The following is a 68,455-nucleotide window of genomic DNA, read 5'->3' on the forward strand; positions in this document are numbered from 1 at the left end:
GACCTCCTCACACCTCATGTTCCTTGTCAAGTGTGTACATGGAGGCTGCTGGGTACCAGGCATGCGTGTGCTTGGGAAGGGTGTGTCCTCACCCATGTCCTCAGTAGGGAACACCCATGCATGCTTGCTTGCTTTTAAAATGGTGCTCAAACATTTTATGGTTCAAAACAATCTGACTCCATCTAATTTTAGGGCCCCTTAATCCTGGGGTGGCCCCTAAGCTGTCTGCTTGGATCTCAAGGTTCTGCTACCTGATCACATGTCAGACTCTTCCTCCCTCCATGCATGTTTTTTTCTGTCTTTTATGTGCTTTTTTGGTCTTCCCCACCTGAGTCTAAGAGGTTTTATTTTTTTTCCTGTGTTTGTATGACTATTCTTTAATATCATCAATGTAAACCTCACTTTATTAAAAATATCCAGCAAATGGAATGTGTTATGAAATTTTTTCTATCCTAATCCTTCAACCGAGTTTGCTTTCGGTGGTCTCAGCATTTTATATGCTTTCTATAATAGGCAAATAACTTCTTTTTGTGCTAAATAGGCAATAAGTTTGTTTTCTTAACCAAGGGAAAACTCTCCCTTACCTTTCAGCTCCTGCTACCTTTCCTGGGCCTAAGGGCTCTAGGTAATCTGTAGGAACAGCTGAGCCCCAGTCTGTGACAATGATCTTACGTGTGTCTCCTTATAAAAGCTAGTTTAAAGGGTGTGCTTTACTAAGTAAACGTAAGGCAGGATTTCTCTTTTACATTTTATTTATGTCACAGTGCCCATGTGGAGGTCAGAAGACAACTTTCTCAGAATCAGCTTTCCCTGTGGGCCCAGGGATGCAACGCAGGTCCACAGACAGCTGAGGTGTCCTGTCAGTCTCTAAAACAGGAATTGCTTGTTTAAAGCATTTCTGTTCCTCCTAGTAGCTACAGTGTCTACTTCGCAGCCTTAAAAAGCTAGATCTTTGGCTGGGGAGAGGAAGCGCATGCCTTTAATCCCTGCACTCGCAAGGCAGAGACATGCAGATCTCTGAATTCAAGACCAGCCTGGTCTACAGCGCAAGTTCCAGGACAGGCTTCAAAACTACAGAAAAACCATGTCTTGAAAAACCAAAAAAAGAGAAGTAAAAAGATCTTTGGAAACTGAGGTGTGTGTCAGCCTTGATGCTTATCTTTAGAGAGCTGCTGGGAGCCCTGAGACGAGTGACCAGTCTGACCAAGGCTTTTCACCCTGCTGCCTTCTGTTTCTGCCTGGGTGGAGTTGCTGAAATTTCGTAGGTTCCTTTGGGTTTGATCATGCACATGTGACATTTTCAGATTAGATATGAATTTGATGACTGCTTGGAAGCACATTTTCCGTGTGTTTATAAATATGTAACTAGGGATGTGGCGTTAAAATCTCAGCACTTGAGGATTGCCATCTAGGTAGTATCAGGCCAGGCCTGTGGTGGGGATCACTGGTCATTATGCCCCTGGAGTAACCATTTACCAAATGGCAGACCAAGAATGTAGGTGCTCCTCGCAGCTTTCGCCCATAGCTGCTTTCTGTGCAGAGAGTGGACAGAAGGCACTCGGGTCAGAGCAGTCCCAAGTGTTTCATGCTTAGGACTACATGTCCCTCATTTGTGAAGTATCTCAAATATGTACAAGATAGGACCCAACAACATTCCATCAGGCATAGGGTGGGGCCCATGAGGCCCTATCCCTCTCTGAGGATCTATTCAGTTAAAGGTTGGGGGAGGGAGTGTCATTTTCTTGATATGGTGGTCCCCATTTTCCAAAAAATAAACATTCTCACAGTTGTGCGCTTAATTAAGTCACACACACACACACACAAAAGACATGGAGGTAAGGAGATTTGGAAAGAAGGGTTCAGAGCGAGAAGGGATGAAATGACTTCGTGTAAGTCCCAAATATATGAGCCGCATCCTCTGTCCTTCAGTTCCCACCTGCATCCCTCTAGACGGTTAATGTCACTGTGTTGCTTTAGAGGTCAGAAGTTTGTGAGGGAGGCATCTATGCACCTGTGGTGAGGTGAGCTAAAGATTGAGAACATTTGCCTGAGACATTGCCTTCCTTACGTGCTCCATGTATGTTGCCTCACTGCTGACCTCACCAGCAAAGTGCAGGACACAAACCAAGTGGGGCCTCTGCCACTGCTCAGCTGAAGCCAGCTTCCAGGAGGCTCAGGCTCTGCCAGGGTCCCGCCACCCAAAGCAAAGCCACTATAGGCAAGTAAGCCTCAAACCTAAGCCCCTTACCTTCAGTTTGGCCAGAGCCTGGGCCTGTGTCTCACAGCCCAGTTCCTTGTGAGGAAGGGAGTGGAAATAAGTGTCCTGGAGGGTGGGGAAGGGCAAGAAGCTTGCTGAGGACTTGTTCTCCTGAGCTGTTCAGGTGCTGCACTCAGTTCAGGCTTGGCTGTCCCAGGCGGCTGGACCCCTGGCTCTCAGCATTCATGTGTTCTGAGAGGCTCCTGATGGCTTCACCTTGCATGCAGCTGCTGGGGGCCCAAGAGCAGAGTGTATTTCAGAGCATGTGTAGGAGCGCTGCCTTGTTTGTCCATTCCTGCTTTAGCTGACAGAATTGCAGTTAGCCATATATGATGTTTTCAGATGTCTAGGATGGTTAAATGGAGCTGTGGCCGAAGGCTACATTTGAGTAATGAGAATACTAAGTCTATTCAGTGATTTCTGAGAATATAATTCATTTCCCCCCCAAGATAAGGTTTCTTTGCATAGCCCTGACTGTCCTGAAACTCACTCTGTAGACCAGACTGGTTTCAAACTCAGATCCACCTCTCTGCCTTCCATTGTTGGGATAAAGGCATACACCACCATTCCCAGCTTTGTGATTCATGGTTAAATGTTGCCAGTTTATACTTTAGGGGTCTTGAATGTTGACCTGAGGCTACCCTTGGCTGACACCATCTCCATCGGGCCCTGCTAACTGCCACTCAGACTCTAGGAATTTCACATTCTAAGACTCCGCTGAAAGAGTCATCCGCTTGTCTGCACCTGGCTTATTCCACTCAACATAATGTCCTCCAGGCTCATCCCTGTTGCTGCGGTATCAGGGTTCCATCTTTTCCTGGATAGACAGTATTCTTCCTTTATCCACTCATCCTGGGTCAGGACAACCCAGACGGCGCCACCTTGGACATTGTGAACCCGCTGCAGTGAACGTGATACGAACAGCTTTTCCACAGACAGTCCTTCCTTTGGGTATAACCTCAAGCAGTGGCATTGCTGGCTCACATGGCAGGTGTTTTAGTTCCCGGAGAGAATCTCTATACTGTTTCCCATAATAGTTGTTCTCATTTACATCTCTATGTCCTTGCCAGCTCATCTTCATCCTAGCAGTGTGGTGGTGCCTCACTGCGCTTGGCTGCACTTCTCTATGGTCAGTGTTGGCACGCATGTTCTTCATATACCTATTGGCCATTTACACTCCTCCCCCCAGGTAAAATAATCCTTTTGTTATAATCCTCAAACTAAATATCACCTAGTGGTGGTTGAGTACAAGGGTCAGACATAGCAACAGCACCTTTCTTCTCCCCTTCTGACGGGAGCAGTTCCAATACTCCTGCCTAGACTGTTCTCTGGTTCTGGACCACTTGGTCAGTTCAGTCAATAGGGAAGCTAGTGTCTCCTGAGCAGGTCAACCCCACAGTAGCCTCTCCATGAGCTAAGGAGTCAATAAGAACACAGTCTTACACAGTCTTCTTTTTAATAAAAGTTTACAAAATTCAGCGTTGCCTGCTTGTGTCTGCCCCTAGAAGAAAACAGTTGTCTCAGCAGATGCTCATCCAGTTGTCTTGGGACACCCAGTGTGCTCTCCCACCCACCCTTCTACTCAGAAACGCTTGTCTCAAGGCTGCTGGCTGAGGGCAGGATCCAGCACAGGGATATGCATTAGCATCTTAGGGGAGCCAGGACCAGGGTGGGCTCCTGCAAGTGATCAGTAGCTGTCTCCTGCTTCCTGAACTCGTGGATCCTCATGTGATTCAGGCAGGGGTCACCAGGCTTCTGGTGCCAGTCTACAGTGTCCCCAGAAACTCTCTGGAGACTGGCTGTGCCCTAGGACATTCCCTCTGCACCCCACGAGATCTGAGTGCTTGAGGTATAGAGTAGGTTGACAGAGGTCCTGGGAAACTAACAAGGATCTGGGAAACAGTGCCACAGAATAGTTCTCAGATGCTAGTACTAAAACCAGTAAGAATGTAAAATATTTCATAAAGGTACAAAGTACTCCTTCTTTTAGCAAACATTGTTATTAAAGAGTGCCATTTTTAGGTTACGTGGAGTAAAGATCTTTTTTTGTGGAATGGTGATGTAGTGTCCATTTCCTTGTAGTGGTGTCTTCAGAAACAGGCTGTAGGTGATCAGGCTGCCCTGTCTGCTGCCAGACGTCCCTGAGAGCTGAGAGCAAAGTGGTGATCGGGTATTAAAGCTGATACTAGAGAAGCCTGGGTAGGTTCCCAGCACACCCTGGAACCCCCACTCCCCATCCTCCACCCCAGATTCTCTCCTTGGTTTCAATGTGCAGTGCAACCAGAGAACCATCCAGGTGGAAAGGGGATGAGGACAGTGGCCACGAAAGTCACCCACTCCACCCTGCACCGCTGCCACCTAACTTCCCACAAGGCCAGACCAAGTGTCTTACAATTCTGTGACTGCCCTGCAGTCCAGAAGCAGCGTGGGTCTGTTCCTGCCTGTGTTCCTGGCCCTTGTGCTGGGTGTGGTCACCTAGGCCTTGGACTCCTGGTCCACTGGTGGACTCCACAGATTTCTACCTCAGAGCTGCTGCTGGGCGTCCTCCAAGTGCTATGGTGAAGGATGAACGTGCTAAATGTCTTGTTGCTCAAAGGGAACTGCAGCACTCCTTCAGAGTTTGTCCTTCCAAAAAGCTGAGGGACAGTCTTATGGGACCTCTGGCATCATGCCCTGTTAGTTCATAATAATTCCCTTTCCCGAGTGCCATAGAACCCATTGCCTGCCCCGTATATCAACCAAGGCTGTAACCTAGCTGGGCAGCACCACACTGTGCCCTGATGCTTGGCTTTCCACAGAGCCACAGGGCTGTATTCCACCCCCACCTCCTGCCACCTCTCCCCAACACTACAGTGCAGATCTCTGTGGCACCTACTCCAGTCACTGCCTAACTGTTGTCTCCTGGGCACACATAAAGAGCCCGTCCTGAAATGCCTGGTTAAAGGGGAGCACAAGATCCAGGCCCAGACAGCCTGTTCTCCCTCCCTGGTAAAAGAGAGAGGGGTAGGAATAAGGCCCCTTCCTGTCCACACCTCTCCCTGCTGGGCCTGCTGTGACGAATTGCTGGGTTGACTGTAGAAGGACCCTCAGCCTGAGAAGTGCTGCCCCTCGGGCCTGTAGGCGCCTCTGCCAGCTTCTGACCCAACAGTTATGCCATCCCAGCCTCCTGACACCCATCCCGGACCTTGGGTACTCTTGATGAACACTCAGAGGGATGGGGCTTCTGACTCTGCTCACCTTGGTCTGAATCAGGGCTTTGCAGTGGTGTAGGTGGAAGCTGCTGACTGCAAGCAGCTCTTCAGGCTTTCTGAGATCAGAACCTTCCAGAACATGACCCTGGTCTCCAGAAAGGCTCTACGGAAAGAAACTTCTGTCACAGCATCGCCATTTTCATTCTAAAATCACAGTAATCTTAATTCTGGATGCCTTGGGTCCCCTAAGGGTCAGGCCCATGGCCTTCCTCCCTTGCCTGTCACCTGCTGAACATCACCTGGTTCATGAGCCTCCAGAACTGGGGTGCTCCTCAACCTTCCAGCTGTGGCTCGAATGTGTCTCTAACTTGTAGGTGTTACAAAGTGAATTTCAAAGTCCACATGTTAACTGCATTTGGAGGGAAACTTGGGGAGGTGATTAGGATTAGAGGAGGTTATCAGAATGCTGCCTCCATGGTGGCATTAGTGGCATTAAGAGCAGAGACTAGAGCTGGCATGCTTGCTGTGTCTCACCTCATGATGCTCAAGCAGGCACCAGCGCCATGCTTTTGGAGTTCACGTGAATGTGTAAATATTATAAACTACCTGGTCTTAGGTGCTCCGTTATAGCACAGAAAAAGAATGCCTTACAGCACCTCCAGGAAGTCCCCTTTGCCCTGCCTTGCCTGGAGTTGTCCCCTGGAGCCTGATACCCAGGAATCCTATTTCCTAGCCTTCAGGTTCAATTTTTCCTGCATCCTAAGGCCAGGCTGACTTCCTGTATGGGATGTGGGTGGGCAGGGGCTTTGGGAGGGTGCTCTTCCTCTCAGCTCCTCACTCATTTCCTGACCAGCCTGGTGACCTTGCGCTGATAAAGTAAGCAGCCCACATCATGGCCCTCACCAGGGCCAAGCTGCCTTCCTTCTTGACCTCTTTATTTAAAGCTCTGAGTAATATTTAAGATGAAAAGGCCTTTTGCACCTCGCTCTGAGGTGTGACATCTCGGGAAACTCTGAGGTTGACCCGTGCACACTGATGCTTCACTGGGCGTTATCCACTGCTGTTCTCCAGCCACTGCCTGAGCCTTTTTCTCCTGGTGCTCTGCCCTGGACTTAGCTGGCTCCCCCCTCAGATATCAGGCTTTCTTCTTGGGGCCACCATGTGTTTAGAAGGCCCCTCTCAGGTATGCACCAAGTCAACCCACTACATTGCTGATCCCATACATTTCACATGTTCATGCAGAACTTGCCCTCGTTGCCAACCCTTCCTGTGTGCTGCTGTAGCCCTGGTCTGCGTGCATCACCCACTGGCAGCACCTGGCTCCTGCCCATCCTTCTTCACTGGCTTCTGTTCCTGTTAGCAGCTCCCAAGAGGCCTACCACCAACTGGGTGGCACTGCATGGCATTCTGCTAGGCACAGCATCACCACCTCCTCCTCCACTCACCCCGACCCACATGCACCTTGTCTCTTCATGCCTGCTGGTGTGTACCCCTGCTGGAGTCACACATGTATCTAGGGCAGCATGCTACCCAAGAGAGGCAGGACACCCTGATCCGCTGCCCTCCCCAACTCTGCCCTGTTCCAGTCCTGTTCTGAGAAGTACACCAAGGTCTTGTGGAAGATGGTCTTCCCAGTGCTGACAGCAGGTAAATCTGCATTCAGCCCATGCTGTCCCTGGTCAGTGGTCTCCAAAGTGTACCATGCCAGTGTGACTGGCCACAGCATAGTCTCCACTTCCCCTGAATATGAAGACATCCCCACAGGTTCCTGTCCTGGGGCTGGGTGCCGGTGCCGGCTTTTTGGAAGTGATTGGATCCTGAGGGCTTCATGCCTGTGTTAATCCACCAAAGTGCAAGCCCCACAGCATCATTGTGACGAGACAGACATTTTAGGGGTAAGGCCTGGTTGAATGAAGTGGGTCATTGGAGATGCGTCCTTGAGGCTGTATCTTGTCTCTGTTCCTGCCTGCCCACTATGACAGTTTTCTTCTGAGACACCATTTCACCACAGGCCCAGAGACACGGAAACAGCTCACCATAGGCTGAAGTAGCTAAAATTTGAGCTAAAATAAATCTTTTTTTCTCCTGCAGGTATTATGCCTGGGCTTGTGAGCAAAGCCTGCCTTCCACAGCCCCCAAGCCTCCTTACCTTCTGAGTAGCATCTACACCAAGGACAGGAAGGAGCTTCTCCCGACAGTGAGATTCACTCCAGAGATGCCGTGAAGTGGACACAGTGTCAGTGTTCTGAAGGGCTCTCCAGAGCTTTCTAGATTCAGAACTGGGAGAAAGATGCAGTTACAACAGGGGACCTGGAAGGCTTCCCAGCAGCTACTGAAGCTCAGTCCCACAGCACATAGCACATGGCCCCCCCTGTGAGGACTCAGGACAGGGCTGTCCTCATAAACCCAAACATTCACTATCAGCTTGTCCTCCCTCGTATCTGTGCACACGTTCCCTACCTACACATCTTCTTGGAGAAGCCCCACGGCCAGATTTACTGGTGTTATCTGCACAAGTGTCTACAACCCTCTGGTCACAGAACAGATGCACACATATAGGGTGCACACATGCCCTACCCACAGACGCAAACATACAGGGTGCACGCGTCCCCTACCCACAGACACACACATACAGGGTGCATACTCCGGAGAATCAGTGGAGAAATCCACAGGGAATGTTGACTGTGGCCATGGTAGTGCTGTGTGCCATGTGTGCTGAGCCCTGAGGATTAAAATGGCACCCAAGAGCTGCAAGGCCATACAGGATGTGCCAATGCTGGGCCATCTTTTCCAAACCCTCACATGTTTCTGAACACTGTGTTCTACCCTCAAGCAATACCAGTCCTCCTGTCCCAGCATGCCTAGCCTTGCCAAACCTGACACCTGGGCCACCTGGGCCACCTGGGCCACCTGGGCCTCTGAAGGACTTGACAGTGGCCTGCTGGGGCTGCCCTGAGGCAGGCATTCCTGATAGTCTATGCTCTGCAGGAGCGCCAGGCAGCGGGGCCCTGATGGTCATGGCCCCTGGGCACCAGGCCTAAATCCCCAGGCTCTTGTGGAAGGCCTTTTGGGCAGGTTCTGGGTTGACCCAGGCATGCAGAATCCCTGAGGCACACAGCTAGCTTCCCCTGAGTCCCGGGTGGCAGAGCCTGCTCACCCCACCTTCTCCTCAATCAGCGTCTATTTGGTATCTTGGCCCCTTACCACTGTTACTGCTGGCTGAGAGCACATCCCTACCAAATGGCTGGCCAGACACTCCTATGTGTCATTTTCTCTAGAAACACACACAAGGTAACCCTGAAGGTCTGTGGCTGCTCTTGGGGTGCTTCCTATAACTGGCTGAGGGTCTTAAGGTGTTGGGTCCCACTGAGCCAAGTCCCTAGCAATAGCCCTACCACTGGAGGGACACTACTGGAGCATCCATCTGTGCTGCCGGTCCCTCTGGCACGCTGTGGCCCACAGGTGGCTACAGGGACTCTGTAATCCCCAGGAACAATCGTTTTAGCTATGTGAAACCACCTTAGCAAGCAGAAGTGAAGTTTGCTTTGCCACCCTTGGTTCCAATCTGAGTTCCATTACCACAGTCGAGGCACAGATGCAAGGCCACCATTTTCTTCACTGCTTGCTTCTAAGAAATGGTCTAGAGAACAGATGTCTTCAGTTGTCCGTTCCACTGGGACTTCCTGAAATGCAAACCTAAAAACCTTCTCATAGCTGAGAATGGACTGCAAAGAAAGAAGATCCCAACGTTAGGAGCAGTGTATACATTAGGTAACTTTATGCCAAATAATTGACTTTAATATAAGTGCATTTTGTCCTGGTTGCATGCTCAGTTGGTGTGGCCGTGACTGACGACATTTTCCTCAGAATCTCCAGGCAGCTTTAAAAAAAGTACAGTGAAAGCCATGGGCTTGCAGGAAATGAGTGCACAGTTGAGCTCTGTCAGGACACGTGGGGAAGGTGGACGCCAGCGCTGTCCCTGTCTCTATGTCACTTCACCTTACACGGGCTCTGAGTTAGGTGGGGCAATGTGGACAGGATCTGAGCCAGGTGCTAGCAGAGAGGGGGCTGGTGTTAGACGTTCGGGGTGAGCGTTCTGCAAGCCCGTGTGCTGCAGCCCGGCTGGGCGCACAGTCCTATACTCACCCAGTGTTTTATGTAAAGTTCCCATCCTGTGCAAATGCTTCCTATCACTGCAAACATGGTGGAGAACAAACGTGGAGGTGCAGCTGACTGCCTCAGAGCAGCCCTCGTGGGAGGCATGAGGAGACAGGTCTCACCAGCAGTCTGCCCAGTATGGGGCAAGGATGGCTGACAGGCAGGGCTCAGAGGCAGTCAAGGAGGCAAAGGTGTGGTCAGTTCTGAGGGCTGAGCAGGACCCTTGTCCTGGCATGACCTGGCTCAGTACTCAAAACTGAATTGTGATATCTGAGTTTCAGATCGGAGGAGTTCTAAACCTACAATTCGGGATCCCCCATGTCCCCTGAACAGGACCGGACTAGTGCAGCTTCAGACTTCAGGAGAAGAGTTCAGAGGAAGCTGCCCAGCTTGGGCCCCCACCATGCCTTGTTCAGATCCATTTCCTCAGAGTGCCCTAGTCAAGCCCTCCATTCCTTGTCCTCCTCTTAAGAAGAAGACAGCCAACCACACAGCGAAAGACAAACCAGGAGAGGGGACTCAAAAGCTGGCAATACCCCCAGCCCCCTGCAGTGCACAGAAGCCTGGGCAAAGTCTAATGGCTATACAAAATACCTCCCACTCGACCACAGAAATACCTCAGAAGATGAGCCAGCAGCAGTTCCTGTCACCCAGGGTCCACCTCGCTGCATCTGGCAAGAACCATGCTCTTTTGGGATTGAAGGGGTTTTCAGTGACTGGCGTTCTGCAGCTCTCCCTGGGAGTTCAAATGACTGAGCAAACTGCTCGGACTTAGCTGAAGATTCCCTGAAGCCTTCGAACTCTCCCCACCCGCCGCTGAGCTCCCCTGGGTGCAGACAGCTGAGTGTGCAGGTGGGAAGACCCTCTTCCAGCCTGGAGCCGCTAGCTTTCGCGTCAGGCAGAGTCAGGGGACCATCGCAACAGAGTCTCCTCCGGTCCAAATCGTCACCACTCTGTTCTCCAGCTGTTTGGTGGAGGGACCCCTCTCCAGGGTCCTGTACGAAGTCATTCGCTGACTCTCTCCTCACCTCCTGCCCGCCTTGCATCTTGGTATGGCCAGGCCAGCTGACCTGAAGGAAAGCTGCTCAGAAGACATGCAGCTGCTGAGCTGGAGTTGCCCAGGGCTTCCTGGGAGTCGACCCCTCCTGGCACGCGTGGGTGGCCAGTCCTGCACGGGGGCGTGTCCTAGGCCCAAACAAGTGGAGGCGAAGGAAGGCCTGTGGGTAGACGTGCGTCCTGGTGGACGGGCCACAGAACTGGGTCTGCGAGGACGCTGGTTGAGGGAAGGGAGCTCGGGGATCGCGTCCCAGGCGGAAGTCCGGGACCAGGTCCGAGGTCCGGGAGAAGGGGGTCCTGGGCTCCCAGAGGCCCGCAAGGCGCACACCCACCTTCGCCACCGTGACGCGCCTCCCGGCGCCCAGCCGGGAGATACCCACAGCCAGCTCAGCCCGCAGCCTGTGCCGCGGGTTGCCCGGCAACGGTGCGCGCCCGCAGGCTTCCGGCGTGCTTCGCGTGGCGTCAGCACGCCACCGCGTGGCGTGGCCCACAGCTCCGCCGCCCATGCCCCGCCCTCTCTGGTCCCTTGCGGGGCATAACTTGTCGAGTCGGTACTTGCAGAGTGAAGGATACGCAGCTAGTGGGACCTAGCCTGCTATCCGGGCTGGCTTTCCTGCCTCCTCTGCCCTGCAAATGAGGGGTTCTCATTTCGTTATGGCGCTGGTGGCTGTGTTTACGATGTGTCCCCCGCAGTCGCACCTGACCAGGGAGTAAAGCCACTGTCATGGTGCTGGCCTACACCCTCCCACCCTTCCTGGCCCTGGTTCCTGCGCTCCTATTGAATGGTTTCTCCAGACTGGTGGCCACATGGGTACAATGAAAAAAGTCTGTCTCGCTGATTTGACCAATCCCAGACCACTCTCGCTTGAATGAAGATGAGGGTCTGCTGCCTGCAGAGCAGGAGAGACACTGTCTTCCTTCATGTGCTCATATTCTGAGCCCGGTCACCAGCCAGTCCTAAGGCAGAGCAGGGCCAGTCCTGGTCATGGACAATCTCACAGCCTCCTGCATCCAACTGTGTGGGTAAGGGCCTGATGAACTAACTTTGCTTCTCTCTCCCAGCCCCCAGCTACAGAAATCCCTGGCCCTTTCCCATCTGTCCCCATTCTGAGGTTCATGAAGTCGGCCTGCAGCATGTCACATCTCTACCCTAGTAATCCTGGACTAGCAGCCTTTACCAACCTTCCCTGTGGAGCAGGTGGGTCAGGCCTGCATCTAAACCCAATTCTGGTCCCCTCCTCCATACCCAGATTTCCCCTTCCCCTGGACTTCCCTGGGCCCTCCCTTGTGTGGACTACTCAGTCCTTCATCCCCAGCCTCCTCAGAAGAACTATTGGAAAATTTGATTTAAAAGTGACAAGATGAGATCATTCTCTGCATCTTGGACCACAGCCTTCCCCATTCCCTTGGGCAGACCAGCCTGGCACTGTTCTCTAAGCCCTGCAGGCGGAGAGCTCTGAACTAGCCCTTCCAACTCTCAGAGTGGCCCAGTAGGCTGGTGTCAGTCAGACAGTGTCTGTGTGTGCAGACGCTGGCTTCTCTTCACCGCATTGTGACCCAGCAGGTCCTCTGTCCGTTGGTACTGCTCCAGTTCCCCTCACCCGCTGCCCTTGCTGTCCTTGAGGTCCAGGGAGCTGGAAAGAGATAAGAAGACTGGGGTCTGGGCTCAAAGTGGGACAGAGAGACTGGAAAAAGGAGTGGAGCTGGGGCAATCCTCCTGCCCCAGCACCTCCCAAGTCTATCTAGGTCCCAGCTTTGTCAGGTAGGAGGAACGACTTCAGAAGACACAAGGTTCTAGTTCTTGGGTCACAGGTCCAGGTTGGGGTGAACTGTGTGACCACTGAGTCAGCTGGATGATGCTCCCCAAAGATGTCCACATTCTAACCTTAAGAAGCCACGGATATGAAATCTAAAATGGATGGGTGTGCAGAATGAGATTAAATGAGGATCTGGAGATGTGGAGATAGTCCCGGTTCAGGTAAGCTGTCACATCAGCTCTGAGAAAGCTGAGAGAAGAGGATCAAAAGTTAGAAGCTAGCCTAAGCTACATAGCGAATTTGAGACTAGCCTCGGTTAAATGGCAAGACTAGCTAGCAGGAGGGAGGAAGCAAGAGGGCCTGGAGAGAGGTCGGCGTGTGAAAGCACACGTTGTTGGACATTGGGAGTGCAGCTGTTCAAGGCCCCCCTCAAAGAAACAGCCCTGAAAATGCCCAGGATAGGCAAAACAAGTGTGTGTCATTTAAGCCCAGCCATTAGTGGTATTTCTGCAGCAAACACAGTGAACCAACAGACCTAGGGGACCCCAGGGACCCCACTAAAGACGTGCTGCCTTGAGGAAGGGGCATAGTACAGGCTGAAGGAGGTCAGACCATCCAGGTAGGTGGACAAGGGAGGCAGAAGCTCTACTTGGTTAGTTTTGGGCAGATTGGGCTGGAGGGTAGGGGGGTCCCTAAAGTTAAGGTGCGAGAGAATGGGCAGAGAGAGAGAGAGGAAGGGCAGAGCCAGTGAGCCATGGGAAAGAGCCCTAAGAATCCCTCGTTCTCCCACTCCTTCCTCCTCTAGCCCCCACCTCTGCCTGGGGTAGTTAGTGCTGCTTTGCCCAGAGCTTACAGCCAGCCCCCATGGTCACCTACAGTAAGGAGGGGTTGAGTAGATTGTCACAGAAACCACTGGTGTCTTCCAGTGAGGTGGGAGCGTCACATCCCTGCTTCTTTGCCTGTGGTTTGTGTAGTCCAGAGCTCCCCAAGTCCCAGGTCAGCTCATCTGGTTCACTGCAATAGGGGCAGCAGAACACTCCAATATGCCCCACCGTCTCCCTACTTCCTAATGTCAGCGGTGTGCTGAGCTGCATGGATGCAAGGGTTGGGAGTACCTGGAGACCATGCCCAGACCTGACAAGTCCTCAGCATTGAGGAAGATGACGTAGAGCCTGTGGTCAGGAAAATAGAGGGTTGTGGACAAGGGGCTCCCACCTGCTGGCTTGAAACTTTCTCCATTGTCTGAAGAAAGAATTACACAAAGGACTGAGATGAGTAGGGTGGCTGTGGGGAGAGCGGTCACAGATGCCACCACCTTCTGCATGCCTGTGGGCTGGGGCGGGGCTGGGCCATGATGATAGCAAAACTATTTTTGCCATGTTGCTGCGGCTGCTGCAGGATACATCAATCATTGATGATCTGGGCGTTACGGCCAGCCTTCCTGGAGAGGCAGTGGAGCATTGGGTCAGGCAGGTGGGGAGGGGCAGAGAGGGACATAGCCATGACCATTTCAGGTCCGATCCTTTCTGTTCCTCCAGACTCCGGGAGCCACTGCACAACACCCCTGAGTTGATGGTTAGCATCCTTTGTGTGTGTGCTGGATGTGGTTGTGGGTCGGGTCATCTCTCCACGTGCTGGAGAGGGGCTCTCAATTCCTGAGCCGGACCTTGCTGTAGGAGCCTTCCCCAGCAGAGCATCTGTCCCCAGGGGAGGACGTGGAGAGGAGGCTGGAACTGGAGCGTGGTGACTGGAACTCCTGGCAGTGCATTGCTCTGCAGCAGATGGCCAGGTTTCAGCCTGGGGGAAGGGACAGTCCGTGAAGCATAGCAGCTCCCCTACCTCATACACTCTTCTCCCCTGCTCCTGTTCACTGTGATCCCAGGCCTAGGGTTAGGCTTCAGAATACTGGTAGTGATGGAAGGGTCTATCTGGGCCCTGGGGAGAAAAGCCTGGCTTGTGGCTGGTCCACCCACATAGGTGCAGCCTGGCTTCTGTAGCAGGGTCTTCCAAAGGCACAGTGAGTGTGCCACAGCCTGTGAGGCCTCAAGAGCTCTACTCAGGACCGAGCAGGTGGCGCCTGTATTCTGTTGTACATATCTGTGCACACAAATCTGAGTGTATGCACAGGAGTATGTGTCTATGTGTACTGGGACAAATCCAACGTGGTTTGTGGCGTGTATGTTGGTGTGGGTGGATGGTATTGCTTTTCTGTTTGTGGCTCTTCCCTGGGGTGGAAAAGCTCTCTGGGCAGGTATCCCAAGGGTTCTTTCCCTCAGAGTGTCTAGTCTGGCCTCCAACCTAAGGGGGAATCTTCCAGGAGATGGCAGCTGGACTCCCATGCTGGGCCCTCACCTTGCCTTGACAGTCATGTGTTGTAAAAGGAGTGGTGGGCTGCTTTTTGCCACCTGAGAAAAGCGCAGGCCCCTTGTTCCGTCCCACCTGGCTAGCTTACACCTGAAATAATTACATGGAAACTGTATTCATTTAAACACTGCCTCGTCCATTAGTTCTAGCCTCTTATTGGCTAATTCTCATATCTTGATTAACCCATTTCTAATAATCTATGTAGCACCACGAGGTGGTGGCTTACCGGGAAAGATCCTAACCTACGTCCATCTTGGGTCGGAGAATCATGGCGTTTGCCTGACTCTGCTCTCTTTCTCCCAGCATTCTGTTTGATCTACTCCGCCTATCTAAGCTGCTGTCCTATCAAAAGGCCAAGGCAGTTTCTTTATTAACCAATGAAAGTAACACATAGACAGATGACCCTCCCACATCAGTCATGCTGCAGCTCCAATGGCAAATGGGAGAGTGTTGGCACACCTAGGTACCCCTTACCTAGTACCATGCCCTTAACATGACAGCCGTAGGCCTGTCTGTAGTGATATTTTGCTTGTAATCTAACAAATAAAGCTTGCCTGAAGATCAGAGTGCAGGGCTGAGCCACTAGTTAGCCATAGGGGTCAGGCAGTGATGGCGCACACCTTTAATCCCAGCACTTGGAAGACAGAGGCAGATGGATCTCTGTGAGTTCAAGACCACCCTGAGCTCCATGAATTTGAATCTGTCTAAAAGAGAAACAGAGCTCACATAAAGGTGATTCCAGCACTTGGGATCACATGCCTTTAATCCCAGCACTAGGGAAGTGGAGATGGGAGTGATATGGCTGGATGGAGAAAAGAATACAAGGCAGGAGGAGCCAGCAGCTCAGATGCAGTCTGAGGATTCATAGAGACAGACACAGGTTTTGTAGAGATAGGAGCACCCCTTTGGTCTGAGCATTGGTAGAGATAAGAACTCTCTAGTGGTTGGCTACTCTGCTTCTCTGATCTTTCAGCATTAATCCCTATATCTGACTCTGGGTTTTTATTAGGAACAATTAGAATTTGTGTTACACCTGTTCTGTTTGCACTTGGGTAGCCTGGATAACATCCATTTTCCTGAAAAGCTGATGGGTGCCACACGGTCCTAGGTGGATCACGCTAGACAATCTGAGACCATTTGCTTGAACATTGCCCAGAGACAAAGGGCACAGCTAGGTCTGTGTGCACCCAAAAGTCTTTGGGTATACAAAACCGTACCTTGTTCCCAGGCCCTTGCTCTCAGATCCTGAAGCCAGATTCAAATACACTGGATTGGCAGGCTGAGACCTTCCAGCCTACCCAGCAGACAGAGATGTACCCCAGATCACAGAGTCCCACATACCCAGAGACAAGGTAGTGTTCTTTATCCAGGGCATTTCCCAGGGAGAGGGTGAGACTTGTGCCCCACCAAGGCAGGGCTGTGGCCTATTCAGTTGGAGGAGAAGGCTGCGCAGGCTGCTTCCCAGCAGTGACTGGTGTCTGTCTGACCTGTGTGTTGCTGGCAGGTTGCCCAGCACTGCAGCCCAGCTAACGGGAACTGCCGAGAGTGAGTCATCCTGCTGCTCACTGGCTTACCTGGCCCCACTTCTGTGCCAAGTTCCCGCTTGCACCTATGACTGTGTGCACCTGTGCACATGCATCTATGTCCTGTACACTTCTCTGTATATGCAGGTGTGTGTTCTGCATGTGTGTGCATGTCTGACACCTGGGGACACACCCATGGTGGCCTGTGATGTGTGTGCTGGTGTGAGTGTGTGATTTTGTCCCTGTGTCTGTGTGGCTCTTCTGCTGTGGCTTAGCCTCCCTTGGCTCCCACCCCATCTTCTTACCTGAAAAAAACGGGGTGTACATACCCCCTTTCTGTCCACCTAGCATGATCAGCGTATTGCCAGGGATTGGTTTCTCCCTCTGACCTGCACCAGGCTGGGGTTAGCCAACTCTGCCGGAAACAGAACTTCCCCAGATGTGTTCCCTCTGTATGGTACCCAGGTAGAGCCCAGGGGGATCCTGCCCTCTCCTGTCAAGGCCTTACCCAGTCCCCTTTGCTAACACCCAGAATATCCCATCCAACCTCACTGCCCCTGTCCAGCTGCTCTTGATTTACAGAATGCCCTCCCCTCAAGCTTCCTCCTGGAGCCTTTGGCAGTCTTCCTAAGCCCAGTCCCAGCAGGCCACTTTCAGCTCCTGCTCTCTTGCCCACCCTGAGAACCCGTATTATCTCTCCATTGACAGGAATAGTTCCTGCACTGTTTTGCTCCTAGGCTGCCGGAAACTTTTAAGGAACCCTCCCTAGTCGTCCAGTACTATCCCACAGAGGCCTTCACCTGCACATTCGCTGTCGTACAGCTCAGGGTCGGAGGGCACAAGTCAGTAGAGTCTTGTCATACCCAGGTCCTAGCTGCCAGGCTCTTTACAAAAACCACTGAAAGAACAAATCTTGACTTGGGGCTGCATAATAACTCCTGTTCTGATCCTGTCCTCCTGGACGGCCCACAGGGGATCTGCGCAGGGCACCCTATCCAAGCTAGCGGCTTCTAGCCTGTCATCTGCTTGCTCCTCTCTCTTCTCTTGCCCCTGAACCCCATCTTCTGAGAAGCTCAGATCTCAAGTAGTCATTTCACAGGACTCCTGTGCTACGCCGTCACTTTTCCAAGCTGGAGGTAAGGAAGATCTCGGGTGTAGGGATCTGGTGGCCCCCGCAGGAACTTCTCAAATCTCTGCCTCAGAAACGCGATCTGGAAGAGGGTGGGGGTGAGGTCAGTCGTGGGTAGGGCAGACCACAGGGGCCTGGGTCCGAAGGGCTGGGTCCTTTGTGGGGCGGAGCCTCAGCTTCCGGCAACCAATGGGCTGAATGAGGCCGCCGGCACCGCCCACGTCGACCCTGCAGAGTGGTCAGCGCAGGCTGGGCGGACCAGGGCGGGGCCGTAGCCAAGGTCTAGAGGTACCCCAAGCCTCAGCCGCAGTCACAGCCCGGCTGCCCCCGGCAGCACAAGGCAACGGGGCTGTGGGCGCCGCCCTTCTCCAGGCGCATCATCTCCCGACCGTGACTAGACTCGCAGGGCCGCCGCCGGCCCGCACCACCAGCCGCCAAGATGTGCGACTGCTTCCACGTGGTGCTGCCCACCTGGCCCGGAGCCCCCGGCAGTGGTGCGCCTCACTCCCGCCTGCAGCCCGCTTCCCTCAGGCGGGTGGGCTCTGGGGGCGCGCCGAGGCTTAACGGGGTCGCGCAGTGCGGGACAGGCTGCACGCGCGGGAGGAAGGGCAGGAGAGATGGATGGGGCTAGTGGGCTGGTCTCCTGTGCTTTCGGTCCTTCGCTGGCTCTGTGGGTTTCTGCTTTTCGCTCGTACTTGCGCCTGACTCGTGCTTCTCACTCCTTTCCCCTTCTCTGCTGCTCACTTTGGTTCTCAGGTTTCCATTACTCTGTGTGGTTCCTTGCACTCCGGACTCGCTCGCTGTCCCTCTCACCTTTTCATCGTGGTCCTCCCTGGGACATTGCTTTGGCCAGTAAGGCGGCTATAGAGGCATGTGTGCTTCATACTGGATGGAACAGGCCCAGGGTGAACAGCCGTCAGTTGTAGGCTAGGATATCTTATGCTAGATCTAGACTCTGACCTGCTTTTTTGGGGGGGGCATCCTGGCTAGACCAGGACTTAGATTGGGTCTACCAGGCTGTGCGCTGTGCTGGATCCACCGTGCGGCTACTATGTATGGGGGTGACCAACTAGGTGTAACTGGGGCAAGGCTGGATTTGAGGACTGGGACTTACTTCCTAAGAGCAGGAATAGAGTTCTGTAGCTCCGATCAAGGGGATGACGTCCCCACCCCCCGTGGTCAGTGCTCCTTGTGAGCATCTGCTGCAGAGTGGGTACCTAGTGCTTTTATGTGATGGTCCTTGGCCTGGCCTGGGCCGACCTCCGGTGTCTTGGAGGGCGGGGTGGGGCAGCAAGAAACTGACCCAGACTCTGGGTCAGTTATGCAGCAGCCTGGCCACACCCAGGGCACCTGGCCAGCAGCTGGCCGGGGAACTGGGACAGAGGAGCTGCATTGGTGCAGGCTGAGCCCCTCTCTTTGGGGAAAACAAGTTGATGACAATTATACTGATGAAGCCATTCATGATGCCAAGGGCAATGCAGAGGGGTGGCCCTGCCTGGCTACTTCTCCACCCAGAGTGGAGCTACCATCGCCCTTCCTGTGGCCTATATATCTGGTGTGGGTTGAGGCTGGACTGGAGCTGGGACTCTTTGGGAACTGGCTTTTGCTCTCCTTGGGTTCTCCTGCTGGGACTCTCACACACTGATGGGAGCCCAAGGGCCCTGACTAGCCAGTTCGCAGTTGGGAGAATGATGACCACCCACCACCTCTTTTCTCATTACTGGTCCTGGAAAATATCACTGCGGATTGTCCTCCCCAGAGAGAAGAGGCCCAAGGCATAAGGCTGCTCTGTCTCCAGTTTCTTAGGTTCAGGCTGAGGGACCACCTTTCTTAACATTCCACTCTCCACCTTCCACTGGTGTGCCTCTCCCACAAAAAAGGGTGTCTCTTCCCTCCTTTAACTGATGGTTCCCTAGCTTGTCTGGAGCAGTTTCTCCCGTGTCCACTTGCTCTTAGGGAGTGAGAGCAGTGGCACATAGGGCCCAGGGCCTCATAAGGACACTCACTCCCTGAGGATTGGGTTTAGGTCTTTACCAGCTGTAGCTCACTTCCCACAAGGCAGAGTTGCTTTCCTATGCCAGTCATACCTGGTCTCTTAAAGTCCTGGTGCCCAACGCTGGCAATCTCCCAGGGCAGAGCCACCATTGTTCCAAGCACAGAGGCTGCCCCCTGGTGGATGTGCTGGGAATGCACCTACACAAGGTTGGGCGAGGGTGGGGAGGGGTGGAGCTGTATAGGGATATGCCCAAGGCAGGAATGCTCAAACACCTTCACCCACTGTGAGATGGACCTTACACAAGTTTCCTGACTGACTCAGGAGTTTACCCCCATAGGTGCTGGATGTCATACCCCTCAGGGTATGTATGTGGGTTTCTTGAAGCCCAGAGAGTTGGAGTGTCTGGGAGTCATGTTTTCCAGGCAGTGACCCTTGTGCTGCACCTGCAGGGGCCTGGCATGGCCTAGGCACTAACTCCCAGCATGCTTCAAGAAACTATAGCTGGATCTGGGGAGTCCCCGGGTGCTGTGACATCATGAGAGGCATCTGAATGTTCTTTCTTTGGTGTTGGGGACCGTGGTTGGGCTAGCTTCTTCCCCCAGAGAATAGGGCCAGAGCAGCTGTTCAGGTGGCCAGCCTTGGGGTCAGGGTGTAGGTCCAGACCTGACATCTGTGCCCAGGAGTGCCTGGGCTGCCATGATGAGAGCGAGCTGTGCCTCAGCGAGGGTCGCCTGGACAGGGTGTTCATACTGGTAGGAATCTATACTGAAGCAGGGATGCTGAGCCCTGTGTCACGGTGAAACTCTCTGGGCCCCAGCTGAGGGAAGAGGTGGGTGATTCTGAAAGGTACTAGCTGTCCTGCTCTCCCCAGGCAGGGCACAAAAGACACTGGGCTCTGATGGTTCCTAAGTAGTGGGGGTTGCCCTGAATCACTTCCCTACCTGAATGGGTGGGATTAAAAGACACTGTTGTCTACGGCCATACCACCCTGCATGCACCCGACCTCGTCTAAAAGCCACTGTTGGGGCTGTATCAATTGCTAACAACACCCAGGGCTCTTTTTTTCTTTTCTTTCCCCCCTCTATTTATTTATTTATTTTTGAGACAGGGTTTCTCTGCTTACCCCTTGCTGTCCTGGAACTTGCTCTGTAGACCGGGCTGACCTGGAACTCAGCAATTTGCCTGCCTCTGCCTCCTGAGTTCTGGATTAAAGGCATGTGCCGCCACCACCCGGCAAGGCTCTTGCTTTGGATGGCTTAGAGGACAGGACAGTGTTTCATCCTGCTCTCTCCAAACCCTAGGCTCTATCTGCCTTTTATTGTCAGCCAAGAAAGGGGTAGTTTGGGCTTGAGAGTAGGCAGGAGGATCAAGTTGGCAGGTCCCCTAGCCTCCCAATCTCCTGTGCCAGGCAGCTGTGCCCATCTGTACTCGGCTGGGCCTGCAGCAATGCCTTTATTCTCTCTGTTCAGACAGGCTCTTCTGTCCTGGGCACACTAGTTGCTGCCCCAACGGAAACATTTTACTCTAGCTATCTGTGACCCCCTCCACACCCTTTGCTGAAGATGTTTGTGTTTCAGGTGCAGCTTGGCCCAGCTTGGCTAGGGAGGAGAGGCTTGAGCCCTGGCAGTAAGAGTGGAACTCTTCTTATCTACCTGGGCATCACTGTCACCTGGGAACAAAGAGTCAAGCTCTCGCTGGCTTTATCCTCTGCCCACGGAGGGATGGAGTCAAGGGTGAGAGATACCTACTCATCTCTGCCTGTCCGCCGCTCCATCTGTGCCTGAGCGCTAGTACCACTACGCCCCAGACTTAGGAGGGAGAGCAGAGATTCATCCGTTGCTTGTCTAGCAAGTGGGAAGTGGCCTGGGCACACAGAGGGGTTACTGGGGTCCATGAGGAGGGAGGCCACAGCAACAGTAACCATGTTCACCAGGCTGGATCTGGGTAGTTCTTGGGCAGGGGCCAGGGCCAGGAGAAATGGAGTTGGACAGAGGGGAGGGTGTATCTATGAGCTCAGGCAGGCTTAGTTTGGTGGAGACACTGAGCTCCCAATCCTGGACCCCACTCTAAGGGAAGCTGTTGTCCTGAGAAGGGTATTTCTCCAGGGGCCCTTTCTCGTCTTCCTGTTCCCCCTCTGCCTCCCGGGTTTCCCTTTGTTTTTCTTTTTTTGAAAGTCATGGGCCAAGGGAGCCAAGGCCTGCCTTGCTGGGATAAATATTTAATAGTCAGAAGCACTTTCTCAGACGGAAAATTGGATCTGGGCCCAGGAGGCCTGGGGTGGGAGGCTATTCTCCCCACTCCCCACACCCCACACATGGCAGAAACCCTTCCAGCCACTCCTGCTGAGCTCCTCCCTGCCCAGCATGCTGCAGTACACACCTGGCCCCGGTCTGTATGGGTGAGGACAGAAGACAGCATTGAGGTGCCTCACCAGGGTCCTGGCTGTACCTTTGGTCCTTGCTTCCCAATGATGAGGAAGGAGTGGTGGGCAGAGTTGTTGGGTGTTGTGAGGCAGGCCAGGAAGGGATCTCAAGTTTCTTTCCTGCTTGGAGGCAGTGCTAGCAGTGAGGGCACAAACAGCCCGGGCCCTCAACCAGACCTGGGTCTCCTTGTCCACAGGCTTGTCACCTGCCCCTTGGGAACTGCCCAGCACTGGGGTTTGCAAGTTCAGCCGAGTCATGGCCCCTATTACCTTGAGCTGAGATCAGAGCAGGAACCAGCCTGCAGGCGTTGAGCTCGAGTTGCCTTGTCCCTCTCCCATGTCTTCTTTGATGTCTAGTGGTCCTTGTGTCCTGAGAGCTGGACCCTCTGTGGGAGGAAGAAGAACAGCCTGCCACAGATGCTTGGGGCCAGCCCTCTATTGGGTGGCTCCTTCCTTGGCAGGCCTTGCTAGAGGGTGGGAGGGTGGCAGCAGCACCCAGACTGTGCCGTGACACATCCCCTGGGAATGCCCTCAGCTGAGTCACTATCAGCTGCCCCCGGCCCCACCCCATCTTGTTACTGCCAAGTTCCCATGGCATCAAAGAGCTGGGCTGGGGTCCTGGCAGCTTCAAGCTAGACGTGCCTGAGCAGTGGGCATCACTTGACACTTCCAGACACGTAGGTCTTAGGGTCTGTGATTCGTGACTCAGCAGATGCTCACTGCCTTCCACCGACTCACTCCTGGCCTCTGGAGCAGGGTGTGTGTGTGTGTGCATCCTTGGGATTTGAGGTAGGCAAAGCCTGCGGAGTCAAGTGAGCCCCTATAGGTTGGATTTGGGCCAGGGGCAGCTCGTGAGGTCCTTTAGAATCATAGTGATCCCACTGTCACCTGACCAAATCCCTGTCACCTCAGGAGCTATTGGTGCAGCCGTGCACCTCAGCTAAGAGCATGGGGGTGGAGATGGCAGTGTGCCCTTCTGTGGCAGGGCCTGTGCTGGGGGATCACGACCCACTCAGTTTGGGAAGATGACCCAGCCACCCAACAGCAGGTCCCCTGGCAGGGACCATCCTTCTGGCTACAGCGAGATGGGACTCTGGCTAAGGCTATTGCCTTGGTGATCTCAGAGCCCCCAGGCGAGCAGGGCAAGGGACAGAAGGAGCAGGAGGAGTCAGAAGGCATTGTGCAGTGGCCTGGGGGCAGAGGGGTCTGACTGGATTGCTTGCCAGGCTCAGGAGAATGCATGGTGGCAGCAAGACCTGTTTATTGCCAGCACCCTTCCCACCTCAGGCTAGCTACACTGCCCCAGCTTGCAGCTCCTCGCTGACTCAGGCAGCCTCACCCCACCTAGAGTTGACAGTTTGGTCTGGTGTTGGGCAGTAAATAGAGTTCCCAGGTGAGAGCTGCCTGGGAGTGGGGCCCTGGAGCCGGAGGTGGGGAGCAGACCTCGCCAGCTTCCTTGTGCTCTGTAGGCAGATGTTTTCCACTCTCACCGTTAGGTTTTTAGGTCCAGGTAGGGAGAAGCCTGCCAGTTCTTCCTCTCCCAGGACTGGGGATCACTCTGGGGCCTCTTTGCCTATTTGCTCACCAGTGACCTCTGCCCTCTCCCTTCCTTGGAGCTCTCTGAGGTGGTCTCCACCTCAGGCTGCTCTTGGCTTCTGTATCCCAGTACAGGGCCTGGTTCTTCTGCTCCCAGTGGCTCTCATTTCTGGGCCGATGTTTGGCAGGACTGCCCATATTGACCCTTTCCTGTCCTGGAACCCTGGTCTGGACCCGTTAGCTGTGTGAGCCTGCTACAGCCTGCCCTTAGGTTCAGGTGCCCACAGCCAACCCTGGGGGCCCTGCAGAACCATGCTAGTACATCTGTGGCTCCTGCCCAGGCCTGCTGGTTACCTAGAACAAGGAGGGGTTGGAAGCGAGGAGCTGAGGGTGGAGATGGCAGAAGGCATGTGAGAGGGAACAGCTCTGGGCAGTGGGTGACTGGAGGTCTGAAGCCCAAGGGGGCAGGTTCCCCAGCTTCTGAAAACCAAGGGAGTAAATACGAATGCCAGTTTTGAGGTACAGCCACAGCTATAGAGTACCCCTCTTCTCTAGTTCAGGAGATGCCATAACACTAGAAAGTGTTACGTTGGGTGTGTTGGGGGTCAAGCTAGCCTTTTCAGACTTCCTTTCTCCTTTCTTTTTTTAAAGACAGGGTCTCACTCTATAACTCTGACTGTTCTGGAACTTGTCACGTATACTCGACTGGTCTCGAACTACATAGATCTGCCTTCTCTATGTTCTAAGTGCTGGCACGAACCACCACATCCAGCCCCTTTCCCTTTTTTGAACCCCGAGACACTACAGGGAAACCAAGGCCCAAGGCCTGGGAATGGGAGAACCTGCTTCATATCTGAATATCCTCACAGCAGGCGACTGCTCACACAGTCAGTAGCTGGCTGGGCTAGTGGTTGTGAGTCAGATGGCAGGCGTTTCCTCTCCAGGTCAGCTGCCTGGGCTGGTGGGGGTGGGGAGCTGGGGTGGGGTCCTTGGCTCCCAGAGACTGAGCCTGTGAGGGGAACCGCCCACTCCCTCTGGTAGGGTGTGTATGTGTCTGTGTGTGTGTGTCAGGGAAGGGGGGGGATTGGCAGGGCACTGAGCCTGGCTGAAGACATGGGAGGAGGGACAGTGAGGGGAGGGGCTGAGGAGGGGAGGAACTGGTGGGAGGCAGCCAGCCCAGGATTTCTTCTAGACAAGTTTGGGAAGAAGTCCTCTTCGGAGAAGTGGCTGCACCCCTTCTGCACCCCGTCCGTCCCCTTCTGGGCTCAGCCCTGCAACACCTGCCCCTCTCAGCACTCTGCAGGTTAGAGGGGCCGAATGGTCAGCCAGCAAGGGAGGCTGGAGGGACGGCGCTGGGCTGGGCGTCTTCCTTGTTGAAGGATAGAGGTATCAGTTCTTTGTGGCTCCAGCTAACTTGTGCCAGGGCCAACCAGGCTGGGTTGGGAAAATGCTAGCAAGGAGCTGTTTGGACCCCAGATGCCTGGAACCAAGCAGGCCCTGGAGCGGTGCCTCGGGTTTGCATCCCAGCTGTGGGGTGCTGCAGAACTCCCAGCTGCCCCGCCCGTTGACATCTCAGGCTGTGAGGTGCACTGAACTCCCAGCTGCTCCCCCCCCCCTGGTTTTCATCCCAGGCTGTGGGGTGCTGCAGAACTCCCCACTGCCCCCCCCTAGTTTGCATCCCAGGCTGTGGGGTGCCACGGAACTCCCAGTTGCCCCTCCCGGTTTTCATCCCAGCTGTGGGGTGCCACAGAACTCCCAGCTGCCCATGTCCCTGCCCTGCCTGGTGTGACTAGTGGTTTTTGCTTGGAGAGAGCCCAGGTTGTGAGGGACATTGGTGCCAAAGGTATTTTAGTAGACACAGAACCTCAAGGTTGGGCCTTGTGGCCTAGGGAGAAGTCCTCAGATGGTGGCAACTGACCTGGTTTGGTGTACAGAGGCCTGGGATGGTTTTGAAGGTAGCTCAGACAAGACCTGACTTGTTCACTGGGGTCACCTGAGGTGGGACCAGAGCAGTGGACTGCTCATGGGGTCCAGGGTTTTGCCCTTCTACTCAAAGGATCAGGGTGGTCGGTCTATTCATGGATGGTTGAAGGTGTGGCCATTCCTGCTGGCTTCTGAATCTTTTGGGTTGATGGGTCAGTATACTTTTCCATGTCTCGGGTTCTCCAGACACAGGAGCTGGCCTGGGCTCACCTGCTACTCTGGCTGGCCTGGAGCTTCCTGTCTTCTTGTCTCTGCCTCTCGAGTGCTGGGACTAATGGCCGCATCACCACACTCAGCACTGCCAGGAGTTTTGACCAGCTCATTCTCTTCCCTTCCTCAGCCATTTCTTGTGCTAGCATTTATTTTGTACCTACTGTATACTAAGCTCCAAGTGCTTGGGATGCAGAGACAACAACAGGACCAAGACCCAACCCACTGCCTGTGAGTTTGCCTCGGGAGGAGTTTGTGTGTGTGGGAGCAGTGAAAAGTCCAGCATTGGAGAGGGCCTGACACAGGAGGAAGCAATGATTGAGTCAGGTGGAGAGGTTGAGCTTGTTTTGAGAGAGAAAAATGAGAGCACCCCCCAGGGCGTAGCTGGCCTATGTGGGGAAGAGCTCTGGCCCTGGACGGTGTGGTTCAACCCTTCCGAGCTGGCATTGTTCCCTAGTCCTCAGCCTCATCTACAGAGCATTGGGGGATGGAGTGGGCAGGCCCACCACCGCCTGGGGTGTTGCTTCACAAGGTCTGAAGGTCTCATGACAGTCAGCCCAGCTTAGCACTTGCTTTATGGAGTTCCAAGATGGGGTGAGGCCCGAATACATGCGAGGCGGGGTGGATCTGGCCGGTGTGAGCCAGTGAGGGCACCAGGATCCCAGTCTGAAGACAGTAGCTTTCATAGCGTGGGTTGCCCTGGGCCTCCACTGCCAGTGCTTTATATCGGGCTGTCCCTGGGTGCTCAGAGGGGCAGCCCTGACCAGACACATGTGCACCGGTGCACCCATACACACAAACCCACAGGCGACTGCAGAGCTGCGTTCTCTCGGCCAGATTCCTAAGGATCCTGCTGCCCTGGTGACATGAAAACATGGCTGCCACACCACATGAAAGTCAAAGCAGTCTCAATGCAAACTCTAGTTTTGTTTAAGTGAATGCCCCACCCTGCCTCCATTGCCCTACTGGGATGAAGGTGACCATGGATTGTGGGGGCAGCCTGCACCTCTATGCAGCCCCTGCTTGCCTCCCGTCCGTCCCCCAGGCTGACCTGCTCAGCCTTACCCTAAAATATTTCAGTTCCTAGAACTCCATCTTCTCCAAACCAGGGTTGCCCCGTGGTGCCCCAACTGTGTCCTTGTGCCATGGTGAGCCAGTGGCTTCTGTAGCGTCCTGGGGTCCCTTCCTGAGTTCAGGTTTGTACATATAGGAGTGGAATGTTAGCAGCAGTTTTTAGAGCTGTGTGAAGGGCTTGGGGTGCTGGGGGGTAGGGAATTGGGGGAAATATCAGGTGACAGTGGCCAGACCTGCTAGGCTTGGCTCAGGTGTGTCCCCATTTCCTCCTCTATAAAACGGCGCTTTGGTGACTGTCAACAACCGTGTTATTATTTAAGTGGCAGTGTTCAAGGCTGGGCTGCTTACAGAGCTGCCTTTGAGAGATGTACGTGGGCAGGCAGTTAGGGTGCTTCCCTGTTCCCTGGGCCCTGGGAGTCATGTTTGGGTGGATAAGACGGCCCTGAGGCTCGCCTCGCTCCCACAGCTGCTAGGAGTAGGCACCATCCTGCAGTCAGGAGACCTGCTGTTCTCCTCTTTGTGCGGTGCTGGGTAGGGGATCCTGCTAACCCCTGGAGTGCAGCCTAGTGGCAGAGTTCATGCCTCTTCTCAGCCATTGCTCCCTATCCTTACAAGGAAGAGGGGGGGTGTGTGGGTGGGATTGGCTGTACTGAAACTTGTTAAGCCGGAGAAGGGACCCGAAGCCCAGTCTGCTTCTTGCTGCCCACGTCCCTGGTGTCAACACCTTTCTTCATAGGCTTTCGACATCCACAAGACTCCCCTGAAACAGATTTGGAATACAGTTTCTCAGGGTAGCTCACTGCTTGGCTATGAGGGTCTTCCATTCTGGACCCCCAGCCCAGCCCCAACTTGGCCCAGGGCTGGGCCTGGGTCCTGGCCAAAGTTCCAGCCTCAGGCAGGGAAACAGGAAGACATAGGTTTGTCTACACTTGCCCTGTTTCCAGGAAGGGTGGTTGACCCGGTGTTCCTCCTATAGCCACCCCATTTCCATATCCCCTGACCCCCTAAGTCAATATGGGTTCTCCGAGCAGTGATGGGTGCATGGGCAGAGACTGGGGGATGGTGATGGAGGCAGATGGTTGGCACATGCCCCTTCTACCACCGGGTTATGGGACGTGCACATGGGGGCTCCAGGGATATTGGGTTCCTTGGCTATTATTTTGCCTAAGGTCAGTCTTATAAATGGAAAAGGTGGCTTTCCTGCTGTCCTGGAGGTCAGAGTCCATGGTTTCGCCCACGGAATAGCAGGAAGGACAGGTGGGACCTGGCAGGCCAACTTTGACCCTCCCAGCTCCCTTGGGAGGACCAACCCCAGGAAGCTCCATCCCAGCCCTTTCAGAGCTGCTCTGCAGAGGAACAGCAGAAAAGGCAGGAGAAGAAGGGAGAGCGGCAAGAACTGAAAGGCATAGCTCCAGGGTGCGGCTGGGGATAGGTGTGTCAGGACTGGTGGGTGGCCCCTGCACGCTAGGGAAATCCAGGTTGGCCAGAGCAAAGTAGCTACAGCCAGAATCCTGCTAGGCCTGGAACTCCTTGTCCCTGTGGGAACGTCATCTAGGTCAGTGCACAGGTCCACTACCTAGGGAGACAACCTCTGAGTAACAGGGACTCCACCCCTCAAGACAAGCCTGAAGCAGGGGTGGGGCTTTATCCTCAGCATTGCTCACCTTGTGGAGGTAGCCCTGGAGCCCAGGCCCAGCCACAGTCCCTGTCCATCAGGGCTGTTCTTCCTATGGATATTTAGCAGAAATCAGGGCTATAGGCTGGAGTTTTGTGTGGAGAAATTTTGTTTGTTTCTTCTGTGTCCCAATAAAACTTTATTTACAGAGGCAAGCAGGGGACAAGAAGAGACCACTCACTGCCTTTCTATCTTCTGACTAATAAACACTATATCTGGCACAGAGACAGTGCCTTGATTTATATCATTTAAAAATTTTGTAGGGTGCTGGGTGTGTGGTGGCGCACACCTTAAATCCCAGCGCTCAGGACGCAGAGGCAGGTGGATCTCTGTGAGTTTCAGAACAGCCTGGAAAAAACCCTATGTCAAAACCAAACAAAACTGGGCGGAAGAGATGGCTCAGACGTTAAGAGCGCGGCCTGCTCTTCCAGAGGTCCTGAGTTCAATTCCCCGCACCCACATGGTGGCTCATAACCGTTTGTAATGAGATCTGGTGCCCTCTTCTGGCCTGTAGGGATACATGTAGGCAGAACACTGCATACATAATAAATACATCTTTAAAAAAATAAAAATAAAAATAATAATCTTGTAGGTAGAGATGAGCACAGTTGTCACTAGGATGATGACACGCTGGTGACTAGCTTGTGCCTGGCTCAGAAGCTGCAGGGCCAGCGAGTGGACAGCAGTGGCCTTGGTGTTGCCAGCAGACCATTTTCCAGTGGGGCTGAGTAGGCCACGCTCACTCTGACGGTGGAGCAGCAGCTACACGGCCTGAACCCTCAGTGCATTTATTACGTTCAGCACGAGGAGGGCTTAGCTCGTCTGCTAAGTCTCCACAGGGCACCGTTTCAGCCGCAGTCATCTGGGAGGAGGATGCTGCAGTGGGCCTTCCTGTGCCCTCTGCCAGTGTTTGCACACAGACCAGAGGAGGGCCTTGCCAGTTTCCACGGGTCTGAGGCATCGGTCTTTGTCAGTAACACGTGCTCACTCTGGGCTTCACCTGTTCCTTACACGCTCACTCTAGATTTCATCTGTTCCTCATGTGCTCACTCCAGATTTTACCTGTTCCTTACACACTCATTCCAGGCCTCACCTGTTCCTTACACGCTCACTCTGGGCTTCACCTGTTCCTTACACCCTCACTCTGGGCTTCACCTGTTCCTTACACCCTCACTCTGGGCTTCACCTGTTCCTTACACGCTCACTCTGGGCTTCACCTGTTCCTTACACGCTCACTCCAGGCCTCACCTGTTCCTTATACGCTCACTCTGGACTTCACCTGTTCCTTACACACTCATTCCAGGCCTCACCTGTTCCTTACACGCTCACTCTAGGTTTCATCTGTTCCTCACGTGCTCACTCCAGATTTCACCTGTTCCTTACACACTCATTCCAGGCCTCACCTGTTCCTTACACGCTCACTCTGGGCTTCACCTGTTCCTTACACACCCATTCCAGGCCTCACCTGTTCCTTACACGCTCACTCTGGGCTTCACCTGTTCCTCACATGCTCACTCTGGGCTTCACCTGTTCCTTACACACTCACTCTGGGCTTCACCTGTTCCTTACACGCTCACTCTGGGCTTCACCTGTTCCTTACACCCTCACTCTGGGCTTCACCTGTTCCTTACACCCTCACTCTGGGCTTCACCTGTTCCTTACACGCTCACTCTGGGCTTCACCTGTTCCTCACATGCTCACTCTGGGCTTCACCTGTTCCTTACACACTCACTCTGGGCTTCACCTGTTCCTTACACGCTCACTCTGGGCTTCACCTGTTCCTTACACCCTCACTCTGGGCTTCACCTGTTCCTTACACCCTCACTCTGGGCTTCACCTGTTCCTTACACGCTCACTCTGGGCTTCACCTGTTCCTTACACGCTCACTCCAGGCCTCACCTGTTCCTTACACACTCACTCTGGGTTTCACCTGTTCCTCACGTGCTCACTCCGGGCCTCACCTGTTCCTTACACACTGATTCCGGGCCTCACCTGTTCCTTACACACTGATTCCGGGCCTCACCTGTTCCTTACACGCTCACTCCGGGCTTCACCTGTTCCTTACACGCTCACTCCGGGCTCCACCATGTAGACCAGGCTGCCCTTGAATTCACAGAGATCCACCTGCATCTACCTCTGGAATGTGGGGATTAAAAAACCAGCTCCCCACACCCTGACTTCGCTTTAATTTTTACTTTGAGTCATATGGTGATGGCACATGCCTTTAATCCCAGCACTCGGGAGGCAGAGGCAGGCGGATCTCTATGGGTTCGAGGCCAGCCTGGTCTACAAGAGTTAGTTCCAGGACAGGCTCCAAAGCCACAGAGAAACCCTGTCTTGAAAAACAAAAATACAATTTTTTTTTTACTTTGAGTCATTGTCTTGCTGTGTTGCCTAGACTCTGTGTGTGTGTGTGTGTGTGTGTGTGTGTGTATGTGTGTGTGTGTGTACACAGGTCCCCATGCCATGGTGCTTATATGGAGGTCAGTTCTCTCTGTTTGTCTCATGGGTCCTGGGGTTTGGTTGCCAGGCATCTTTACTGGCTGAGTCTCACCAGGTCTCACCAGGTCTAGGGCTGACTTTTATTTCTTGTTGCTGATAAGCTGGTTGTTAGTGGTCTTTCTGTGCCCGTCCGTGTGTTGGGCCACTTTATCTCAAGCATTTGACCATGGTTTGTTGTATAAAGATCTCCGTGTGTTCCTTTTGCTCGGGATTTGTTGAGCCTCTCGGCTCTACCAAATGGTTCCATCCACTGCTTCTTCAGTGTGTTTTCTGTCTTTTCCTCTTCTTGCCCCTGTAGGTTACCGATGCTCTGCTTTTGTCAGCTTCTCCTCTGTGTTCTTCAAACTCCTTATGCAGTCCAGTTTGAAGTGCTTGCTGTAGGTTCCTCCAATCTACTGTTGAGTCTCTCTAGTACATAATCCATTCCAGAATTTTCACAATTTTGGCTTTAAGAATTCAGGGTTGAGTTTATTAATTTTTATGTAATACATGTAACATGTATCCCAGATTGTCCTGAAAATATATAGCTGAGGATAATCTTGAACTCCCAGTCCTGCTGCATTTACCTCCCAAGTGCTGGGGTTGCAGGTTGCCCCACTATGCTGGGTTTTGCAGTCCTAGAAATTGAAACAGGACTTTGTATGTGCTAGGCAAACAGTCTGAAATATATCTCTAGCCCCTGAAAGTTCCTTTTCTTTATGAGGGCCTGCCACCAGTCTCCAAATCTACACTCGGTTTCCTTTAGTGTTTTAAATAATCCGTTAGTGGTCATTTGGAGTCTGTGTTAAATGCGCATCGCGGACTCTCAGAGTGGTCATTTGGAGCTTGTGTTAAATGCGCATCGCGGACTCTCAGAGTGGTCAGTTGGGGTCTGTGTTAAATGCTCATCGCGGGGGCCGGAGAGATGGCTCAGTGGTTAAGAGCATTGCCTGCTCTTCCAAAGGTCCTGAGTTCAATTCCCGGCAACCACATGGTGGCTCACAACCATCTGTAATGAAGTCTGGTGCCCTCTTCTGGCCTGCAGACATACATGCAGACAGAATATTGTATACATAATAAATAAATAAAATGTAAAAAAAAAACCAAACAAAAAATGCTCATCGCGGACTCTCAGAGTGGTCAGTTGGGGTCTGTGTTAAGTGAGCATCGCAGACTCTTGGAGACACCTTCCGTCACTTGTGGACTCTCAGAGACACCTTTCTTCCATCATGTGCCTTGCTCCTCCCCCTTCTTGTTTCTTTTTACTGCCTGTGATTTTTGGATGGATGCTGGACATCTAGCAGAACATATTGAAGCAATTCTGGATATTAATTTCAGGCTCAGGGCAGTTATTGTTTCTGTTTCTTTCTGGGACTAAACCTGCAAATCTGTATAATGTCTGAGCACCCAAATCCCTGCTGCTTTTCCTGCGGTTGCTCCCACTGCCCCCACCCAGGGTCTCTGGATCATCCCTCAGGCCCTCATGTCCACTAACAGCCTTTATCTCTACAGCGTCCGGTCGACAGCTGCAGCAGCAGGACCCAGGGGCTGAGACTGAAGAGGACCATTCTGTGAGTGTCACCCCACCCCATCTTCCCCCAGCCTGGAGGGCTAGTGCTTGGAGGTGACTTTATTATTTTCTGCCAGGTGACCGAAGGGCCTGTGGGTGAGATCATTCGGCCAAGACCGCAGGGGTCCTCACCTGTTTATGAATACACAGTTGAAGGTGCTGGCTTCGGAGCCCAGGTAAGCCTGCTGGGCAGACCAACTGGCAGAAGGAAGGCGTAGGTGTGGCCCACAAGTGCCACTATTCTCTGTTCACGACTGTGCAACCCGCTTGCCCTGCCTGCTGTATGCACTTGGTCTTGCCTTCTCCTCCAGTGTCCCTCCCTTTAGCTGGCTGAGCCACTGTGGAGGTGGGGACACTTGCAGCTTGTGTGTGTGTGGTGTGTGTGTGAGACAGACTCTGAGAATCCGTGTGTGGGGTGTGGCAGGGGCATATGCCTTCATGGCACATACACACATGTACACTCATGCTACCTTGGAGAGGAGACTGTGAACTTCCTCGTGAGAGGAGCCATGGCGTTGTCTGTGCCAAGGACCTGTTTTACACTTTGAGGATCTTCCCCACTCTAAAGTACTTCCAGCTGCTGTAGGGTGGGCGCATGCCTGTTCCCCAGAGAGAAAACAGAAGGCTGACAGTTGCCTTTCCTACTGAGGGCCTGGGTACTCAGCTCCCCTATACACTCCACACCCTGGAATCCCTGTACCCCTGCATCCTGGGCTCCCCTTCCCTGAGCCTCCCTGGCACTCCCATCTCCTTAGTAGAGTAAGTGGTAACTCCCAACCCCTTGACTGCAGGAAAGCAACCAGGGCAGGCGCAGCTCCTCTGGCAGACGGAGATCCTGGTGGAAAAGGGATTCAGGGGAATCCACAGCTTTCTCCAGCATGAGTCACCCAGAGGTAGGCACTACATCCATGACAAGCCAGGAAATAGCCCCAGGAGATGGAGGGAGGGGCATACCCTGTGCCTCAGGCCTGGGAGGGGCAGATGCGGAGGCTAGTACCTGCCTTCTAATGGAAAGAGTCTGACTCCTGACTAACACGCGTACAACCATGCTTCAGTGTGCAGTGAGCAACACTGTGGAAGAGAGTAGCCAGACTGTGGTAAGGAGCGGCCTTGGCCAAGGGAGATGGGAGGGGTTCAGTGAGTACCCATCAAAGTGGCCATCCTTTGCTGGATCAGGTGGGCTGCAGACTTCCCTGGTGTTTGTGTCCCCACTGGGAGCCAGCCCTGGTGACTACATGGGATGGATCCTCACATATTTGTAACGAGCCAGTGAAGGATTAGCAGAAGGAAGGCTGGCAAGAGCCTCTCCCCTGGGGACACGGCTGCACAGGCAGGCTGTCTCCTGTGGGGACAAGGGGAGATGGTTCTGCCTGAGGCTGTCCACAGCTGGCCACAGCAGCCTGGCCCACTTGGGTGGTGCTGCAACCTCTACCCAGGCAGCACGGATACCACCCACTGCAGTCATGCCCATATGAGATGGGCAAATGCACACCACACCTTTCGTGTGCTTCTTCTGCCCAGACTATGCAGGAGGCAACAGAAGTGACCCTGAACACTGAGGTAGAGGCCGGAGCCAGTGGCTACACTGTCACAGGTGGAGGGGACCAGGGGATCTTTGTCAAACAAGTGCTGAAGGACTCCTCTGCTGCAAAACTATTCAGCCTGAGAGAAGGTACCACAGCTGGCCCATCCTGGGGGCTCCATCATCAAACACCACCACGGGGGGGGGATGGAGAAACCTGGAAGGGGTGGGCCTCACCTAAGGCTCTGGATGGCCCCATGGGCTTTGCTCAGCCAGCCTAAGCTGGGACTGCCCACTGTGCCCTGATTTTCTGCCAGGTGTTTGAGGTGCCTTTGGGGAGCTGGCTGTAGGCCTTCCCCTTGCCAATGCAGCCCCACGGCCATTTCTATTCTGGTGGGGACTGGGGCACAGAACTTGGTTTCCTCTTCCCTTAGGGGATCAACTTCTCAGTGCAACCATATTCTTTGACCACATGAAATATGAAGATGCTCTTAAAATCCTTCAGTACTCAGAACCATACAAAGTGCAGTTCAGAATCAAACGGAAGCTCTCTGCCAGCAAGGGAGAGGAGTCAGCCATTCTGCATTCTCAGCAAGGCTTGAAAAGCCAGGAAAAGCAGGTAAGGTCCTGCCCAGAGAGATGCAAGGTATCCCAAGCTGCCCCAGAGACCCCATTCCTGTGGACAGTGTCTCCAGTACTAGTTATTGTACCCAAACCAAACAGCGTCTTCTCCTGTTTCAGGACAAGGACACTGCTGATGGATACATGGAGACCCCTACAAAGACACTAGAGGTAGATGGAGACCGAGAAAGGCTTATTTCTAAGTCCAGGGATGGTCGCCAGAGGCGTCCCCAGGACAGACTCTCCTGGCCGAAATTTCAAGCCTTAGGGAGCAAGCGGGCATCAGGTCCCCGACGCTCACACAGTTCCTCAGAAGCCTCAGAGCAAAGGGACACACATGAAGTGTCCCCCACAAGCACAGACACAGAGGCCCAGCTGACAGCTGACAGCCAGGAGCAGAAGTCAGGGACAAGAAGACAAAGAAGGAAGTTCCTGAACCTGAGATTTGGGATGCGCTCAGGGCAGGGCGCAAATATAACTGAGCAGACAGGCAGAGAGCCACAGGACAGGCACGGTCATGCTGGACTGCTGGAAGAGTCCCAGTTACAGGAGGATGAGACACAGGCATCTGGGTTCACGTCTGCTCTAACTACACAGATGCCCACGAAGCTCAGTAATTCCAACTTGGAAAAAGAAGGCCCTGGAGAAATGGTGGTGAAAACAGACAAACATCAAAGAAAGAAAAAGCAGTTGGCAAAACAAGACAAGGAGAAGACACTTAGCCAGCATAGAGTGGAGCCAGCCCCAGGAAGCAGCTGGGATGAGGAATGGGAGATAGTAGAAAGTCTGGAGATGGGCATTGCAAGACTGTCCCTGCAAGACAAACCTGACCAGGGCAGCACACAGCTTGCACTGTGCAACTCAAAAACCACAGAAACTGGGTTTTCAAAAAAAAAGACAAAAGAGACAAAAAAAGGAAGTAAAGAAGTTGGAATAGGGGAGAAGGAAAGGAGAGAAACAGTAGACAGAGGCAGAAAAGACAGGCAAGTGCCAGCAGAGTCACAAGGAAGGACGGGACACGCTACAGAAAAAGGAGGAAAGGATGGAAGAGAAGGCTGGGAGAGTGAACAGGAGAAGAAAGACACAGAACAGGTCACACAGACAGGACAAATAAAGGTGAAGATGCCGAAGTTCAGGATACCATCCTTTGGATGGTCTCCAACTAAGGAGGCAGTAACAGTGAAGAGGGAGAGAAAAGAGGTGAGTACAGAGGACAATGAGACACTGGACGAAGAAAAACGGAAAGAGGAACCAGAGAAAAAGGAAAGGGAATGTAAGGAAGACAGACACACATCACAGAAAACAGAGAGCAGAAAGGCTGCACAGGCAAGGCACACAGAGGCAGACACTGAAGACAACGGCAAGGAATACTCAGAAAAAGAAATAAGCTTCAAGATGACCAAGTTCAAGGAGCCATCCTTCTGTGAGTATCCACCAGGCAAACCTGGCACACAGGCATCGATGGAGGTGCAAACACCCACGATGGAAGCAGAGGTGTCCCTGCCCTCCATGCAGGGTGAACTTAAGACTCCAGACCTCAGCATTCATCCGCCGTCCTTCAACCTGGAGGTCAAGGCAGGCCAGGTAGAGGTGAAGATGGAAGAAGTCCAACTCCGTGAAGGAGAAAAGACCGCACAGGATGCTGACGGAGCCAGCCTGAAGGGCCACCTGCCCAATTTGCAGATGCCCAGCTTCAAGACGCCCAAGGTGGACCTGAAGGGCCCCACAGTGGACATGAAGGGACTCACAGTGGACGTGAAGGGCCCCACACTGGATGTGAAGGGCCCCAAAGCTGAGATTAGTGATCCTGACATGGAAGTATCCTTGCCTGGCATGAAGGTAGACATCCAGGCCGAAAGTGCCAGGCTACAGAAGGATCTTCCACGTGCTGTGACACATGAGGCCACCAAAGACAGCAAGTTCAAGATGCCCAAGTTCAAGATGCCCTCCTTCGGCGTGTCCACAACTGGCAAACCCAGCATGGCAGCCACTATGGAGGTGGCATCCCCCAAGATGGAAGCAGAGGTGTCCCTGCCCTCCATGCAGGGTGAACTTAAGACTCCAGACCTCAGCGTTCATGCTCCGTCCTCCAACCTGGAGGTCAAGGCAGGCCAGGTAGATGTGAAGATAGCAGACATGCAGCTGCCTGAGGGAGAACAGATCGCACAGGATGCTGACGGAGCCAGCCTGAAGGGCCACCTGCCCAAGGTACAGATGCCCAGCTTCAAGATGCCCAAGGTGGACGTGAAGGGCCCCACAGTGGATGTGGAGGGCCCCACAGTGGACGTGAAGGGCCCCACAGTGGATGCAAAGGGCCCCAAAGTGGACGTGAAAAGCCCCAAAGCTGAGATTAGTGACCCTGACATGGAAGTTTCTCTGCCTGGCATGAAGGTTGACATTCAGTCCCAAGGTGCCAAGCTACAGAAAGATCTGCCCCATGCTGAAAAGGATGTGGCCACCAAAGACAGCAAGTTCAAGATGCCCAGCTTCAAGATGCCCCAGGTGGACCTGAAGGGACCCCATGTGGACTTGAAGGACCCCAAAGTGGAGCACAAGGGCCCCACGGTGGACGTGAAAAGCCCCAAAAGCGATGTGAAAATGCAGGATTTAGAGGTGTCCCTGCCCAGCATGGAGGTTCATGTCCAGGCTCCAGGTGTCAAACTGGATGAGGACCAGGCCATGGTCGATAAGGACATGGCCGTCAAAGACAGCAAGTTCAAGATGCCCAAGTTCAAGATGCCCTCTTTTGGCGTTTCCGCAACAGGCAAACCCAGCATGGAAGCCACTGTGGAGGCGGCAGCTCCCAAGATGGAAGCAGAGGTGTCCCTGCCCTCCATGCAGGGTGAACTTAAGACTCCAGACCTCAGCATTCATCTGCCGTCCTCCAACCTGGAGGTCAAGGCAGGCCAGGTAGATGTGAAGGTGGCAGAAGTCCAGCTGCCTGAAGGAGAGAAGACCGCACAGGATGCTGACGGAGCCAGCCTGAAGGGCCACCTGCCCAATTTGCAGATGCCCAGCTTCAAGATGCCCAAGGTGGACCTGAAGGGCCCCACAGTGGACATGAAGGGACTCACAGTGGACGTGAAGGGCCCCACACTGGATGTGAAGAGCCCCAAAGCTGAGATTCGTGGGCCTGACATGGAGGTGTCCTTGCCTGGCGTGAAGGTAGACATCCAGGCCCAAGGTGCCAAGCTACAGGAGGATCTTCCACGTGCTGTAACGCATGAGGCCACCAAAGACAGCAAGTTCAAGATGCCCAAGTTCAAGATGCCCTCCTTCGGCGTGTCCACAACTGGCAAACCCAGCATGGCAGCCAATATGAAGGGGGCATCCCCAAAGATGGAAGCAGAGGTGTCCCTGCCCTCCATGCAGGGTGAACTTAAGACTCCAGACCTCAGCATTCATCCTCCGTCCTCCAACCTGGAGGTCAAGGCAGGCCAGGTAGATGTGAAGATAGCAGACATGCAGCTGCCTGAGGGAGAACAGATTGCACAGGATGCTGACGGAGCCAGCCTGAAGGGCCACCTGCCCAAGGTACAGATGCCCAGCTTCAAGATGCCCAAGGTGGACGTGAAGGGCCCCACAGTGGACGTGAAGGGCCCCACAGTGGACGTGAAGGGCCCCACGGTGGACGTGAAAAGCCCCAAAAGCGATGTGAAAATGCAGGATTTAGAGGTGTCCCTGCCCAGCATGGAGGTTCATGTCCAGGCTCCAGGTGTCAAACTGGATGAGGACCAGGCCATGGTCGATAAGGACATGGCCGTCAAAGACAGCAAGTTCAAGATGCCCAAGTTCAAGATGCCCTCCTTCGGCGTGTCCACAACTGGCAAACCCAGCATGGCAGCCACTATGGAGGTTGCAGCCCCCAAGATGGAAGCAGAGGTGTCCCTGCCCTCCATGGAGGGTGAACTTAAGACTCCAGACCTCAGCATTCATCTGCCGTCCTCCAACCTGGAGGTCAAGGCAGGCCAGGTAGATGTGAAGATAGCAGACATGCAGCTGCCTGAGGGAGAACAGATCGCACAGGATGCTGACGGAGCCAGCCTGAAGGGCCACCTGCCCAAGGTACAGATGCCCAGCTTCAAGATGCCCAAGGTGGACGTGAAGGGCCCCACAGTGGATGTGGAGGGCCCCACAGTGGACGTGAAGGGCCCCACAGTGGATGCAAAGGGCCCCAAAGTGGACGTGAAAAGCCCCAAAGCTGAGATTAGTGACCCTGACATGGAAGTTTCTCTGCCTGGCATGAAGGTTGACATTCAGTCCCAAGGTGCCAAGCTACAGAAAGATCTGCCCCATGCTGAAAAGGATGTGGCCACCAAAGACAGCAAGTTCAAGATGCCCAGCTTCAAGATGCATCAGGTGGACCTGAAGGGACCCCATGTGGACTTGAAGGACCCCAAAGTGGAGCACAAGGGCCCCACGGTGGACGTGAAAAGCCCCAAAAGCGATGTGAAAATGCAGGATTTAGAGGTGTCCCTGCCCAGCATGGAGGTTCATGTCCAGGCTCCAGGTGTCAAACTGGATGGGGAACAGGCCATGGTCGATAAGGACATGGCCGTCAAAGACAGCAAGTTCAAGATGCCCAAGTTCAAGATGCCCTCTTTTGGCGTTTCCGCAACAGTCAAACCCAGCATGGAAGCCACTCTGGAGGCGGCAGCTCCCAAGATGGAAGCAGAGGTGTCCCTGCCCTCCATGCAGGGTGAACTTAAGACTCCAGACCTCAGCATTCATCTGCCGTCCTCCAACCTGGAGGTCAAGGCAGGCCAGGTAGATGTGAAGATAGCTGACTTGCAGCTGCCTGAGGGAGAACAGATCGCACAGGATGCTGACGGAGCCAGCCTGAAGGGCCACCTCCCCAAGGTACAGATGCCCAGCTTCAAGATGCCCAAGGTGGACGTGAAGGGCCCCACAGTGGACGTGAAGGGCCCCACAGTGGATGCAAAGGACCCCAAAGTGGACGTGAAAAGCCCCAAAGCTGAGATTAGTGGCCCTGACACGGAGGTTTCTCTGCCTGACATGAAGGTTGACATTCAGTCCCAAGGTGCCAAGCTACAGAAAGATCTGCCCCATGCTGAAAAGGATGTGGCCACCAAAGACAGCAAGTTCAAGATGCCCAGCTTCAAGATGCCCAAGGTGGACCTGAAGGGACCCCATGTGGACTTGAAGGACCCCAAAGTGGAGCACAAGGGCCCCACGGTGGACGTGAAAAGCCCCAAAAGCGATGTGAAAATGCAGGATTTAGAGGTGTCCCTGCCCAGCATGGAGGTTCATGTCCCGGCTCCAGGTGTCAAACTGGATGGGGAACAGGCCATGGTCGATAAGGACATGGCCGTCAAAGACAGCAAGTTCAAGATGCCCAAGTTCAAGATGCCCTCTTTTGGCGTTTCCGCAACTGGCAAACCCAGCATGGAAGCCACTGTGGAGGCGGCAGCTCCCAAGATGGAAGCAGAGGTGTCCCTGCCCTCCATGCAGGGTGAACTTAAGACTCCAGACCTCAGCATTCATCTGCCGTCCTCCAACCTGGATGTTAAGGCAGGCCAGGTAGATGTGAAGATAGCTGACTTGCAGCTGCCTGAGGGAGAACAGATCACACAGGATGCTGACAGAGCCAGCCTGAAGGGCCACCTGCCCAAGGTACAGATGCCCAGCTTCAAGATGCCCAAGGTGGACGTGAAGGGCCCCACAGTGGACGTGGAGGGCCCCACAGTGGACGTGAAGGGCCCCACAGTGGACGTGAAGGGCCCCACAGTGGATGCAAAGGGCCCCAAAGTGGACGTGAAAAGCCCCAAAGCTGAGATTAGTGGCCCTGACATGGAAGTTTCTCTGCCTGGCATGAAGGTTGACATTCAGTCCCAAGGTGCCAAGCTACAGAAGGATCTGCCCCATGCTGAAAAGGATGTGGCCACCAAAGACAGCAAGTTCAAGATGCCCAGCTTCAAGATGCCCAAGGTGGACCTGAAGGGACCCCATGTGGACTTGAAGGACCCCAAAGTGGAGCACAAGGGCCCCACAGTGGACGCAAAGGGCCCCACGGTGGACGTGAAAAGCCCCAAAAGCGATGTGAAAATGCAGGATTTAGAGGTGTCCCTGCCCAGCATGGAGGTTCATGTCCAGGCTCCAGGTGTCAAACTGGATGGGGAACAGGCCATGGTCGATAAGGACATGGCCGTCAAAGACAGCAAGTTCAAGATGCCCAAGTTCAAGATGCCCTCTTTTGGCGTTTCCGCAACAGGCAAACCCAGCATGGAAGCCACTCTGGAGGCGGCAGCTCCCAAGATGGAAGCAGAGGTGTCCCTGCCCTCCATGCAGGGTGAACTTAAGACTCCAGACCTCAGCATTCATCTGCCGTCCTCCAACCTGGAGGTCAAGGCAGGCCAGGTAGATGTGAAGATAGCTGACTTGCAGCTGCCTGAGGGAGAACAGATCGCACAGGATGCTGACGGAGCCAGCCTGAAGGGCCACCTCCCCAAGGTACAGATGCCCAGCTTCAAGATGCCCAAGGTGGACGTGAAGGGCCCCACAGTGGACGTGAAGGGCCCCACAGTGGATGCAAAGGACCCCAAAGTGGACGTGAAAAGCCCCAAAGCTGAGATTAGTGGCCCTGACACGGAGGTTTCTCTGCCTGGCATGAAGGTTGACATTCAGTCCCAAGGTGCCAAGCTACAGAAAGATCTGCCCCATGCTGAAAAGGATGTGGCCACCAAAGACAGCAAGTTCAAGATGCCCAGCTTCAAGATGCCCAAGGTGGACCTGAAGGGACCCCATGTGGACTTGAAGGACCCCAAAGTGGAGCACAAGGGCCCCACGGTGGACGTGAAAAGCCCCAAAAGCGATGTGAAAATGCAGGATTTAGAGGTGTCCCTGCCCAGCATGGAGGTTCATGTCCAGGCTCCAGGTGTCAAACTGGATGAGGACCAGGCCATGGTCGATAAGGACATGGCCGTCAAAGACAGCAAGTTCAAGATGCCCAAGTTCAAGATGCCCTCTTTTGGCGTTTCCGCAACAGGCAAACCCAGCATGGAAGCCACTGTGGAGGCGGCAGCTCCCAAGATGGAAGCAGAGGTATCCCTGCCCTCCATGCAGGGTGAACTTAAGACTCCAGACCTCAGCATTCATCTGCCGTCCTCCAACCTGGAGGTCAAGGCAGGCCAGGTAGATGTGAAGGTGGCAGAAGTCCAGCTGCCTGAAGGAGAGAAGACCGCACAGGATGCTGACGGAGCCAGCCTGAAGGGCCACCTGCCCAATTTGCAGATGCCCAGCTTCAAGATGCCCAAGGTAGACCTGAAGGGCCCCACAGTGGACGTGAAGGGACTCACAGTGGACGTGAAGGGCCCCACACTGGATGTGAAGAGCCCCAAAGCTGAGATTCGTGGGCCTGACATGGAGGTGTCCTTGCCTGGCGTGAAGGTAGACATCCAGGTCCAAGGTGCCAAGCTACAGGAGGATCTTCCCCGTGCTGTAACGCACGAGGCCACCAAAGACAGCAAGTTCAAGATGCCCAAGTTCAAGATGCCCTCCTTCGGCGTGTCCACAACTGGCAAACCCAGCATGGCAGCCTCTCTGGAGGTGGCAGCCCCCAAGATGGAAGCAGAGGTGTCCCTGCCCTCCATGGAGGGTGAACTTAAGACTCCAGACCTCAGCATTCATCCTCCGTCCTCCAACCTGGAGGTCAAGGCAGGCCAGGTAGATGTGAAGATAGCAGACATGCAGCTGCCTGAGGGAGAACAGATTGCACAGGATGCTGACGGAGCCAGCCTGAAGGGCCACCTGCCCAAGGTACAGATGCCCAGCTTCAAGATGCCCAAGGTGGACGTGAAGGGCCCCACAGTGGACGTGAAGGGCCCCACAGTAGACGTGAAGGGCCCCACGGTGGACGTGAAAAGCCCCAAAAGCAATGTGAAAATGCAGGATTTAGAGGTGTCCCTGCCCAGCATGGAAGTTCATGTCCCGGCTCCAGGTGTCAAACTGGATGGGGAACAGGCCATGGTCGATAAGGACATGGCCGTCAAAGACAGCAAGTTCAAGATGCCCAAGTTCAAGATGCCCTCTTTTGGCGTTTCCGCAACAGGCAAACCCAGCATGGAAGCCACTGTGGAGGCGGCAGCTCCCAAGATGGAAGCAGAGGTGTCCCTGCCCTCCATGCAGGGTGAACTTAAGACTCCAGACCTCAGCATTCATCTGCCGTCCTCCAACCTGGATGTTAAGGCAGGCCAGGTAGATGTGAAGATAGCTGACTTGCAGCTGCCTGAGGGAGAACAGATCGCACAGGATGCTGACAGAGCCAGCCTGAAGGGCCACCTGCCCAAGGTACAGATGCCCAGCTTCAAGATGACCAAGGTGGACGTGAAGGGCCCCACAGTGGACGTGGAGGGCCCCACAGTGGACGTGAAGGGCCCCACAGTGGACGTGAAGGGCCCCACAGTGGATGCAAAGGGCCCCAAAGTGGACGTGAAAAGCCCCAAAGCTGAGATTAGTGGCCCTGACATGGAAGTTTCTCTGCCTGGCATGAAGGTTGACATTCAGTCCCAAGGTGCCAAGCTACAGAAGGATCTGCCCCATGCTGAAAAGGATGTGGCCACCAAAGACAGCAAGTTCAAGATGCCCAGCTTCAAGATGCCCAAGGTGGACCTGAAGGGACCCCATGTGGACTTGAAGGACCCCAAAGTGGAGCACAAGGGCCCCACAGTGGACGCAAAGGGCCCCACGGTGGACGTGAAAAGCCCCAAAAGCGATGTGAAAATGCAGGATTTAGAGGTGTCCCTGCCCAGCATGGAGGTTCATGTCCAGGCTCCAGGTGTCAAACTGGATGGGGAACAGGCCATGGTCGATAAGGACATGGCCGTCAAAGACAGCAAGTTCAAGATGCCCAAGTTCAAGATGCCCTCTTTTGGCGTTTCCGCAACAGGCAAACCCAGCATGGAAGCCACTCTGGAGGCGGCAGCTCCCAAGATGGAAGCAGAGGTGTCCCTGCCCTCCATGCAGGGTGAACTTAAGACTCCAGACCTCAGCATTCATCTGCCGTCCTCCAACCTGGAGGTCAAGGCAGGCCAGGTAGATGTGAAGATAGCTGACTTGCAGCTGCCTGAGGGAGAACAGACCGCACAGGATGCTGACGGAGCCAGCCTGAAGGGCCACCTCCCCAAGGTACAGATGCCCAGCTTCAAGATGCCCAAGGTGGACGTGAAGGGCCCCACAGTGGACGTGAAGGGCCCCACAGTGGATGCAAAGGACCCCAAAGTGGACGTGAAAAGCCCCAAAGCTGAGATTAGTGGCCCTGACACGGAGGTTTCTCTGCCTGGCATGAAGGTTGACATTCAGTCCCAAGGTGCCAAGCTACAGAAAGATCTGCCCCATGCTGAAAAGGATGTGGCCACCAAAGACAGCAAGTTCAAGATGCCCAGCTTCAAGATGCCCAAGGTGGACCTGAAGGGACCCCATGTGGACTTGAAGGACCCCAAAGTGGAGCACAAGGGCCCCACGGTGGACGTGAAAAGCCCCAAAAGCGATGTGAAAATGCAGGATTTAGAGGTGTCCCTGCCCAGCATGGAGGTTCATGTCCAGGCTCCAGGTGTCAAACTGGATGAGGACCAGGCCATGGTCGATAAGGACATGGCCGTCAAAGACAGCAAGTTCAAGATGCCCAAGTTCAAGATGCCCTCTTTTGGCGTTTCCGCAACAGGCAAACCCAGCATGGAAGCCACTGTGGAGGCGGCAGCTCCCAAGATGGAAGCAGAGGTGTCCCTGCCCTCCATGCAGGGTGAACTTAAGACTCCAGACCTCAGCATTCATCTGCCGTCCTCCAACCTGGAGGTCAAGGCAGGCCAGGTAGATGTGAAGGTGGCAGAAGTCCAGCTGCCTGAAGGAGAGAAGACCGCACAGGATGCTGACGGAGCCAGCCTGAAGGGCCACCTGCCCAATTTGCAGATGCCCAGCTTCAAGATGCCCAAGGTAGACCTGAAGGGCCCCACAGTGGACGTGAAGGGACTCACAGTGGACGTGAAGGGCCCCACACTGGATGTGAAGAGCCCCAAAGCTGAGATTCGTGGGCCTGACATGGAGGTGTCCTTGCCTGGCGTGAAGGTAGACATCCAGGCCCAAGGTGCCAAGCTACAGGAGGATCTTCCCCGTGCTGTAACGCACGAGGCCACCAAAGACAGCAAGTTCAAGATGCCCAAGTTCAAGATGCCCTCCTTCGGCGTGTCCACAACTGGCAAACCCAGCATGGCAGCCTCTCTGGAGGTGGCAGCCCCCAAGATGGAAGCAGAGGTGTCCCTGCCCTCCATGGAGGGTGAACTTAAGACTCCAGACCTCAGCATTCATCCTCCGTCCTCCAACCTGGAGGTCAAGGCAGGCCAGGTAGATGTGAAGATAGCAGACATGCAGCTGCCTGAGGGAGAACAGATTGCACAGGATGCTGACGGAGCCAGCCTGAAGGGCCACCTGCCCAAGGTACAGATGCCCAGCTTCAAGATGCCCAAGGTGGACGTGAAGGGCCCCACAGTGGACGTGAAGGGCCCCACAGTAGACGTGAAGGGCCCCACGGTGGACGTGAAAAGCCCCAAAAGCAATGTGAAAATGCAGGATTTAGAGGTGTCCCTGCCCAGCATGGAAGTTCATGTCCCGGCTCCAGGTGTCAAACTGGATGGGGAACAGGCCATGGTCGATAAGGACATGGCCGTCAAAGACAGCAAGTTCAAGATGCCCAAGTTCAAGATGCCCTCTTTTGGCGTTTCCGCAACAGGCAAACCCAGCATGGAAGCCACTGTGGAGGCGGCAGCTCCCAAGATGGAAGCAGAGGTGTCCCTGCCCTCCATGCAGGGTGAACTTAAGACTCCAGACCTCAGCATTCATCTGCCGTCCTCCAACCTGGATGTTAAGGCAGGCCAGGTAGATGTGAAGATAGCTGACTTGCAGCTGCCTGAGGGAGAACAGATCGCACAGGATGCTGACAGAGCCAGCCTGAAGGGCCACCTGCCCAAGGTACAGATGCCCAGCTTCAAGATGACCAAGGTGGACGTGAAGGGCCCCACAGTGGACGTGGAGGGCCCCACAGTGGACGTGAAGGGCCCCACAGTGGACGTGAAGGGCCCCACAGTGGATGCAAAGGGCCCCAAAGTGGACGTGAAAAGCCCCAAAGCTGAGATTAGTGGCCCTGACATGGAAGTTTCTCTGCCTGGCATGAAGGTTGACATTCAGTCCCAAGGTGCCAAGCTACAGAAGGATCTGCCCCATGCTGAAAAGGATGTGGCCACCAAAGACAGCAAGTTCAAGATGCCCAGCTTCAAGATGCCCAAGGTGGACCGGAAGGGACCCCATGTGGACTTGAAGGACCCCAAAGTGGAGCACAAGGGCCCCACAGTGGACGCAAAGGGCCCCACGGTGGACGTGAAAAGCCCCAAAAGCGATGTGAAAATGCAGGATTTAGAGGTGTCCCTGCCCAGCATGGAGGTTCATGTCCAGGCTCCAGGTGTCAAACTGGATGGGGAACAGGCCATGGTCGATAAGGACATGGCCGTCAAAGACAGCAAGTTCAAGATGCCCAAGTTCAAGATGCCCTCTTTTGGCGTTTCCGCAACAGGCAAACCCAGCATGGAAGCCACTCTGGAGGCGGCAGCTCCCAAGATGGAAGCAGAGGTGTCCCTGCCCTCCATGCAGGGTGAACTTAAGACTCCAGACCTCAGCATTCATCTGCCGTCCTCCAACCTGGAGGTCAAGGCAGGCCAGGTAGATGTGAAGATAGCTGACTTGCAGCTGCCTGAGGGAGAACAGACCGCACAGGATGCTGACGGAGCCAGCCTGAAGGGCCACCTCCCCAAGGTACAGATGCCCAGCTTCAAGATGCCCAAGGTGGACGTGAAGGGCCCCACAGTGGACGTGAAGGGCCCCACAGTGGATGCAAAGGACCCCAAAGTGGACGTGAAAAGCCCCAAAGCTGAGATTAGTGGCCCTGACACGGAGGTTTCTCTGCCTGGCATGAAGGTTGACATTCAGTCCCAAGGTGCCAAGCTACAGAAAGATCTGCCCCATGCTGAAAAGGATGTGGCCACCAAAGACAGCAAGTTCAAGATGCCCAGCTTCAAGATGCCCAAGGTGGACCTGAAGGGACCCCATGTGGACTTGAAGGACCCCAAAGTGGAGCACAAGGGCCCCACGGTGGACGTGAAAAGCCCCAAAAGCGATGTGAAAATGCAGGATTTAGAGGTGTCCCTGCCCAGCATGGAGGTTCATGTCCAGGCTCCAGGTGTCAAACTGGATGAGGACCAGGCCATGGTCGATAAGGACATGGCCGTCAAAGACAGCAAGTTCAAGATGCCCAAGTTCAAGATGCCCTCTTTTGGCGTTTCCGCAACAGGCAAACCCAGCATGGAAGCCACTGTGGAGGCGGCAGCTCCCAAGATGGAAGCAGAGGTGTCCCTGCCCTCCATGCAGGGTGAACTTAAGACTCCAGACCTCAGCATTCATCTGCCGTCCTCCAACCTGGAGGTCAAGGCAGGCCAGGTAGATGTGAAGGTGGCAGAAGTCCAGCTGCCTGAAGGAGAGAAGACCGCACAGGATGCTGACGGAGCCAGCCTGAAGGGCCACCTGCCCAATTTGCAGATGCCCAGCTTCAAGATGCCCAAGGTAGACCTGAAGGGCCCCACAGTGGACGTGAAGGGACTCACAGTGGACGTGAAGGGCCCCACACTGGATGTGAAGAGCCCCAAAGCTGAGATTCGTGGGCCTGACATGGAGGTGTCCTTGCCTGGCGTGAAGGTAGACATCCAGGCCCAAGGTGCCAAGCTACAGGAGGATCTTCCCCGTGCTGTAACGCACGAGGCCACCAAAGACAGCAAGTTCAAGATGCCCAAGTTCAAGATGCCCTCCTTCGGCGTGTCCACAACTGGCAAACCCAGCATGGCAGCCTCTCTGGAGGTGGCAGCCCCCAAGATGGAAGCAGAGGTGTCCCTGCCCTCCATGGAGGGTGAACTTAAGACTCCAGACCTCAGCATTCATCCTCCGTCCTCCAACCTGGAGGTCAAGGCAGGCCAGGTAGATGTGAAGATAGCAGACATGCAGCTGCCTGAGGGAGAACAGATTGCACAGGATGCTGACGGAGCCAGCCTGAAGGGCCACCTGCCCAAGGTACAGATGCCCAGCTTCAAGATGCCCAAGGTGGACGTGAAGGGCCCCACAGTGGACGTGAAGGGCCCCACAGTAGACGTGAAGGGCCCCACGGTGGACGTGAAAAGCCCCAAAAGCAATGTGAAAATGCAGGATTTAGAGGTGTCCCTGCCCAGCATGGAAGTTCATGTCCCGGCTCCAGGTGTCAAACTGGATGGGGAACAGGCCATGGTCGATAAGGACATGGCCGTCAAAGACAGCAAGTTCAAGATGCCCAAGTTCAAGATGCCCTCTTTTGGCGTTTCCGCAACAGGCAAACCCAGCATGGAAGCCACTGTGGAGGCGGCAGCTCCCAAGATGGAAGCAGAGGTGTCCCTGCCCTCCATGCAGGGTGAACTTAAGACTCCAGACCTCAGCATTCATCTGCCGTCCTCCAACCTGGATGTTAAGGCAGGCCAGGTAGATGTGAAGATAGCTGACTTGCAGCTGCCTGAGGGAGAACAGATCGCACAGGATGCTGACAGAGCCAGCCTGAAGGGCCACCTGCCCAAGGTACAGATGCCCAGCTTCAAGATGACCAAGGTGGACGTGAAGGGCCCCACAGTGGACGTGGAGGGCCCCACAGTGGACGTGAAGGGCCCCACAGTGGACGTGAAGGGCCCCACAGTGGATGCAAAGGGCCCCAAAGTGGACGTGAAAAGCCCCAAAGCTGAGATTAGTGGCCCTGACATGGAAGTTTCTCTGCCTGGCATGAAGGTTGACATTCAGTCCCAAGGTGCCAAGCTACAGAAGGATCTGCCCCATGCTGAAAAGGATGTGGCCACCAAAGACAGCAAGTTCAAGATGCCCAGCTTCAAGATGCCCAAGGTGGACCTGAAGGGACCCCATGTGGACTTGAAGGACCCCAAAGTGGAGCACAAGGGCCCCACAGTGGACGCAAAGGGCCCCACGGTGGACGTGAAAAGCCCCAAAAGCGATGTGAAAATGCAGGATTTAGAGGTGTCCCTGCCCAGCATGGAGGTTCATGTCCAGGCTCCAGGTGTCAAACTGGATGGGGAACAGGCCATGGTCGATAAGGACATGGCCGTCAAAGACAGCAAGTTCAAGATGCCCAAGTTCAAGATGCCCTCTTTTGGCGTTTCCGCAACAGGCAAACCCAGCATGGAAGCCACTGTGGAGGCGGCAGCTCCCAAGATGGAAGCAGAGGTGTCCCTGCCCTCCATGCAGGGTGAACTTAAGACTCCAGACCTCAGCATTCATCTGCCGTCCTCCAACCTGGAGGTCAAGGCAGGCCAGGTAGATGTGAAGATAGCTGACTTGCAGCTGCCTGAGGGAGAACAGACCGCACAGGATGCTGACGGAGCCAGCCTGAAGGGCCACCTCCCCAAGGTACAGATGCCCAGCTTCAAGATGCCCAAGGTGGACGTGAAGGGCCCCACAGTGGACGTGAAGGGCCCCACAGTGGATGCAAAGGACCCCAAAGTGGACGTGAAAAGCCCCAAAGCTGAGATTAGTGGCCCTGACACGGAGGTTTCTCTGCCTGGCATGAAGGTTGACATTCAGTCCCAAGGTGCCAAGCTACAGAAAGATCTGCCCCATGCTGAAAAGGATGTGGCCACCAAAGACAGCAAGTTCAAGATGCCCAGCTTCAAGATGCCCAAGGTGGACCTGAAGGGACCCCATGTGGACTTGAAGGACCCCAAAGTGGAGCACAAGGGCCCCACGGTGGACGTGAAAAGCCCCAAAAGCGATGTGAAAATGCAGGATTTAGAGGTGTCCCTGCCCAGCATGGAGGTTCATGTCCAGGCTCCAGGTGTCAAACTGGATGAGGACCAGGCCATGGTCGATAAGGACATGGCCGTCAAAGACAGCAAGTTCAAGATGCCCAAGTTCAAGATGCCCTCTTTTGGCGTTTCCGCAACAGGCAAACCCAGCATGGAAGCCACTGTGGAGGCGGCAGCTCCCAAGATGGAAGCAGAGGTGTCCCTGCCCTCCATGCAGGGTGAACTTAAGACTCCAGACCTCAGCATTCATCTGCCGTCCTCCAACCTGGAGGTCAAGGCAGGCCAGGTAGATGTGAAGGTGGCAGAAGTCCAGCTGCCTGAAGGAGAGAAGACCGCACAGGATGCTGACGGAGCCAGCCTGAAGGGCCACCTGCCCAATTTGCAGATGCCCAGCTTCAAGATGCCCAAGGTAGACCTGAAGGGCCCCACAGTGGACGTGAAGGGACTCACAGTGGACGTGAAGGGCCCCACACTGGATGTGAAGAGCCCCAAAGCTGAGATTCGTGGGCCTGACATGGAGGTGTCCTTGCCTGGCGTGAAGGTAGACATCCAGGCCCAAGGTGCCAAGCTACAGGAGGATCTTCCCCGTGCTGTAACGCACGAGGCCACCAAAGACAGCAAGTTCAAGATGCCCAAGTTCAAGATGCCCTCCTTCGGCGTGTCCACAACTGGCAAACCCAGCATGGCAGCCTCTCTGGAGGTGGCAGCCCCCAAGATGGAAGCAGAGGTGTCCCTGCCCTCCATGGAGGGTGAACTTAAGACTCCAGACCTCAGCATTCATCCTCCGTCCTCCAACCTGGAGGTCAAGGCAGGCCAGGTAGATGTGAAGATAGCAGACATGCAGCTGCCTGAGGGAGAACAGATTGCACAGGATGCTGACGGAGCCAGCCTGAAGGGCCACCTGCCCAAGGTACAGATGCCCAGCTTCAAGATGCCCAAGGTGGACGTGAAGGGCCCCACAGTGGACGTGAAGGGCCCCACAGTAGACGTGAAGGGCCCCACGGTGGACGTGAAAAGCCCCAAAAGCAATGTGAAAATGCAGGATTTAGAGGTGTCCCTGCCCAGCATGGAGGTTCATGTTCCGGCTCCAGGTGTCAAACTGGATGGGGAACAGGCCATGGTCGATAAGGACATGGCCGTCAAAGACAGCAAGTTCAAGATGCCCAAGTTCAAGATGCCCTCTTTTGGCGTTTCCGCAACAGGCAAACCCAGCATGGAAGCCACTGTGGAGGCGGCAGCTCCCAAGATGGAAGCAGAGGTGTCCCTGCCCTCCATGCAGGGTGAACTTAAGACTCCAGACCTCAGCATTCATCTGCCGTCCTCCAACCTGGATGTTAAGGCAGGCCAGGTAGATGTGAAGATAGCTGACTTGCAGCTGCCTGAGGGAGAACAGATCGCACAGGATGCTGACAGAGCCAGCCTGAAGGGCCACCTGCCCAAGGTACAGATGCCCAGCTTCAAGATGCCCAAGGTGGACGTGAAGGGCCCCACAGTGGACGTGGAGGGCCCCACAGTGGACGTGAAGGGCCCAACAGTGGACGTGAAGGGCCCCACAGTGGATGCAAAGCGCCCCAAAGTGGACGTGAAAAGCCCCAAAGCTGAGATTAGTGACCCTGACATGGAAGTTTCTCTGCCTGGCATGAAGGTTGACATTCAGTCCCAAGGTGCCAAGCTACAGAAGGATCTGCCCCATGCTGAAAAGGATGTGGCCACCAAAGACAGCAAGTTCAAGATGCCCAGCTTCAAGATGCCCAAGGTGGACCTGAAGGGACCCCATGTGGACTTGAAGGACCCCAAAGTGGAGCACAAGGGCCCCACAGTGGACGCAAAGGGCCCCACGGTGGACGTGAAAAGCCCCAAAAGCGATGTGAAAATGCAGGATTTAGAGGTGTCCCTGCCCAGCATGGAGGTTCATGTCCAGGCTCCAGGTGTCAAACTGGATGGGGAACAGGCCATGGTCGATAAGGACATGGCCGTCAAAGACAGCAAGTTCAAGATGCCCAAGTTCAAGATGCCCTCTTTTGGCGTTTCCGCAACAGTCAAACCCAGCATGGAAGCCACTCTGGAGGCGGCAGCTCCCAAGATGGAAGCAGAGGTGTCCCTGCCCTCCATGCAGGGTGAACTTAAGACTCCAGACCTCAGCATTCATCTGCTGTCCTCCAACCTGGAGGTCAAGGCAGGCCAGGTAGATGTGAAGATAGCTGACTTGCAGCTGCCTGAGGGAGAACAGATCGCACAGGATGCTGACGGAGCCAGCCTGAAGGGCCACCTCCCCAAGGTACAGATGCCCAGCTTCAAGATGCCCAGCTTCAAGATGCCCAAGGTGGACGTGAAGGGCCCCACAGTGGACGTGAAGGGCCCCACAGTGGATGCAAAGGACCCCAAAGTGGACGTGAAAAGCCCCAAAGCTGAGATTAGTGGCCCTGACATGGAAGTTTCTCTGCCTGGCATGAAGGTTGACATTCAGTCCCAAGGTGCCAAGCTACAGAAAGATCTGCCCCATGCTGAAAAGGATGTGGCCACCAAAGACAGCAAGTTCAAGATGCCCAGCTTCAAGATGCCCAAGGTGGACCTGAAGGGACCCCATGTGGACTTGAAGGACCCCAAAGTGGAGCACAAGGGCCCCACGGTGGACGTGAAAAGCCCCAAAAGCGATGTGAAAATGCAGGATTTAGAGGTGTCCCTGCCCAGCATGGAGGTTCATGTCCAGGCTCCAGGTGTCAAACTGGATGAGGACCAGGCCATGGTCGATAAGGACATGGCCGTCAAAGACAGCAAGTTCAAGATGCCCAAGTTCAAGATGCCCTCTTTTGGCGTTTCCGCAACAGGCAAACCCAGCATGGAAGCCACTGTGGAGGCGGCAGCTCCCAAGATGGAAGCAGAGGTGTCCCTGCCCTCCATGCAGGGTGAACTTAAGACTCCAGACCTCAGCATTCATCTGCCGTCCTCCAACCTGGAGGTCAAGGCAGGCCAGGTAGATGTGAAGGTGGCAGAAGTCCAGCTGCCTGAAGGAGAGAAGACCGCACAGGATGCTGACGGAGCCAGCCTGAAGGGCCACCTGCCCAAGGTACAGATGCCCAGCTTCAAGATGCCCAAGGTGGACGTGAAGGGCCCCACAGTGGACGTGAAGGGCCCCACAGTGGATGCAAAGGACCCCAAAGTGGACGTGAAAAGCCCCAAAGCTGAGATTAGTGGCCCTGACATGGAAGTTTCTCTGCCTGGCATGAAGGTTGACATTCAGTCCCAAGGTGCCAAGCTACAGAAAGATCTGCCCAATGCTGAAAAGGATGTGGCCACCAAAGACAGCAAGTTCAAGATGCCCAAGTTCAAGATGCCCTCTTTTGGCGTGTCCACAACTGGCAAACCCAGCATGGCCGCCACTATGGAGGTGGCAGCCCCCAAGATGGAAGCAGAGGTGTCCCTGCCCTCCATGGAGGGTGAACTTAAGACTCCAGACCTCAGCATTCATCTGCTGTCCTCCAACCTGGAGGTCAAGGCAGGCCAGGTAGAGGTGAAGATAGCAGACATGCAGCTGCCTGAGGGAGAACAGATCGCACAGGATGCTGACGGAGCCAGCCTGAAGGGCCACCTGCCCAAGGTACAGATGCCCAGCTTCAAGATGCCCAAGGTGGACGTGAAGGGCCCCACAGTGGACGTGGAGGGCCCCACAGTGGACGTGAAGGGCCCCACAGTGGACGTGAAGGGCCCCACAGTGGACGTGAAGGGCCCCACAGTGGACGTGAAGGGCCCCACAGTGGATGCAAAGGGCCCCAAAGTGGACGTGAAAAGCCCCAATGTTGAGATTAGTGACCCTGACATGGAAGTTTCTCTGCCTGGCATGAAGGTTGACATTCAGTCCCAGGGTGCCAAGCTACAGAAGGATCTGCCCCATGCTGAAAAGGATGTGGCCACCAAAGACAGCAAGTTCAAGATGCCCAGCTTCAAGATGCCCAAGGTGGACCTGAAGGGACCCCATGTGGACTTGAAGGACCCCAAAGAGGAGCACAAGGGCCCCACAGTGGACGCAAAGGGCCCCACGGTGGACGTGAAAAGCCCCAAAAGCAATGTGAAAATGCAGGATTTAGAGGTGTCCCTGCCCAGCATGGAGGTTCATGTCCCGGCTCCAGGTGTCAAACTGGATGGGGAACAGGCCATGGTCGATAAGGACATGGCCGTCAAAGACAGCAAGTTCAAGATGCCCAAGTTCAAGATGCCCTCTTTTGGCGTTTCCGCAACAGGCAAACCCAGCATGGAAGCCACTGTGGAGGCGGCAGCTCCCAAGATGGAAGCAGAGGTGTCCCTGCCCTCCATGCAGGGTGAACTTAAGACTCCAGACCTCAGCATTCATCTGCCGTCCTCCAACCTGGAGGTCAAGGCAGGCCAGGTAGATGTGAAGATAGCTGACTTGCAGCTGCCTGAGGGAGAACAGATCGCACAGGATGCTGACGGAGCCAGCCTGAAGGGCCACCTCCCCAAGGTACAGATGCCCAGCTTCAAGATGCCCAGCTTCAAGATGCCCAAGGTGGACGTGAAGGGCCCCACAGTGGACGTGAAGGGCCCCACAGTGGATGCAAAGGACCCCAAAGTGGACGTGAAAAGCCCCAAAGCTGAGATTAGTGGCCCTGACATGGAAGTTTCTCTGCCTGGCATGAAGGTTGACATTCAGTCCCAAGGTGCCAAGCTACAGAAAGATCTGCCCCATGCTGAAAAGGATGTGGCCACCAAAGACAGCAAGTTCAAGATGCCCAGCTTCAAGATGCCCAAGGTGGACCTGAAGGGACCCCATGTGGACTTGAAGGACCCCAAAGTGGAGCACAAGGGCCCCACGGTGGACGTGAAAAGCCCCAAAAGCGATGTGAAAATGCAGGATTTAGAGGTGTCCCTGCCCAGCATGGAGGTTCATGTCCAGGCTCCAGGTGTCAAACTGGATGAGGACCAGGCCATGGTCGATAAGGACATGGCCGTCAAAGACAGCAAGTTCAAGATGCCCAAGTTCAAGATGCCCTCTTTTGGCGTTTCCGCAACAGGCAAACCCAGCATGGAAGCCACTGTGGAGGCGGCAGCTCCCAAGATGGAAGCAGAGGTGTCCCTGCCCTCCATGCAGGGTGAACTTAAGACTCCAGACCTCAGCATTCATCTGCCGTCCTCCAACCTGGAGGTCAAGGCAGGCCAGGTAGATGTGAAGGTGGCAGAAGTCCAGCTGCCTGAAGGAGAGAAGACCGCACAGGATGCTGACGGAGCCAGCCTGAAGGGCCACCTGCCCAAGGTACAGATGCCCAGCTTCAAGATGCCCAAGGTGGACGTGAAGGGCCCCACAGTGGACGTGAAGGGCCCCACAGTGGATGCAAAGGACCCCAAAGTGGACGTGAAAAGCCCCAAAGCTGAGATTAGTGGCCCTGACATGGAAGTTTCTCTGCCTGGCATGAAGGTTGACATTCAGTCCCAAGGTGCCAAGCTACAGAAAGATCTGCCCAATGCTGAAAAGGATGTGGCCACCAAAGACAGCAAGTTCAAGATGCCCAAGTTCAAGATGCCCTCTTTTGGCGTGTCCACAACTGGCAAACCCAGCATGGCCGCCACTATGGAGGTGGCAGCCCCCAAGATGGAAGCAGAGGTGTCCCTGCCCTCCATGGAGGGTGAACTTAAGACTCCAGACCTCAGCATTCATCTGCTGTCCTCCAACCTGGAGGTCAAGGCAGGCCAGGTAGAGGTGAAGATAGCAGACATGCAGCTGCCTGAGGGAGAACAGATCGCACAGGATGCTGACGGAGCCAGCCTGAAGGGCCACCTGCCCAAGGTACAGATGCCCAGCTTCAAGATGCCCAAGGTGGACGTGAAGGGCCCCACAGTGGACGTGGAGGGCCCCACAGTGGACGTGAAGGGCCCCACAGTGGACGTGAAGGGCCCCACAGTGGACGTGAAGGGCCCCACAGTGGACGTGAAGGGCCCCACAGTGGATGCAAAGGGCCCCAAAGTGGACGTGAAAAGCCCCAATGTTGAGATTAGTGACCCTGACATGGAAGTTTCTCTGCCTGGCATGAAGGTTGACATTCAGTCCCAGGGTGCCAAGCTACAGAAGGATCTGCCCCATGCTGAAAAGGATGTGGCCACCAAAGACAGCAAGTTCAAGATGCCCAGCTTCAAGATGCCCAAGGTGGACCTGAAGGGACCCCATGTGGACTTGAAGGACCCCAAAGAGGAGCACAAGGGCCCCACAGTGGACGCAAAGGGCCCCACGGTGGACGTGAAAAGCCCCAAAAGCAATGTGAAAATGCAGGATTTAGAGGTGTCCCTGCCCAGCATGGAGGTTCATGTCCCGGCTCCAGGTGTCAAACTGGATGGGGAACAGGCCATGGTCGATAAGGACATGGCCGTCAAAGACAGCAAGTTCAAGATGCCCAAGTTCAAGATGCCCTCTTTTGGCGTTTCCGCAACAGGCAAACCCAGCATGGAAGCCACTGTGGAGGCGGCAGCTCCCAAGATGGAAGCAGAGGTGTCCCTGCCCTCCATGCAGGGTGAACTTAAGACTCCAGACCTCAGCATTCATCTGCCGTCCTCCAACCTGGAGGTCAAGGCAGGCCAGGTAGATGTGAAGATAGCTGACTTGCAGCTGCCTGAGGGAGAACAGATCGCACAGGATGCTGACGGAGCCAGCCTGAAGGGCCACCTGCCCAAGGTACAGATGCCCAGCTTCAAGATGCCCAAGGTGGACGTGAAGGGCCCCACAGTGGACGCAAAGGGCCCCACAGTGGATGCAAAGGACCCCAAAGTGGACGTGAAAAGCCCCAAAGCTGAGATTAGTGGCCCTGACATGGAGGTTTCTCTGCCTGGCATGAAGGTTGACATTCAGTCCCAAGGTGCCAAGCTACAGAAAGATCTGCCCCATGCTGAAAAGGATGTGGCCACCAAAGACAGCAAGTTCAAGATGCCCAGCTTCAAGATGCCCCAGGTGGACCTGAAGGGACCCCATGTGGACTTGAAGGACCCCAAAGTGGAGCACAAGGGCCCCACGGTGGACGTGAAAAGCCCCAAAAGCGATGTGAAAATGCAGGATTTAGAGGTGTCCCTGCCCAGCATGGAGGTTCATGTCCAGGCTCCAGGTGTCAAACTGGATGAGGACCAGGCCATGGTCGATAAGGACATGGCCGTCAAAGACAGCAAGTTCAAGATGCCCAAGTTCAAGATGCCCTCTTTTGGCGTTTCCGCAACTGGCAAACCCAGCATGGAAGCCACTCTGGAGGCGGCAGCTCCCAAGATGGAAGCAGAGGTGTCCCTGCCCTCCATGCAGGGTGAACTTAAGACTCCAGACCTCAGCATTCATCCGCTGTCCTCCAACCTGGAGGGCATGGATCGCTGTGTAGATGTGAAGATAGATGATGCTCCGCTTGACGATGGAAATCAGGCTACACAGGAGCCACCTGGAGCCAGCATGAAGATTCACCTTCCCACTGTGGAGATACCAAGCCTCAAGATAAGGAAGCTGGACCTGCAGGGCCCCGCAGATGGCATTAATATCCCCAGTGAAGTGGTGTGCGGACCCAACGTGGAGCTGTTCTTGTCTGGTGTGCAGGCTGACCTCCAGACTCAGCCTTCCTCTGTGGTTCTTAGTAAGGTCGAAGGTAACGTGAGAAGTTACTATAGTGGTTCCCAGCATCTTTCCATGTTCTTTAGATAGTGTATACTTTCTGCACTCACCTGCTGGCTTTTTTTCAAGTTCCTTTGACTATTCTCAGAGCTCTGCTGTTCTTGCTGTTTCCTCTTGCAATGTCCGCATATTGTTTCCTAAGTTTCATAAACCAAAATTTGTAATTTTGTTCCACTGTCATCAGCTGAATGTGCCCCACCTTTGTCTGAGCATGTAGTAAGGACCTCTGTGAGTCCCACAACAACGTCTGAATCCTCTGTTTCTCCTGTTTTATCTGCAGAGCCACTTGTTTCCCATGTTTCGGGTGAATCCTCAATTGAGTCTGCAAAAACTCCTCCACTTGATGGATCTGATCGGGAAGGAGAGGGAAGTTCCTTCAAATTGCCACACATCAAGCTCCGTCCATTTACTTTGTCTCCAAAAAAGAAAGCAGAGTCTGCAGGTGATTCTGAGTCCCCACAGGTGGATCCCATCCATAGTCCTGATTTTTCTGTACTTGAAATGGACCCTCAAATTGGGACTTGTGAATCGCACCAGCATGTATCTATCGAGAAGGAAGCAGAGAAGGGAAGAAGCCGGAAGCTGAGCTTTTCCATGCCACGACTTGCACTGCCCAAGATAAAAGGTTCTAAGGGGCGAGCTGGCACTCCGGAGGGAGAAGTGAAGCCATCACTTACTGGTACTTCAGCTGGAGGTAACTTGGTAGTCGTACAAACCACTCTCAGTGATACCCATGTTGGGGGCACTAGATCAAAAGATGTCGCTACAGCACCCAGCATCAGATCCCCCTCCATACCTGCAGAAGTGACTGGGTGCAAAACTGATCTTGCGCCTCTCGAAGATGCCTTGGATATCAGAGGTGACAGCCAGAGTCATATGTTTGTGGGTGTGTCTGCAAGTCAGCCCTTTGGGGAACTGACAGCATCTGTGACAGGAGACCTGCAGCCATCCTGTAGACAAAGACATAGCGCCCCCACCATGGAAAGCCCTGAGATGGATCCCACAGCAAAAGAGACAACAAAGTATTCACATGAGCGCCGCTTCAAAATGCCCAAGTTCCGAGTTCCTGGTTTCAGGCACTCCTCATCCAAGGAGCGAGATGGGGCTGGAGAACAGGAAGCTACTCAGACTCCAGACGCTGGTATAGCCTTAGAGACAGAAGTAGCAGCTGCCAATGAGCCTGAGTCAAAATTAGAGGCACATGTCTCCCTGGGGTCCCCAGAGGAAGGGATCAGTGTGGAAACCCAAAAGAGCCCTACATATGCAGATGTTGTAAAACGTGATCTCCATGGAACTAGTGTTAGGATGCATGGCTCCACTGTGGGGATGTCCCAGACACATCTGTCCACCCATGAGTTAGGGACCCATCCAGGCAAAAACTCTTCTAGTGTGAGCGTCTCAGGACTCCAGCTTCCTCCAGAAGGAACAGGCAAGCAACAGCATCCTGGGTCAGGAGGAAACATTCTTGCTGAGGTGGCGGCTGGAGCAGGAAGCTGGCCTTCTCAGCCCCAAGGACCTCTGAGGTTGAAGGCTTCCATCACTGATATGCCATCCCAGGTCTCCGTGGTGAGCACGAGTCAGCTCTGGGAGGATTCTGTGTTGACTGTAACATTCCCCAAATTAAAGGTACCCAAGTTCTCCTTCCATTCCTCCAGCTCTGAGGCTGATGTATTCTTCCCTGTGGTGAGGGAGGTGCAATGTGCAGAGGCCAGCGTTGACAGTGCCATGCATAAAGATGGTCCTGGGCTCTGGGAAGCCAGCATTCTAAAGACAGGCGCTGAGGATCCTAGAGGGCCACCAGTAAGCCTTGAGCAATCCGTGGAACCATCCCCTATTTCTAAGGTCAGAGTACACATTCAGGGCTCTCAAGGTGAGAGTCAAGAAGTTGCTTTTTGCAGCAGGATGGAACGAGAGGGTTCTGACTCCTCAGCATGCGAAGCCTTTTCTACTCAGATTGTGCGGGAATCAGAGATTCCTGTGTCTACAATTCAAACTCCTTCTTACGGGTTTTCTTTGCTGAAAGTGAAAATCCCAGAGCCCTCTGTTCAGGCTAGTGTGCAAACAGGAGCTCCTGACTGCCAGGTGCAGGAGGACTCGGTGGGTGGAGCTCCCCGAGCTGCTGCAGGGAGACACTTCATTCCTGCTGATTTCCCACCTGATGCTGGAGAGCCCTTTGAGATGATCTCCTGCAGTGCTGGCGTGCCTCCTGGGCCCCAGCTCACAGACAGCACCTCTGATGAGGAGCAGGCAGAGATTCTCGAATTTCCTGAGGACAGCCGGGAGGTAAAGACCCCTGAGATGGCTACAAAACAGAAGCCAGAAGGAAAGAAGGCCAGCCTGTTGTGGTCCTGGCTGCCAAGCATTGGGTTCTCCTCTGTGGAAGAGACGGCTGCTGATTCCGGAGATGTTGCACAGAGACCTGCCCCTGTCCACGTGCAGCCTGCTGCTCGACTGGACCCTGAACTGCCCAGGAAACAGGAGAAGGCGGGCTGGTTCCGCTTCCCTAAGCTGGGATTCTCCTCTTCACCTACGAAGAAGATCAGAAGCGCCGAAGGTGGGGACGTTCAGGTGGAGCAGAAGCCCCAGGAAGAAACCCTCACCTTTTTTGATGCCCAAGAAAGCTTCTCTCCTGAGGAGGAAGCTGAGCCAGAGGTGACCAGTGCCAGGCCTGGTTCCAAAGCAATGGTGGCATCCTCTGCCAGAACAGAACTAGTACTGTTGGAACAGGCTAGAGATACCGGTGACAAATCTACACCTAGGCCTGTGGCCAAATGAGGGCCGGAGGTCAGAGTTGGTGGAAGAGATAAACAAGGCAAGCTGAGCATCGGGCCTGGGCGCTGTGAAAGCAGCCTACCCTAGAATGCACCTTTACACCTTGGTCCGCGGACTTGAAACCAAAGCACAGATGAATAGCGCGTCTGTGTCACATAACACAGTCATCCACACAGAAATAAAAATTATGCTAGTTTCTCCCAAGCTTTGGAAGCAACGAAGGCTGCAAAATTGTCTAGCTCTGTGCGTTACTGCTGGAGAACTCTGTTGGCTTTTGTGGTGTAAGTCCCAAGAAGCCACCCAGTGCCAGGAAAGCAACATTGCCCCCTGGAGTTCCCATATCTGTGGGCAGAAGCAGCTTTTGGTGTAATCTCTGCCCCATCGTTGCCATTTCCTGGTGAGTTCTCTTTTCCTGTCAGGCAGAATATGGGGTGCCCCGGGAAACCCCCATACCTTCTTGTTCGTGTACTTCCTCCTTCGCTGACTGTTTTGCTTTGAGACATTGACTGTGATGAGGAGTTATGTGTGGCAGAAAGGTCTGGCCGGTGGCGGACTGCGCTCCGTGATAGGGCACAGACACGGGGTTGCCATCAAACCTTGGTTGTGTTTATTTGTCTACCTGCCTGCTGGTGTCAACTAATTCCCCCGGTGTGTAGGAGTTCTTTGCTCTGGCTCCTGAGCACCTCATGGTACTGATTGTAGACCGGACAGACCGTCCCCTTCAGTCCCCTCCTACTGGGCAATAAAGGAAACAATGCACCTATTGGTCGAGCTTGCCGCTGTCTTTTGTCCTGGGGTCCTCACTTGTCCTTGCTTTCCTTCCACGCACGGCAGACTTCATCTCTACTACGTAACTCCAGCAACCAGAGCTGAGATTCATCGTAGAGTGGCTGAGGAGACAGAGATTCTGAAAAGTTGCTCAGCTGGTCATCCTTGCCCGGGGCACCTAGCTTCCCTCTGGCCTGTCTTACAAACACCAGCCAGACTTGGTGTGTGCTGATGACACTATAGGAAGTGTCTGCCTAGTGTACAATTATGATTCCTAGCTTCTAAGGGTCACGTGTCCTGCCTGTCTTAGGTGGGTCCTCTGCTCACAGTTCCACGGGGATGCCATCAGATGTAAGCAGGAGCTGTGTCTCCTCTCCAGATAGAAGGATAGGAGCCACTGAAGTTGCCAAGATTGCTGGCTTTGTCCGTTGCCTGGGAGTTGGGTGAGCACAACAGGCCTCGGCTTCTTGTTGCCTGGAGGCCACTGGGTACTCACCCGCCTAGCCAGCAAGGGACAGACTCCCAGCCAGATGACGGTACACTCTCATGTCACTCAGCTGAGGTGGCAGCATCTCCTTGTGTGCTCTTTGAGAGACACTCGAGGTTAGAACACATAAAGGTGCGAGTGCTAGGAACTGGGCGCCACGGAGCAGGGCCATGTCATGACTCCATACCCCCAGAGTCTCCTAAGCTCGCCAGACTGAGTCTCTTTTAGAACAGACCATGGAGTCTGGCACTGACAGCAGTGAGTGAAGCAGAACCTTCCTGACTGAGCCAGCAGGACCGCATGAACCGGGATCTCTCCTGAAACCCGTTTGAGAGCCTTGCAGGGCCCAAAGAGCAAACCTACATGTGCCCTCTTGGAGGGCAGAGCTGAGCAGCCTGAGTGAGATGCAGCTCTCCTCAGGGGGACCTGGAGCATGGTGGGATGTGAGCTGCCAGCCATGGCAGAGCTTGGCCGGGCTCACCCACGTAGCTCTCAGGTCCTGCAGGGCTCTGTGGATCCAGGGGCCTCGTGTAGCCACACTCCCAGATCCTCACACAATAGTCAAGGAGCAGGCTGGGTTTAGGGATCTTCTGCACAGAGGGGAATGCTGATGCCTAAGGTGTCCTTTAGGCAGGTGGGTGGTTCAAGGGCACTGAAGAAACAGCAAGAGCTTGACCCCTGCTTGGTGTAACCACGTTAGCTCTCCCCGAGCACAGAGGGAAGGAGAAGGCAGAGAAGGGTGTTCAAGACTGTGAGAGAGAAGGACCCTGGACATCCTTCAGCATCTTCACCGCCCAGCCATCCTTGAGCTCCAGCTACTCTGAGCCTTGGGACAGGAGCAGGGCAGGTGGACCTGAGTCTTGGTCAGAGATAAGTGAGAGGTTGGGTGCTGGGGCAGGCGGCACAGTATCGCACAGTCCAGTACCAAAAGTCAAGACTCCAGAGAGGTCAAAGACACCACAGGAAGTTTCACACAATCAACTAACCTGGGCTCAGAGGGGCTCAGAGGGGCTCAGAGGGAGAAGATGGCCAGGGCATCTGCACAAGCCTGACCTAGGCACTCTGCATATATGTTATAGTTATGTAGCTTGGTCTTTCTGTAGGACTCCTAACAGCAGGGATAGGGCTTGTCTCTGACAGATTTACTGGCTTTGGGGACCCTACTTCTTATACTAGGTCGCCTTACCCAGCCTTAATACATGGGTAACTGCAACTTGATAAGCCATGTTTTACTGATACTCATAGGAGACCTGCTCTTTCCTGGATTGAGAGAGGAGAGTTTTGGGAATGGGGGAGAGGGAGCGGGAGGGGAGGATTGGAGCAGGGCTGCAACCAGGATGTAAAATAAATAGATGAATAAAAAGAAAGTCAGAATTCCATCCCAAACATGACTTCATGTCCTGCCTCAGCACTCAGGCCAGAGTAAGCTGTCGCAGGCTGCATTCAGTCCTGGACTGAGGTCAAAAGCTCTAATACTGGTCTTCAGGACACCACCCACCATTTGGGCAGGGTCCTGACCCCACCCCATAATAGCCAAACCTTGCAGCCCCATCCGTATAGCTCCACCCCATCCCACCTCCTCAGCCGTGCCCCACACAACAGTGAGCCACAGTTCCAGCTCATGATTAGACTGGAAAGTGGGTTCCTCTGTTGTTCATGCTGTTCTTGCCCACCCTATCTAGCCCCGGTTCTGAGGGGCAGGGTTGGACAAGACTTCCTTTCATGAACACAGGGCTTAGCTGGAGTGACCATATTCATGAAGTCTTCGGAACTCCCTCCAGGGAAAGAGGTTGCTGCAGGGGCTGGAACACTCGGCAGGACACCTTGCTTGTGGGATAGCATTGCTGCTTTGGGGTATCCATAGGGGAATATACAGAGAGGTTCCTGATAGAAGTGGGTCTAGGGGGTGACTTTATGCCCATTGTAGGGGCTGAGCTTCCTGACACTGGGCAGGCGAGGCCTGAGGGTGCAGTCATGGCAAAGCATTTCAGCACGGACTAGGAGGCTGGCTGCAAGCAGGTCCCACCCACAGGGAGAATATGGACCACAGGAAAAAGGAGGCAGGTAGGTCCCGTCCACAGGGAGAAGATGGACCAAGGGAAGGGGAGGCAGGCAGGTCCCCTACAGGGAGAAGATGGACCAAGGGAAGAGGAGGCAGGCAGGTCCCGCCCACACGGAGAAGATGGACCAAGGGAAGGGGAGGCTGGCTCAAGCAGGTCCCACCCACAGGGAGAAGATGGACCAAGGGAAGAGGAGGCAGGCAGGTCCCGTCCACAGGGAGAAGATGGACCAAGGGGAGGGAAGGCAAGCAGGTCCCCCACAGGGAGAAGATGGACCAAGGGACAGGGGATGTGGCTTCAGAAGATAACAAACGGTCCTGCTGTGGAAGCATGAGAGCCTGAGTTCAGTTCTCTAGCGCCAGGTTTAGCTAAGCACCTTGCAATTCTAATGCTGGGGAGGCAGAAGCAGGATTCCCGGGGCCTGTTGACGAGCTAGTCCAGTCAAGCCAGCAAGCCCTGGGTTCAGAGGGAGACTCTGCTGACACACTAAAGTGGAGAAGACACCCCGTGCCAACCCTTGGCCACCATACATAAGCATGGCATGTGGATCTGCATGAACATACGAATACGTACACACACCACAAACAAGGAGTAGGGATAAATGACACAGAGATGCCTACTTTTGACCTGGGCCAAGTCCGCAAGCCAGTGGCAGGGTTTTATTGGGGGTTGCAGCTGGACAGCACTGATGTTATGTTTGGGGACAGCCATAGCAACTCATCATGGTTAGGCCAGAGAGGGAGAGCTGGGTTCTGGGGTCACTTGGGTGCTGTTGCTTTCTTTCCATGACACTGTGGGCCTTCCTCTGCCTCAGCCTCTCCTTCACTTTAGAGCCCTGTTGGCAGCTGTTTGCCAGATGACAATCTCAGGCTCCGAGTGCCGGCCTTTTGCTTTCTCAGTGAATGAGAGCATGGTGTTCACTTAGAGCAACAGGCCAGAGTCAAGGGGTCAAGCCTCAGCCCTGCCAGACACAGTCCTGGCTCGGGACTCCGTCCAGGCCCATAGCATAGCGGGAACTCCAGTCACGTTCGAAGAGTTGCCTCAGCTGCTCCTGTACCGGGGTCGCGCCTGGCTGGGCACCAGGGATCGTCTGACTGACAACCAGGCCCACACCAGAGGTGCTGCTGAAATAGTCTTCTGACCAATTAGAGGTACCTGGAGGGAGAGACACTGCTCCCTGAGCCTATGTCCCCTGCAGTCTGCCCGGCGCTGTGGCTACTCCGGTGTTGTCAGACTGCAGCTAGGGCAGCCGCTCATGTAGGGCAGTCGGCTTTCCACCAGCCTCAGCTGGCAAGCTGGGCTAATGCGTGCTCCCCAAAACACTCGAGTGCACCTCTCTTGTCTAGCCCTCTGTCCTCCCATGCTCCATCCCAGGCACTCACCTATATAGGCTGCCTTGTCTGTGACCATGAACTTGCTGTGGTTCACGCGGCTGAATGGGATGTTGGAGTGATTGCCCACAGGCACGACGAAGACTTTCTTCCGGGAATAGGAGCGAGTTAGTGTATGCAGGGTGGGAGAAAGACCATGCTTTGCCCCCATTCCATAAGGTCAGTCTCTTACCACATCCACTGAGATGCCAGCTGAGGGGTCACTGAACGCCTGCAGGGACCTCAGATAAGTGAACATGGTGGGGTCTGTGTTGAGCCAGCAGCTGACCAGTAAACGCACATGCACACCCCTATCGAAGGCCGCTGCTCGTAGCGCACTGTCCAGTACAGGCCAGTACCTAGAAGGGGGGGTGTTAGTGTTCTGCCTGAAGTCAGGATGGAGGTGAACTGTGCTTTGCCTAGGAGTAGCCAACCAGGAGGGTGGACCTCATCCAGACCCACCTTGCAGGGTGGGTGAAGCGTGTGGTAGGGAAATACTCCATCACCGAAACGTAGATGAACTCACGGGCATCCGCCATGGCTTCCAGCACTGCATCCAGATCCCGGGTCCGGCCATGAGGGCAGAGAGAGGGTGGTGAGGCCTGACGTGGGAGAAGCATCTCTCAGAAGACTGCCCCCTAACTATCACCCTTGAATCAGGCTTTTTTTGGGTTCATGACCCCACTGCACATGCTGCACGCCCTGTGAGACTCTAAGAAATCCCATGTGGGGAGAGAGGCAGTTTCCCAATGCTCTGCGGCCTGGGTAGGAGGTGCCAAAGCAGCTAGGCATCCTGGGCCCTATGGGGCTGGCCCAAGTGTTCAGAGGCTGTCCTGCCTGGAAAGAAGATCTCTCTCCAGATGAGGTCTCCCAGTGTCTGGGCTGACTTGGGGCTTTCCTGGGCATGGCAGAGGGTAGGTTGCCTTCGTTCCCTCAGAGTAAAGAGTAATCAGTGCTCTGGGCTTCCCCTGTCCTCCCCAGAGCCCAGCCACTGCCTCATGGCCCCAAACCCCCTCAACAGCCTGGAGATTCCTAGGCCCTCAAGTCTGGCACCTCTCTCTCACTGCCAGTGCTGGCCCAGCTTCCTGTCCTGGAGTGGGGTCTGCCTTTGGCAGCAGCCCCAGGGCCATTTTGGGTTAGCTGTCTTACCGAGAAGTAGGCTGTGGTGGGAACCCCATCGAAGAGACCTCGCAAGGGATGGAAGCGGTTGATGTGAGATGAGAAGTTCCGAGGCCAGGTTTTAGGGAGAACAGCTCGGGGAGTCCCTAGCACCCAGTAGGTCTGGAATGTCTTCTCAAGATCCTGAGCTAGCTGACTGCAATTGTAGATGATAGCACCCAGCTCCTTCACCTGCAGGGGTCAGGGTCAGGAGACACGGAGAGCAAAGATCTTCTGTAGAACCCCCCCCGGGTTCTACATGCCCGACATGGGTCCTAAATGCTGCTCCATGGCCCGAGTGCAGGGTCATGAGAAATCTTACAACTGGAGAAGACAGCTCTGCGATTGGTCCCTGCTATGGAGGCATGACAAAAGTGGCATGAGACCCAAGTTTCTGCCTGCTGGCTTCCCACAATAGCAGCCTTCTTGGGATGCCTGAGGGCACAAACATAGCCCCTGGAGACAGAGAGGGGAGAGACTGCGTCTGGGGCCTCCCATCTCTGTGTCTTGGAACTCACCTGAGCCAGGGACCGCCAGTCCATGTTGGCACTACCCACGAAGACGTGCTGCCCATCCACGACCCAGAATTTGGAGTGTAGGACACCCCCAGTAAAGTGCCTCATGGGAACCTGTCGGACCTGGGCACCTGTGATAAATAAGATATAGATAGATAGATAGATAGATAGATAGATAGATAGATAGATAGATAGATAGATGATAGATGATAGATAGATGATAGGTAGATAGATGATATAAAGATGATAGACAGATAGATATATAGATGATAGATAGATAATAGATAGATGATAGAAAGATGATAGGTAGTAGATAGATGATAGATAGATAGATGATAGATAGATAGATAGATGATAGGTAGATAGATAGATAGATGATTGATAAATAAATAGAAGATAGATAAATAGTAGATAGATAGATAGATAGATAGATAGATAGATAGATAGATAGATAGAAAGAAAGAGAGAGAGAGAGCTGGCTCTTTAATGCTGACTTCAGGACCACCTTAGAGATGTAGCTTTGAGTTCATTCATTTACCCTCAGGATGACTTTTCTGACCAAGGCTGTTGCAGGTGAGGAAATGAAGGCACAGGTTGACCTGAGACTCATCTAGGCAGTGCAGTTCCAGAGCCTGATGATGGTTCTGCCTACTGCCTTGTGTTTTTCACTGTAGCTGCTATGCCAAGGCTTTATCTAAGTGCCCCTTCTCTGCCCTGTGGGCCCTGGGCTCAAGTCCTCCAGGGTCCTAACAAATAGAGAAGCTTTTCCACGCCCCTTGCAATCCTGCTAGTCTTTGACTTTGTCCCATGGGGCCAGCCACACAGTGCATCAGAGCCCCAGACTACAGACACCTACCATGGGCAGCTAAGACCTGGAGGTCAGTGGATGTCCTGGCCAGTGTTGGGCTGTGTGTGGCCACTGACAGGGAGATGTTTCTGACCAGCAGCTGTTGAAACTTCTGTAGAAGGGCCTCTCCCTGAAACACCAGGCTAGAATGAAATGCTGCCCCAGGCTGGTCCTCTGCCAAATCTTGACCCATGACTAGAAGCCAAATAAATGACACCATACACAACCAAGTGTTCTATCCCCAGTCCCTCTTCCCCTGCCCCCAAGAGCCACCCAGCGCCTTGCTCTCCACCACTCTCAGCCAGCCCAGACTGAGCCTTGGGTCCGGCTGAGCCCTGTGTAGACAGAAGCCTGACTTTCTGAGCACTCAGCACCAGGGGAGCTGAGACAGCCTCACAGTCAAAAAGCAAAACCAAGGACCAACCAGCTGGGAAGAGGAGTCATTGACTCCGATGTCGGGTCCAGTGAGGGACCAATAGTATGAGGCGACATGGACACTCTCCCGAGCAGAGTCTAGAAGCTGCATCCAAGCCTGAGCCAGGGGCTGGGCAACGGGGCTTCCAGACGCAAACGGCAGGTCCTGAGGTAGGCTTTCCACGAGGACCAGCCTGAGGGCAGAACCGAAAGGCACCCAGGTATGACTATAGGGGCCCCATTCCTGCTGCCCAGGGTGGGCATAGGTGCAGAGAGGGGACAATGGTGTGAGAGGGTTAGCCTGAGCCCCACAAACCCTAAGCATGGTGATAACCAGGAGAATATGGAGGGAGGATCCTGAGAGAGGGGGCATGCTTAACTTAGAAGGGGCCACAAGGAATTCCCAGGTTCCATCCTGGGATAATAAAGGTCACTCTGTGGCCTGTATCACCTGCTCAGGGACCCAGTGATGCACTCAGCCAAGACACAGACCCCACAACGCTAAGAGAGCCCCTAGTGTTCACTCACCGACAGGAGTTCCTCTGCTGCTCAGTGTCTCCTCCCAGGACCTCCCAGGACTGGGAGGGCACTTCCTTAGGGCACATGTGATGACTGGTGAGAGACATGGGATCTTGCCCCAGGAACAAGGTGATAGTCGTGAAGCTGAGCCCCAGTACAGCCAGCAACCCCAGTACCTGCAGGAGGAGATATCCCCACAGCCTTCTCAACAGTCAAGGCAACCCTCCCTATGCTATAAGAGATAATGCCCAGGCTTCTGGGGAGGGATCAGGGGTGAGCAAGGGTGTGAGGGACACAGAGAGCAAAGTCTAGACAGGGTCCTCCCTATGGTCCTCTCTGCAGTGATGAGGCATGAACAAGCTAAGAAGTCCAGGTGGTCTCAGTCTGGCCTGACACACACCACCACCACCTCCACCACTTCCACCTCCACCACCATTATCACCTCCATCTCCACCTCCACCACCACCACCTCCACCTCCACCCCCACCTC

The 68,455-nt window shown here is 54.4% G+C and overlaps 4 protein-coding genes across 16 annotated transcripts in view; 2 read left to right on the top strand and 2 right to left on the bottom strand.

Moving 5' to 3' along the window:
* Cdca4 (cell division cycle associated 4) overlaps positions 1–424 on the top strand; it is a 10,429-nt gene extending 10,005 nt beyond the window's left edge. For all 9 annotated transcript variants that reach the window (XM_075947693.1, XM_075947698.1, XM_075947696.1 and 6 more), the window contains one exon: positions 1–424. This exon is cut by the window's left edge and continues 1,523 nt beyond it. The gene's annotated coding sequence lies outside the window, so the exon portion shown is untranslated.
* Positions 1–11,896, bottom strand: part of Clba1 (clathrin binding box of aftiphilin containing 1) — a 15,779-nt gene extending 3,883 nt beyond the window's left edge. The window contains exons 1-6 of one of the 4 annotated variants that reach the window (XR_012907682.1): positions 10,224–11,896; positions 9,028–9,173; positions 7,598–7,727; positions 5,495–5,611; positions 4,650–4,810; positions 3,697–4,405 (exon numbers count right to left, since the gene is read on the bottom strand). Coding sequence is in view for 2 of the 4 variants with exons in the window: in XM_075947690.1 (XP_075803805.1) it covers positions 4,244–4,405; positions 5,495–5,611; positions 7,598–7,727; positions 9,028–9,173; positions 10,224–10,652 (984 nt within the window). In the remaining 2 variants the exon portion in view is untranslated. Of the gene's footprint in view, positions 1–2,198; positions 2,488–3,696; positions 4,406–4,649; positions 4,811–5,494; positions 5,612–7,597; positions 7,728–9,027; positions 9,174–10,223 lie in introns of those variants that run through there. The other 3 variants (XR_012907683.1, XM_075947691.1, XM_075947690.1) reach the window with 3 other exon arrangements.
* Positions 11,897–17,706: 5,810 nt separating this feature from the next.
* Positions 17,707–60,590, top strand: Ahnak2 (AHNAK nucleoprotein 2). The gene is made up of 13 exons (XM_075948529.1): positions 17,707–17,929; positions 32,325–32,383; positions 32,460–32,558; positions 33,174–33,275; positions 33,904–34,054; positions 34,339–34,523; positions 34,646–39,526; positions 39,770–40,195; positions 40,523–45,619; positions 45,944–53,128; positions 53,498–55,255; positions 55,334–57,029; positions 57,336–60,590. Exons 1-13 carry the CDS (start codon positions 17,875–17,877, stop codon positions 59,828–59,830), a joined length of 24,189 nt encoding a protein of 8,062 aa, XP_075804644.1. The 5' UTR covers positions 17,707–17,874; the 3' UTR covers positions 59,831–60,590.
* Positions 60,591–63,759: 3,169 nt separating this feature from the next.
* Pld4 (phospholipase D family member 4) overlaps positions 63,760–68,455 on the bottom strand; it is a 6,790-nt gene continuing 2,094 nt past the window's right edge. For both annotated transcript variants that reach the window (XM_075948124.1, XM_075948125.1), the window contains 9 exons: positions 67,975–68,141; positions 67,457–67,640; positions 67,042–67,162; positions 66,189–66,316; positions 65,662–65,862; positions 64,975–65,114; positions 64,706–64,871; positions 64,525–64,621; positions 63,760–64,297 (listed from right to left, as the gene is read on the bottom strand). In XM_075948124.1, coding sequence (XP_075804239.1) covers positions 64,098–64,297; positions 64,525–64,621; positions 64,706–64,871; positions 64,975–65,114; positions 65,662–65,862; positions 66,189–66,316; positions 67,042–67,162; positions 67,457–67,640; positions 67,975–68,141 — 1,404 coding nt within the window. In that variant the 3' untranslated portion in view covers positions 63,760–64,097. The remainder of the gene's footprint in view (positions 64,298–64,524; positions 64,622–64,705; positions 64,872–64,974; positions 65,115–65,661; positions 65,863–66,188; positions 66,317–67,041; positions 67,163–67,456; positions 67,641–67,974; positions 68,142–68,455) is intronic.

Source organism: Microtus pennsylvanicus, chromosome 14 (genome assembly GCF_037038515.1).
Source record: "Microtus pennsylvanicus isolate mMicPen1 chromosome 14, mMicPen1.hap1, whole genome shotgun sequence".
Lineage (NCBI taxonomy): Eukaryota > Metazoa > Chordata > Mammalia > Rodentia > Cricetidae > Microtus > Microtus pennsylvanicus.

What these genes read in the sequence shown, in the direction of transcription:
- Ahnak2 (XM_075948529.1), top strand. Translation starts at nt 17,875, where the DNA reads ATGTGCGACTGCTTCCACGTGGTGCTGCCCACCTGGCCCGGAGCCCCC. An exon ending in CCAGCATGAGTCACCCAGAG is followed by an intron (nt 33,276 to 33,903) that starts GTAGGCACTACA and finishes TCTTCTGCCCAG; the next exon opens with ACTATGCAGGAGGCAACAGA. An exon ending in TGAAAAGCCAGGAAAAGCAG is followed by an intron (nt 34,524 to 34,645) that starts GTAAGGTCCTGC and finishes CTCCTGTTTCAG; the next exon opens with GACAAGGACACTGCTGATGG.